The sequence below is a fragment of the Danio rerio genome, chromosome 7 (assembly GCF_049306965.1).
Source record: "Danio rerio strain Tuebingen ecotype United States chromosome 7, GRCz12tu, whole genome shotgun sequence".
Lineage (NCBI taxonomy): Eukaryota > Metazoa > Chordata > Actinopteri > Cypriniformes > Danionidae > Danio > Danio rerio.
The window spans coordinates 33,689,314-33,761,402 of NC_133182.1; the positions used below are offsets into that span (position 1 = coordinate 33,689,314).

At 37.7% G+C, this 72,089-nt stretch overlaps 1 protein-coding gene across 23 annotated transcripts; it reads right to left on the minus strand.

Annotated features, from left to right (window-relative positions):
- Window positions 1-12,533: 12,533 nt before the first annotated feature.
- On the minus strand, window positions 12,534-52,738 carry tle3b (TLE family member 3, transcriptional corepressor b). 23 transcript variants are annotated; one of them, XM_073905990.1, is made up of 22 exons: window positions 52,695-52,738; window positions 51,042-51,244; window positions 50,266-50,366; window positions 49,943-50,006; window positions 48,144-48,188; window positions 39,767-39,829; window positions 39,569-39,673; window positions 32,896-32,928; window positions 29,847-30,051; window positions 29,686-29,702; window positions 23,507-23,626; window positions 22,641-22,691; window positions 22,407-22,559; window positions 21,873-22,005; window positions 20,748-20,923; window positions 20,250-20,326; window positions 19,648-19,897; window positions 16,967-17,214; window positions 16,708-16,855; window positions 16,044-16,194; window positions 15,626-15,702; window positions 12,534-14,082 (listed from the first exon to the last, which is right to left on the minus strand). In XM_073905990.1, exons 2-22 carry the CDS (start codon window positions 51,063-51,065, stop codon window positions 13,975-13,977), a joined length of 2,349 nt encoding a protein of 782 aa, XP_073762091.1. In that variant the 5' UTR covers window positions 51,066-51,244; window positions 52,695-52,738; the 3' UTR covers window positions 12,534-13,974.
- Between the last annotated feature and the right edge of the window lie 19,351 nt (window positions 52,739-72,089).

Here is a 72,089-nt window from a genome sequence, read left to right on the forward strand (position 1 = left end):
GCAATGTATTTGCTGCGTTTAAACAAAACGGGTCTATTAAACAGATATATTTATTAAAATAATATTTTAGTCTCTAAACATATTCAGAAATAGAAAGACAATACAATTAAATTCAAGCAAAAATTCAAAAAAAAAAAAATTACAACCTGCAAAATTTCAACTAAATTTTTCTTTCTTTTTTTTGTTTCTTTTGATTTTCTCTCTTTTGTAAATTTTGTAAAACTTTATATAACATGAAATTTAGATTTAAAAAAATTTTATAATTGATGTTTATAATGTAAAGAAACTGTAAAAAAAATAAAATAAAATCTGCTCACAGTTAAAATAACTTTAGATGCATAAACCTGTAGAGCAAGATTTTAAGTTCTATCATATTCATTCATTCATTTTTCTTGTGAGGTCTCTGAATAACACTGTTGAGAACCAGAATAGGATGCTGCGGGTTTTGGGCGGCCGCTGCCATCGGGTACTATACCAAAATTGGCGACCTGGGGGTGTTTACAGACTGTAACAAAATGGGAGAAGGGTGAAATTGCAGGAGTTTTCCGGAAGAAATAACAAAACGGGATGGTTGCAGGGGATTGATCTGAGATAGTGGAGACTCCCGGGAAAAACGGGAAGTTGGCAGGTATGTAGGGAAGTAACTGAATTAATTTGCTGTGTTTTTGTTTTGTGTTTTTGCTGTCTAGTAATTTTCCAGTAGTTTCTGTTTATAACAGTATATTAATTGCAGTAAATAACTGAACTTAACGATTATGCCGCATATGCTAAGACAAAACTGACTTTGATTGGAGTTACTTCGATTTAAAAATGGAAAAATGGATTTTGTCAAGTAGCTTTTAGTTTAGCTTGCTACATTTCCCAGTGGGTAGCTTTTAGTATAGTTAAGCTATATTTTAAGCAAACTAACTAATAGCTTAGCTCACTACATTTTTCAAGTAGCTTGCCCAACACTGCCTTGAATAAATCTGTTCATCAAAGACAGCTTAAGAGTTTTAGATGAACAGATTTTCAATTACCAGAAAAATCTTACTCTTACTCTTACTCTCATCTATCTTTACAAGCATCTCATTATAAACAATTTACTCCACTTAATGCAGGTACTGTATACTTTATTTGCAGCTGCTTGTTAGTCAAGCAGAATAATCAAAGTATTATACACATCAAAACCAACTTAGCACTACATTAAACAAAATAAAAACGCATTCATCTGCACGCAAACCCAGGCAATGAAAAGTTACACACAGCCGAGCACATGAATAGCATGAAGGTGGAGAGTATTTACTGACAGAAGCAGTTGTGCACCAACCACCAACTGCGTCTCACACACGCGCTCATAAACATCACCATCTGCTCCTGCGTGCGCCGTTAGTCCAAAGTGAGAACATATTAGCATTGTGAAAAGTGTGTGTAGGTGGGTCAGCTCAGTCACGGCATCGAACGGGGACTGAGGCGGGGGGAAAAATATCTCATCAGATTAGGAAGAAAAAGGTTTATTGTGTCAAGAGGTATGAATAACAACCAGCTCCATCTGTTCGCACTCTCTCAATGTCATTATCATCAACTCTCTAATTATTCTCATTACGACTATTTATTTAGAGTCACAGTAGTCTGTCTCACATACCTCAGGAGCACAGCCATTGGTGCCCCGTTGGCTCAGACAGTCAGCATTAGTACAAGACAAACTGTTTCTGCTTTACTTAGACCGCTGAGGTCTTCAAGAACACCACCGCAGCTGAAAATAATGACAAGAAGATGCACATGATCATAAACGCATCACCCTTTAAGCATTTAACAGCATTTTTGAGGCAGCAATTTGACAACCACCCTCAGTGCACCAGTAACCACAGGAAATCATTAGCAGTAAGAGCTCATTTCAGCTCCGTCTGATTGAGGAGCTGGAGGAGAACTTCATAATCATGTTAAATTAAAGGTCCTTTAGATTTAATCTCACCCTTTCCAATCTCTTAATTACTTATTTGTCCCAATTATTTGCTTTACTGAGCCCATTAACGGCCCTTTTCACCTCAGAATTAACCAGTAGCAGCTGCAATCATGCCAGTGTGAAGCCCTCTTCATTAGAGCTCACACACACACACACACACACACACACATATCAGAGGAAGCTCACACTCCTCCATGATGAAAACCAGCATTAAAGTCACTTCAGGTGGCATTTCAGAGGAAGAAGCCGACTGTGCTGAGATGATCTGTAGCTGTCACACTCCCCACTCAACACACAGAATATGAATCATCATCATCCAATACTCATGTCTCACTCTTTGTGTGATGTATCACTGCATATGTAATGTAATTTATGTGCAAATAAAATATTTCCTCAAACAGTCACCTTCTCAGCATGGCACAGATCTTTCATATCTGCCGTGAATCATTTGGAAGGTGCCTGCACTGCCAAAACAGGATATTAACAATTAAAGCAGGGCTGATAAATCATCATTTCTCAACAGCCCAAACCGTTGGTACATGACGGACATTTATCATTGTAAAAACGAAGGTATGAACTGTGCATCGAGTGTTGACGAATCACCGGCGAAATTCGTGATGATAGCGTAAGCTCTGCGGTGTTAAAAACCAAAGGGAAGAAGATTAATGTCATAGAGCAGTTCAAAAGAGCTTCAGAAATATTGTCTGAATGAGGATTAAGGTGAAACCTTCTTGGCTTTATCAGCCCATCTGTGCGGAACAGCGTGCACTCGGCTCATGCAGTTATTACATCTGATTTTTGTCAAAGAAATGGGCCACAAAACTGTTCAGGGCCGGCCGTTGAAGAAACGAATGGTTTGTTGGCGCTCCTGCTAAATGACCTTAGCCGAGAGATCGAGCTATTACACTTTTAATGACCGTGGCAGGAAGTGTTCCCTTAATCCGGTCTGATGGCTAAAGTTATGCATTTCCACTTCCAGCGGGTTTAAAGGTAATGACCATTATGGACATACCTTTTCATAATCACATCCTGCTGCTGTTTCCTTTCCCGTCTGGTCTGTCAGAAAGCATTGACAGATGGAGAAGGATTCGATAGGATTGTTACATACCATTTGCAGTGAAACAGACAGCACACTGTAAAACCCCAAAAGTTAAGGTAGCTCAAACCATTTGAGGAAACTGATTGCAACAAACTATTTAGGTTCAAAAACTAATCCTAATGAGTTCTGTGAACTTTATCCATTTGAGTAAACGAAGCATTTTTAGCACAGTAAAACCCAATAAATGAAGACAACTCAAACCAACTGAGTACTGTAAAACCCAATAAGTAAAGGCGACTCAAACCGTTTTTGGAAACCGATTGCTAAAACCATTTGAGTTAAACTAATCTATATGAGTACTAAGAACGTACTTCATTTAAGTTGAAGTAATGGGGTATTTAATTAACTCAACACCTTCAACACTGAGTTCAAAACTCTTTTCAAATTAATAGAATTACTTTTAGCACATTTTGATGAAACTACACTTCATTTGATGTAATTACATTTCATTTATCATTTAATAAAGTTGACTCGTTGTGTTACAATGCAGCAATACACTAATATTATAAATGTTTGAGTGAGAAAGTCATTTGAAATCAGTGAAATTCGCACGAAGCTACATAATGTTAAACAAATAAATAAACTTTTGTAAATGTTTACTCCACAAAATGAGTGGAAATCCTACTAATAAAGACTAAACAATTCAAAGGACAGTTAGCATCTCTTATACTTTTTGTTTTAGCGATAGTTGGTACAATAACATGGACTGTCACACCTCACATGTTACAAATGCACCTGTGCTGCATGATTGACTGAAACTCATTGAGGTGGAAAGTGGAACATTTTACTGCTGAAATGTCCATCTTCAACAGTCTGGAACACCACATTATACAGTCTGGCATGTTATTGCCACTGCAATGTGTTGTCTTACATGTACACTACCAAATAATAACTTGACTTCTACTTGATCATCAGTAAAAGTGGCAGAAGGTAGATTTTTCTGATGAATCATCTGTTAAACTGCATCTTAACCATTACAAATACTGCAAAAGACCTGTTAGTATCAAGACATTTGTGCTGCCCATTACATTACAAACCACAGGAGAGGGCAGATTCTTCAGCAGGATAGTGCTCCTTCTCAATCATCAGCCTCCACATCAAAGTTCATGAAAGCAAAGAAGGTCAAGGTGCTCCAGGATTGGCTAACCCAGTCACCAGACATGAACATTATTGAGCGTGTCTGGGATAAGATGAAGGAGGAGGCATTGAAGATAAATCCAAAGACTCTTGATGAACTCTGGGAGTCCTGCAAGAATGCTTCTTTGCCATTCCAGATGACTTTATTAATAAGTTATTTGAGTCATTGCAGAGATGTATAGATGCAGTCCTCCAAGCTCATGGGAGTCATACACAGTATGAATTATGTTTCCACTGCACCATGACTTTACATTCTATACTGGACATTAATTCTGTTAAGTAACAAGTCTTTTGTCTTAGCAAAGTCAGACCTTAACAAGACTTTTGTCAGTTAGTGTAATGTTGATATAAAACATGTTAATAAACTATTTAACCTAGCAAGCCATAGATTATTCAGTGATCCTTTGCTATGGTTACTACTAATGTTTGAGGGAAACTCATTTATTTTGAACTATATTGAAAATGGACTGAAACTCCCGGTGCATTAATCATCATTGCACACCACTTTATTGTTTTATGCACACCCTCCAGCCAATCAAAATCAAGAATTTCAACAGATCATAAAATTATGCAGGATATTTACTGTATTAAAAAAAAAAAACCTTTTCCCTAATAAATGCGACCTGGGAAAGCCTAGGAGACTTATTTCAAAAGCAATTTCTCAGGTTGTACAATTAAATCTCAAGGGATGTCTAAATCTATCAGCTTTAATCACAGATCAGCCTCAAACACTAGCAGAAAACCCACATATACACGAACTGCCCTCTCAGTGTCTAATCAGAAAGACGAAACTAATCCCCTCCCAGCGTCTTCTCCTTCAGTTCAGTAGGAGTCTCCTCAAGAGCCGCAGGACAGATTCCTGAGCACGCTTGTCACGCAGGAGGAGAGAGACTAGCGGAGGATGAGTGAGGTTACTGTTTCATCTGCCTCAGTAAGCCTGGACTAATTTGAGGCCTGAGTGGAGAGGGCACTTGTGTGCAGGCCTGATGAAAGCTCTTCAGAGGAGAGAAAAGAGTGGAGGATTGTATCAAATCGCTGGTCGCTCTCATAGAGAAGCCCTTCTCTATCTGCCTCTCTCGACAGAGCCTCTTCTCTCTCTCTCTCTCTCTCTCTCTCTCTCCCTCTTCAGCACTGCCACTCAACAGGATAGCCCTTTAATCTCCACCTATTCAGCTGCTCCCTTATTAGGAGCGAAACTAGGAAGAAACAAAAAGAGAGAGAGAGAAAATAAAAACACACCTTGTACTCTATGTACAGCTTTTTCACATCAGAGCGAACCAAATGAAAGAGACGAGAGTGAACGAGAGCCTGCAGGAAAATCAGTATGTTGGGATTTGGAGTGTACCTTCATCCTCCGAAGCGCTCTTTTCTGAAGAGAACATCAAACTCGGGTCTGCCAGCTACAAAAGGTATATGGTTTAGAGAAAGAGCGAAGGAGGAAACAGAACAAGCAACCAGAAGAGAGAAGAATAGAAAGTGCTAAAAGGCGCTGCGTCAGTCGGCGCTGGAACTGAATTAGCTCAGGGTTTGAACATCCTAAAGAGCTTTTTGGACAGAGCAGATATAATGCAGACGCCTGACTCGACCGGGCGGGGGAAATGGAGCAGGTCATAGTCTGAGGGAGACAATACAAATCTGAGAGAGATTAGTGCAAATCAATAACTCCTCATTTGATCTATCTACTGCCATAATGCACAAAGCCAGCGGCTCATTTAACAGGCTGCTACATCAGTCCAAAGCTGAATCATGAAATCTGCTGCCCATCCTTTGCCAATAGCAAGTTCATCATCCAGCTTGGTGTAGGGAGACAGGAGCGCTCACATTAGAAGTACAGACTACTCTCATGCTGATGTGAAACAGAGTTCAAATGGTGCTTGTGAGAGAATAGAGGGTGTAAGCAAAGGATAAATGGCCTGATGTACTCACTGTGTAGTTCTTTTATGCTCTTCTTTTTAGAGTGAAATGGCAATAGCTAACACTAGCTAATAGAAAAAGCTGACCAGCAATACCATAAGCAAAAATCCTAATGTTAGCATATTACTTATATACATATACTATATATTATATGTCACCATTATATACATATACTATATATTATATGTCACCATTGTGACAACACAACACCATTTTTCTCAGAAAATATATTTCAAAAGTTTGACCAGATGTTGATAACCAAAAACATACATATATGAAAAGAAAACAAATCTAATTAGTTTACAAATGAAGTAATGTGTAATAAAATGAAATGACACAGGAAAAAGTATTGAACACATGAAGAAAGGGAAGTGTAAAAGGGCAGTAAAAGCCCAGACAGCAGCTGAAATCTCTCACTAGTTCTTCAGCAACCCTCTGCTCTTTGTCAGTGCGAGTTAGTATTAACTGCTTCTGTCCAACATCTGCATTAACAAGAGGATGGACATACCTGTCAACAATGGGATGTCAAAATATCGAAATTCAATCAAGATATCAAATCACTTGAATCTTTTCTCCACTGTATAATTTAAACATTCTGATTAAAGAGCAGCAAATGAATCTCTCATTTAGAGTTTTTTTGTTTATTGCATTAAATAACAGGTGTCACTTTAAAAATGCAGATCTATAATGAAAGCATTCGATTGCTTTCCTAACTTTTTATGTTCAATTAAGACACATTATGTTGTGTTTAAAAGAAAACCCACCAAGATCGTGTTTAGATTGTTATTATTATGTGTATGTGTATTATGTGCAATGCTTTATTATTATTTACAAAAAAAAAAATAGTATACATTAGCAAATAAATTAGTAAACAGGTTACTAGCAAACAGTTTAATAGCTATTATAAAGAAATAGAATCAAGTATTCAAATCTCATTAAGCTTTTCTTTACTGTATTACCAGCCTGATCTCACGAAAAAATGTAAGTATTTTACGTTTTGCCAGTTTAGTGGCTAATTCGTACGAATTCGTACGAGTTCAGTCGTACGAAATGGTACGATTTTTAAAAGGAGGTGTGGCACCTAACCCCACCCCTAACCCCAACCGTCATGGGGTGATGAGCAAATCATACTAAATTGTACGAATTAGATCGTATGAATTCATACGAATTAGCCACTAAATCAAAAAGTTACGAATTGCTGTGAGATTGTGTTGGTATAACTTACACATTCTGATTAAGGAGCAATGAATGAATCTTACTCATTTGGATTTTTTGTTTGATTACATTAAATAACAGAGGTGTCACTTTAAAAATGCACACATCTAATGTTATAATGAAAGCATTCGATTGCTTTCCTAACTTTTTATGCTTATTTAGGACACAATTAGTGTGTTTGGAAAAAAACACACCAAGATCGACATCTTTAGATGTTGTTGTTATTAATTATGTGTATATGTCTGTTCAAATACGCACTCAAAACCTAGACTTTTGCTTTGCTTCAAATTGCGTGTACAGAATCCGGTTAGAAAACAGCGTTTATTTATCACTATGGAGCGCGTCTGACAGTCACGCACTGTTATATGACTGTTTTGAGGATTGCATAGGAGGGGCGACAACACCTGTAATGAAAAGGAAGGGAATTATATTTATTTCAAAGTGTTTTCATGCCTAAATAAAACAAAAGCACAGACTTATTTTACATCTTTAAGGAAGCAGCTTTTTAGTATGAAACATTTTATGTCGATTTAATTAGAACTACACTTTAATTTCTGCTATAAAGCATTTTTATTTTACTTGCAGATAACTGGTTTTGAAAAACTGAACATAAGGAAGCAGAGCTGAAGAGCCCCACTCACATATGACATCAAAACAGACAGGTAGTTAAAAAGTGTTTACCAGCAGGAGAGAACTGTTCCAGGACATTTACTCTACATTTACTCTTCTAATTTTTTTTACATTTTGTTTAAAAAATACTTCCCGTAAAAAATCTCCTCAGAATGCCAGAGGCAGGAGACAACTGGTAAGAACGATTCAGTTTTTATGTTAATGTTTAGAAAAGTTTGTAACGTTCAACTTACATACTTTGCTAAAAAAAAAAAATTCACACACTAAAAAAATCATTATCTCTGAAAAATATTCTAAATGTAACAAAAAGAGAAGAAAGTAAAGCTCTGTCAGTTATTCTAAGTCAGACAACACAGCTGAGGTTACTTATTAATAGCAGGCACCAGGGACAAGCTGCAAAGCACGTAAGATTTGTTGAAGGAAGCGAATTCCACGTGCTTTTACATGCATAGGCCTAAGACTGAAAGCCATTAAAGCTATTTAACAAGAGTGCTTAAGCAATTGCTAATGAGACGAGCACCACAAGGCCCAGAAGCAGCAGAGCTTTTATTATGCCACAATCCACTGCTTCAGGTCTGTGGCATTGAAGCAGTCAGTAGTCAGTAGGTATCGTCTCTGTGCTCAACTTGCAGATCTCATGCAAACATCCACATTGCTATAATCTCATGCTTTCTGATTTTACCCTTGTCAACTGTTCACTAACAAGATACTTGTGTTTACCGGATTCAATTTAAGAAAATAAAAGTTAAACTTTTATGAAATTAAACTTTCTAGAGAATTAAACTTCTATTGGTGTATATTGCTCCAGTAACAGATGCCTCAGCATTACTTTTACACCTGTAAATCAACTAAAGCGTCCTGTACACGAGTAGTTGATCTTACAACCTTTTACTTTATGATGGCGGAACATTAAAGGGCTATTGTGAAGAAACGGCACTCTACACCACAGCTACAGCATGACATTATAAAGGGGCTAATCACTACTGAATAACCTGAACAATAAAAACAATGATTGCCAATCACAATGCACACAATTTGAGCAGAAGACATACAATCAGTGTGTGCTTGTAATAAACCATTCTAATGTAATGGGGTTAGATTCAGTATGGGGGCGTGCGAGAGACCTGAAAAGTGGGAAGCAACATCAACAGCCTGAGGTATCAAGACATTTGTGCTGCTTTTTACATTACAAACCACGTCGAGCACAAAGGAATCAGCTAACCCTGAATGATTCTCCAAGCGTTAAAGCACCCCTCAATGGCAACAACAAATGGCTTCAATAGACTCTCAACACTTTATGGATGACTTTTTTTGAAAAGCAAAGTACTTACATGACACTTTTACTAAAGAGATATTGTGCGCATACATTGCAGGGCTTGTTCAACCAAAAAAATCTGTTAATTAACTCACCCCCAAGCCATCCAGATGTAGGTGATATATTTCTCCAGTAGAACATTCCTTACAAACATATCTGTCACGTGTTCGCAGACCACTGTAATCTAGACGCGAGTCCAGCTGTGCTCTCATAGCGGGGAATTAAAAACAAAACCTGTTGCAGCACATTTATAAAGGCAACACTGACAACCCATGTCTCCAAATAATTCTTCTTCTTCCACTTGTTTTTAATTATGATTGGCAATACAAAGTGGCATCACTGGCGTCACACGCTGCTGTCTGAACACTGTAACAGATAAAAAGTCTTCAAAGCTATATCATGCACATTAATGAAGTTGCACCTCATATACAATAGAGCGCGATGATTGGTTTGAACCAAGTCTTTCTCTTTCTCATGAATTAATGATGGAAACTCATGTCACATTGTACCCACTGGTACAAACATCCAGTCTACACGCTGGAATTTACACAAGGATCCAATTGCTGTGATGTAGCTTCAAATTTCTTTTCAAACTAGAAGAACGGATTTGCCACAAAAGTGGCAAGTACCACAAGTACCACAAAAAACAACCAATTTTTACATTTTTGTTTGCCCTAATAGTTTTTTTAGCAGCACGGGACATATACAGTGCATCTGGAAAGTATTCATAGCGCTTCACTTTTTACACATTTTTTTATGTCACAGCCTAATTCCAAAATTGGTTAAATTCATTTATTTCCTTAAAATTCTACACACAGTACCCCATAATGACAATTTTTTTAAATTGTTGCGAACGTATAAAAATCACATGTACATATGTATTCACAGCCTTTGCCGTGAAGCTCTAAATTGAGCTCAGGTACATTCTGTTTCCACTGATCATTCTTGAGATGTTTCAGCAGCTTCATTGGAGTTCACCTGTGGTAAATTCAGCTGATTGAACATGATTTGAAAAAGCATACACCTGTCTATATAAGTTCCCAGGGTTGACAGTGCATGTCAAAGCACAAACCAAGCATGAAGACAAAGGAACTGTCTGTGGACCTCCGAGACAGAATGGTCTCGAGGATCAAGGCTGGGGAAGGTTACAGAAAAAATTTCTGCTGCTGTGAAAGTACAATGAGCACAGTGACCTCCATCATCCGTAAGTAGATGTTTGGAACCACCAGGACTCTTCCTAGAGCTGGCAGGCCATCTTAGCTGAGTGATCGGGGGAGAAGGGCCTTAGTCAGGGAGGTAATCAAAACGATGGTCACTCTAAGTTCCAGCGTTCTCCTGTGAAGAGAGGAGAACCTTACAGAAGGACAACCAGCTGTGCAGCAACTCACCAATGAATGTCCTTGAATGGTATGGTGGCCAGATGGAAGCCACTCCCTGTCTGGAATTTGCCAAAAGACATCGAAAGGACTCTGACCATGAAAAACAAAATTCTCTGGTATGATGAGACTAAAATTTAACTCTTTGGAGTGAATGCCAGACGTTACGTTTGGAGAAAACCAGGCACCGCTCATCACCAGGCTAATACCATCCCTAAAGTAATGCATGGTAGTGGCAGCATCATGCTGTGGGGTTGTTTTTCAGCAGCAGGCACTGAAAGACTAGTCAGGATAGAGGAAAAGATGAATGCAGCAATGTACAGAGACATCCTGAATGATCCTGCTTTTGAGTGCATTTGACCTCAGACTGAGGCAAAGGTTCATCTTTCAGCAGGACAATAACCCAAAGCACAACGCCAAAATATCAATGAAGTGGCTTCACAACAACTCTGTGAATGTCCTAGAATGGCCCAGCCAAAGCCCAGACCTAAATTCTATTGAATATCTCTGGAGAGATCTGAAAATGGCTGTACAAAGTTGCTTTCCATATAACCTGATAGAAATAGGCAAAAAATCCCAAAGACAGGTGTGCCAAGCTTGCGGCATCATATTCAAAAAGACTGTAATTGATGCCAAAGGTGCATCAACAAAGTATTAAGCAAAGGCTGTAAAATACGTAAGTGCATTTGACTTTTCAGGTTTTTTATATTTTATAAATTTGCCACACTTTCAAAAACTCTTTACATTGTCATTATGGAATATTGTGTATAGAATTGAGAAAATAAATTAATTTAATCCATTTTGGAATAAGGCTGTAATGAAAAAAAGTGGAAAAAGTGAAGCGCTATGAATACTTTCCGCATGCACTCAACATGACAGTTAACATCTCAAAAAATGTGTTTTGATGTTTCGTGACCCTTAAAAAAAGATTTATAGCCGAAACTGTTGTCCTCTGGTATCCCTATAATGATAGTCAGAGGATGCCTGCCATCAGCTAGAGATAAAAACACAATCATATTTCTACCAGCGGCTCCTGATGATGTACTAAGGTCTTATGAAGCAAAGTGATCACTCAAACTGAACATTGTTTACTTTTTTACTGTTACGCTGAAGAAAAAAAGGTCTTTGATTGCCTAAGGAAAAGCAAACTAACTGGAAGGTTTTGGGCACACTATCCCTTTAATGGGCAGAGAGAGCACGAGAAAGTTCAACTGCCCAGGCCGGAGAAGTTTGACTATTTCTAGAGAGCGCAGTAACAGGTGAGAGACAGACAGATGCCGAAATCACATGCTTAATGAAACCAGTTTAAACCACCAGAATAAATCAACTGACAAACACTTCCTGGACGATAATCCACTTGAGGTGAGGAAATCAAAAAGGGTGTGTGTTGTGTGTCACCAGCTGTGGTTGGGGGACCGCAGGGCATATTTGAGTCAACTGGGTCTGCGGTTACAACAGATAGCTGAGGCAGCACAAACTATGTCTCTTTTATACACACTACTACATGTCTCAACTCTTCCATCAGCCTTTCAGCAGCTTGACACCATGTGGGAACATCGAGATGACATATCCAGCGCTCCTGGCCTCAGTAATTCATCTCCATACTTAAGACTTGTGACACATGCGCACACACACGTTGGGTTTCCATGTTTAGGGGAGCTTCTTATAAATGTAATGATTTTTGTACTGTATAAACTGCATATTCTGTCCTCTAATCCACAACATTCTCCAATTTAAAGGATTTATGATTCAATGGGTAGGATTTATGAGTGGTTTTAGGGGTTGGGTGTAAAAAGCAAATTCCCTATCAAGTCAAAAATGGACTCTTGGTCCCCACAATGTATTCAAAACCAGTATCACACACTCAAAACAACATGATTCCTATTAAACCAGTATTCGTGACACATTTTACAAAAAAAGTTTATTGAATTATTAACAACTGTACATGATCAGTGCTGACACAGTTTTGCTACATACTTTGGTGTGAAGTTGAGAGGTTGTGAAAGGCAGGCGGGTCATGTTTTGTTTTCCTTGTGTGTGTCATATTAAAGACCGAGTTCACCATGACCGGTTCTGCAGACACCAGTTCCAACAGTTACACAAAAAGGGGTAGGCCAGGTTTAGGTTTAAAAGTGACGATCTCCTCCCTCTCTCGTGTGCCCACACTTTCACACAGAGCTTCCACCAAAGTCAAGTGCAGGCAATGAATAGATTCATTAGAAAACTTGCTCAACTTGTACAGAAGCGAATCCCGATGACTCGGATCACTCAGAGAAGCTGGTTCACCTCAATCTGAGGCCAAAAACAGGCTCTTTAGGGGTGGCGATCTCTACAGCAGAAGTAAGCTGTCAATCACTGGGGTGAGTCATCTCCCATTTCAACAGCAGCCAACTATAGTGGAGCCGCTTATGGGATCGGTTGGCAAGATACTCATCGCAGTGTGTGATCCACGCCGAGTCAGCATGTTACAATCACACTTCATTATCTGAATTCCTCTTTCCGACGAGATGCCACACAAAGCAAAGGGCACAGACAAGTAGTACAGTTAGTCACTCTCCCAGTTTAATACCGCTTTCGATTTACATACGACCCTTCATTCATGGGCTGCTTCGTATTTAGACTTCCGCAGGATTCCAGTTTGATCCGGTTTTTCATGAACAGCACATGGGCTCCAAAAACAAAATAAGAATTACAAAAAAATAATTCAGGAAGAAACAGGAAGGTTTTTCCCCCCTCCACTTGAGCCTTTTAGGAAATGGCCAGCCCAGAGAGTGTGCTAACAAATTCAAAAGAAAATGTGTCCTACTCTACATTCATCAAGCATTAAGGACATGAGGACAAAGAAACCCATCACAAGTATATCAGGACATGGAAATATATATAATTATATATATTTATAAAATGTCTTTATTACTCCATATATACACTTTTTAACAAATTGTCCAGGGAGCAGGAGGCTAAAACTGAAGCACTGCTTCATATTACATCACAGATCATTCACTGTTGGTTAAAAGGAAGGCGGTTGGGGGGGGAATACTATGGAAGGAATAGGCACACACAATCCCATGAGCAGACCGAAAGCAAAGGCAAGACAATATTTACTACATTAGTGCCGTCAGGGAGTCCTTGGGACAGTTTAACACGTTTCCATGTTTCCAGGATCATTTCACTGCTGTAAGAATCCAGGTGCGATCAAAATAAAAAAGCATCTGGGCAGCAATCCCAGTGAACCAACCGATTCCTAACCTGGGTTCCTACTGTACAGGTGGATGAGTGATCCCTTAAATCCATCAAAACAAATCAGGCCCATCCATAGGTCTTTAGTTCTGGTGAAGCAGCGAGTTTAGTAGATGACTTCATACACCGTGGCCTTCTTGTCACCAGATCCCGTCACAATGTACTTATCATCAGCCGAGATGTCACAGCTCAGGACAGAGGACGACTCCTTGGACTGTAGATAGAAGAAAGATGAAAAATGATTAGCTGACATTATAAACTGTATATGTTTTAAATAAAAAATGCTGATTAACTTAATGCACAAAACTGGAATAATCGCATAAAAGACATGTGAATAAGGCAGCATTTCCATCCAACGAGGCAAAGAGAACAAAATCATCACTTCCTGATAAACTGGCACCAAATATCAACAGTAAAAACAGAATATGCTGTGGTAGGAGAAGCCGCATCAATCTTTTCCTTATTTAATAAATGACTTGCACAATGAAGAAGAATATGTCAACACGCAATGAAAGTGCCATGGCGTTTGAAAGAGTGAGATGCAGAGCACAGATGCTCTTGTCTATTCTGGAGGTAATTAATAATATAATAACACTAATACTGAAATAGTCAGGTGTTTTAGAATGACCAAAACAACATTACAGATGTTTTACAGTGTGCTCAGCCAGCTGGTTTGTCCATTATCACACATTTTATCACATGATCTCTTATAACAAAATCACATGATCTTTCTTTTAATGCGCAGTAAAAGGGTTTCCATCGTAGTTTGTGCACAACTTTTCTTAATCAAATAAAAATTTTATCCTACTGTTATGTGCATACATCAAAGTTGATGCGCATCTTGGCATTGACGTCAACCATTTTTTATGCGCATATCCAAAATAGGTGGATGGAAATGTAGCTAGTGACATGAAGTTCATGTCAACGTCATTCCCTTCTAAACTGCAGCATTTAAGTCACTCTCAGAGGCAAATACAGGTGTGTTATAAATAGACAGTTGTGAATGTATGCGAGTGTCGCGGCAGCATGTCAGCTAGATTTCTCCTTGTATTAAACTGTGCTAACTGCATTAGTTAGATTGAAAGATAGCTGGAATGTGTGAAATGTGCAGAAAAAAAACAAGAATTGTTGTAAAGCTTTTAAAAGATTCAATTCAAAGAACTCCACTTGTTTGATGCAATGAATAAATAATTTCACGAATGTTACAAATAATGTTTTTATTCCAATAAAGAATGAAACGTCATCTGTGTGTACAGAATGAATTTATTATTATTTAATTTTTGTATTTTCTACACTAAATTTTTAGACTGTTTTCCAAAAAACATGCTTTTAATTAACTTTTTTCATTTATTTTTACTATGTACAAATTAAACTTTAAAAAAAATGCAGCATGTTAAAGCATTTACTTCATCAACAATACATTTCAGTTTTTAACAAAAACAATGGTCAGTTTTCATTTTAGTTTGTAGTTTACTATTATTGAAACTTGTCATTGCTTGTCATTGTTTGTATGTTTTATTATGAAAGTTTATTGACAAGAAAGTTAATTCATTTATTCAAAAAATTTATTCAACTTGAAGGTGTTTGTCCACAAAAAAGCTGCACCTCCACAGAGAAAATAAAAAAAAATATTCAAAGAGTCTGGGATACAAGCCTCAATGAAAAGCCTGAACAGAAAATTTCACACTACAAATCAAACAAACATTCCCAATGTAACATGAACTTCTGGAGAGGGAATACAGTATTGACTGACATACCTGGAAAATGCTGGCACCATAGGGAGTCCTCCAGGCATTCAAGAGATTGTCCTTCCCAGTGCTCACAAACCATTTACCTTTAGGAAATGGAACAAACACACATGCACTAATGGGTACAGAGTCAAGGTTGATCTGAATAACTTGATTCACTACAACTCGACTTTTTTGGAAGTAAAGTGAGCCATTAAGAGAGAGAGAGAGAGAGAGAGAGAGAGAGAGAGAGAGAGAGAGAGGGGGGGGGTACAAAGTGCAACCTTGCCAAACTAAAATGGAAAAACACGACTGAATACAAAGCTAAAGCTGAAGTTTGTATGTCATGTTTTGGCCATATTTTACATTAAGTATAAGGTTTCTTCCCTCATATATTCTCAGGTGCAAGATGTTGCACTTTATGTAAGGTAAAGTAACAGCGTCTTACCACAGTAGGCAAATTTGAGGGAGAGGACACAGCTCTCGTGCAGGTGCAGCTGGTACTTGTCAGGCTTGGTGTGATGAAGCACCTCCACATTACTGCTCTCCATTCCCACAGCCAGCCACTCGCCCGTCGGACAGTAGCCCAGAGAGAAGATCTAAGAGACAAAAAAATAAATAAATGAACAAATGTCACATGCTAATCTAAAGCATGAAACTTGTGGAGTGTTTATTATAACCAAATTGGGTTTTGCTGGTGGCTGTTGATGATTCTAAATAAAAAAAAAGTCATATTGCAGCTAACATGTCAGTTCATGACAAGTCATGCATTTTCACACAAAACCTGTTATAAAGCACTGAAGCTGTGAATGAGTCTCTTCATCTTTCATCGTGAAGTGCAGACAAGATGTGAAAGTTTATAAACTGCAAATTTTTCATCCATGACTAATTTTAAAGCTTTTTATTCATTTATTTTTATTTAATGACATTGAATAATGATTGGTGAGAATAACAAGACTTTAAAAGAAACTCACTCAAGATGAAAACCCTAAATCGTGGATAAATATTTAAAACTATTTCACGCATTTATTATCAAAGTTTTTCCACATACTTGTGCAACAATTTCCATTACAAGTGCATTTTTAAGGTGTATAAGTGTGCATTAAGATAACCTGTGATGTGAAGTCATGCTGCTGAAGCTGGCGACCCTCTCTCAGGTCCCAGGACCGTACAGTGTTGTCCAGTCCACCTGTCCACAGTTTGGTGCCATCATGGGAAATATCTATACAACTCGCCCCATCTGTGTGTCCCTGGAACTGCCTACAAACACAAACAATCATGCAGTCTTTTATTGCATCAGCAGAACACACATACGTTTGCATACATCGCAGAGACAATTTTTGCACATGGCAACACCCGTGTGATTCCTACCTCACAAGGGTTTGGTTATGAAGGTCCCAGACGGCAATATTTCCATCACTGCAGCAGGAGAAGCAGACCTTGGCATCAGGGCTGATCGCCAGCGCATAACAAGCCGGGGCAGAAGAGGTGAGCTCTGCTTTGATACGAGGAGTCTGAGAGGCCAAATCCCATATGGTCAGAGTGCTGGCTTCCCCTCCAACAATCAGAGTACGGCCATCCGGAAGCAGCTTACAGGAACGGATATAGTTATCCCTGTTCTGAAGAGAGAAGAGGGGAATGTTTTTTTAAACAACATTTTCAATAATAATTTGTATTTTAGATACAGTTTTAAATTTTCATGGCAATCTCTGAATAAATTACAAAAGCTTTTGACCTTATTGTTGTCATATGAGCAGGGACAAATATTGGAATCTTTTTGGTTCGAGACTTTTTAGAGGTTAAAAACTGCTCGCTATGCTGCCTCATGTTGCAAACTGCTGCTTTGTTATTATAATATTCAACTTTTTATGGATAGTCATAAACACACTTGATTGGAGAGCAAGCACTTTGACCGTTTTCTGCTGTTTATCATTCCTAGTATATATTTGCCCATAGGCAACAGAATAGGCAAATTGGTATAAGAATCCAATGGTACTGTATGATAACTTTGGATAACAATATCCCATTTTCAGTGTTGTGATTACTGCTCTAAAACATATTTTTTGTGTGTCTGGGTAAAAAAAAAAAAAAAAAACTTTTTTTTTTCCCTTTGAACACAAAACATTTTTGCTACAAAAATTCCAAGACTTTTTCAGGACTTTCAAGTCATTTTTCATGACCTTATGTTTCATGTGATGTCTACATTACATGTGTGGTAAATCATAAAAAATGTTTAAACTTATTACAGCATATCATAAAACACGTAATAGTTTAAATTTATTTTTATATCCATGTAAAATAGATGATGCTTACAAAGCATTAATATTATGAGAGCATGTTTTGGCCAAGAAAAGAAAAGTAAAAACAACTAACCTCAATTTCGATATACAGATATTTGTCAATCTAATTTGGAACAATCTGAATAGTTTGTACTAGTAATTGTAGGTAAAACCACTTCTCTTATAAAGCCGCGATCACACTGCACTTTTTGCACCATAATCTTCTATTCATAGGCATGCGAATGCAGACCAGAAACGCAAGCACGTGAGACACATTTCGCATTTTACTGCAATCGAAAGTTCAAGCTTGGTGAATTCTTACCTGCGAAATCACATCAGGTGATAGCGTAAGACCAATAGAAGATAAATTAAAAAAGGAAACTTAAAATTTGGAGCAATCGCTGACTTTTATTACTGTTTAATCAAACTGTTTAACCCCGCCCCTTTTCACAACGCTGTACAACAGAATTTTCCAAGTACAAGCTCTAGTGTGACCACAGCTTACGTCACTTTGAACAAAAATGTCTGCTACATGACTAAATGTAAATGTAACTTCCATGACTATTCCAAAACTTTGTGGGTTTTTTCCTGTTTTTCCAAAACTTTGAGGCCTGGAAAATGCCTTGTTTAAATTCCATGACTTTTCCAGGTTTTCCATGACCATATGAACCCTAATAATAATTTATGTTGAGGAAGATTTATAATATTGAGGAACAGTAAACATGTCAGGCTAAACACTTTAAATGAATCATTGACTTCTGCTCTCTTCATTAGTTTCAAAACACAGATTTCTTTACAATTTAAAACAGCATTTTTGCATATCTTTTCTGCTGGAGATACTGTTATATCTTGCACCATAGGAATGCTATAGCAGAATCTGGGCTGTTTTAAACATTGACTTTTCCAAACCGTGGTATACCTTGAAAACAGTTATCTTCCCATGCCTACAACAGAATCCAAAGTTCTAAAACAATCGCAAAAATGAACGCACTTCCACATTGCAGAATAAGGTCAATGCAATTATCAAAAAGTTCGTCATGATCATAAAACATGTTAAGGTGACACATTTTTAAATAAATATGTAAAACAAACATTTAAGATTAGTCTATTTAGATTAAAAAAGTGCAGTGCAATAAAAATGTTTTGCATTGCGAAAGAAAAGAAAATACCCCTCAGTAATCAGGCTGAAGAGGTAAACCAATCAAAATGGCAGGGCTGAAAAGCAGCAGTTCAGCTCCCTGTTATTTGCTCTTGCTCTCTAAATCCTGTCTAACCTGTGTTTATGAAGGTTAATCGAGGAGTAGAGGCAGCCGATAAGAGGGCACCGAATGCTAAGTGGGCAGGGAAAAGCTTTTAGGGGGTTTTTAGTTGCAGCACCAGGACGAAGCACATTTTCAAATTAGCAGGAGAATTCTAGATCTGTTCCTGAGGGAGATCAATAACTCTGAGCTTTCAGACAAATTAAATCACTTTATAATGGCTGAACAGCTCATCAAATACACAGCTTTCTGCACTATGGAGTAAACACTGCCTGGGACAGCAAGTTACACAGACTAACGGAGAGCCATCGTGGTATTTTTCACCACTACACATAGCCTGCAGATTGGTTCTTTATTTGGCAGAGAGATTAAAGGAAGGATAAAGATTAAAAATAGAAATGTAAAAAAAAAAAAAAAAATGAAAGAGTGGATTTGTACTTCAGAAAGGATAATTCAGATATAAGCCTGGTAATTTGTGTGGACTGATTAGACAACATCAGGGTTTTTTTTTTACCAGGCAGTCGAGTTGTGAGACGGGGCTCTTGCTGCCGGGTTGACTGATGTCCCAGATCTTCACACAGCCCTTGCCACCAGTGTAAACATGCCGTGTGGGGTTGCTGATGGTCACAGCGCACACAACCTCTCCGTGGCTCAGTGTGTTGATCTGGCGAGCGTGACGGGGAATTCCTGGACCAATCAGAGCGTCAGGAGGAAACGGAACTGGCTGCATCTGGCCATCCGCGCTAACATGGAAGGAGTAGGCCCTGTTTAACAGAACATGAACAAATGAGATCAAACACGAAGATTAACCACCAACAAGAAAATCTTTAACATGGCCATTCAAAAGAGTGCGGTTGATTTTTTTGGTTTTACCTAGGTTTCATTTAATTGATCAAAAAGTAAAAACGGATTAATTTTTATTATAATTGCAAATTTAAATATTTAATTTAATCATTTAAATTTATACATTTCAATATAGCCTAAAACAAATGCTAATAATAATTCATTTTTGTGATTGCAACACTGAATTTGTTAATTTTATATTATGTTTACATTTTTTTTTTTATTAAATATTTTCCAGATGATTTTGCATGGTTGCAGATTCCCAGCACTTACGGTTTTCCTCCAGGGATAGAGGTCAGACTTGCTGGCAGAACGGGTGCACGCATGTGGGGATGAGGATCAAAGCCCGGCTGCAACAAGAGACATCTTAGCATAAGAGAGTGAAGCGTGAAAAATACATAAGCTGCAAAACAAACTGGAACGGATTTGACAGTCTAATTTTTTTTTTCTGCATCAGCTCTATTGTAATATGTTTTTAATATTCTAGTAGAGCACTTGTTCGCACTCCCCTCAAGCCTTTATTAGAAAACCCCAGACAACTGTGTTACTTCCTTTGCCATCAGCGCAAACACAGAGTAGAAGAACAAACGTGGAACAAATGCAAAAGGTAATATTGAACTGGAAAGCTATCCTAACACTGTGAGCATGCAAGTTACAGTTTTAGCAAGTTATTAAGAAGGGTTTTCATTTTAAATGATTACAGTAACAAAGTAAAAAGATACAACAAGCTTTTGCAACATTTTATGCAAATAACAGTCATGCGAGTCTTACCATATGTGTGCGTCCATAGGCAGCAGCGGCTGCTGCGCTCATCTGAGGAGAAATGTGAAGGCCAGGATAAACACCAGGACTTGTCAATGAGCCGTTCATCTCTGGGTGGTGACCCATCATGAAGGGAGTCCCATATGGTGGTGCAATCGACAACGGTGTACGAAGAGCAGGTGCTGCTGAAAATGTATGAAGAGAAGAAAAGCCCAAGTTTGAATGCCATAAACAAACTTGCAAATTTGTCTAGTTAGCATAGATCAGTGGTTCCCAAACTTTTCAGCCTGCCACCCCCAAAACTGCAATGACAGTGACTTGCAACCACCAAATTTCTTTGAGGTGGTTCTAAATATACAAACATTGCATGCAACATGGCACACACAACAAAAGGCCCAAATCTATTCTTCATTTAATTTTGGAGAACGTCACTTTAAGACATGGTCTTAAACTCAATTTCTGGAAGGCCACAATGAGGGGGTCACAATGAATGAAAACAAATGAAAGGCTGATGGCTTTTTTTTTTTTTTTTAAGCATAATTTTTTATATTCTATAGGCTATGGATAAAATATGGTAATTCTAATGATTTAAATAAATGAATTTGGTTTTTGGAAATCACACCCTACTCATAATTCTCTCTTTATATAGCCATATATGCAAATCACATATCCATAATACACTGTAATATAGCCTAGTTCGGATCCTATCGCTTTCTCAATACAATCAATCCACTCCAGAGTTGGTTTTAATTGAGCTGAGACCACCTCATTCAGGTGATCTCGCACTGATTGTTTTGGCGCGGATCTGAGTGCTATTGCTGGATTCACATATGCCAAACGAACCGCGCTAACTGGGGAACTGCGCCAGGTTCCGGAACAAAAGTCTAGGTGTAAAGCACCCCTATTCTAAAAGGGTATAACATTTCTTCTAACTTTCTTTTCCTTCAAAAATTAACAATTGGTAAGAATGATGATTTGTTGGGATTGATAATCAGGGTTATTTGGGTCACCTTGTGTGTTATTTTATGCAACAAACTGGACATTTAAATATCAGAAGTTTAAAGAATAAAAACAAAATTCTCTTAAAGTTTTCCATAGCTGCATATCTTTATATTCCGTGTATTTACTACTTACTCAGTGCTTCCATGCCAGGTGGTTTTCCGGGATGGGGCCTGAGCCCGGGGGTGTTGCTGGTTCCTGGGGTGGGAGCGTCGTTGCGTGGGGTAGGGGTGTTGGACTTCAAACCTGGGGTGGAGGACTTGTCGTTCTGAGAGATGAAGGAATGGAGATGGAATTAACGGAGCTAAAGCTACATACCACAAATGCTCAAATCCAGAGAGCTCGCTCGCACTAATCCAGTCAAACACTGACAGCTCATTATAGCTGAGAAGGATAAAGCTAAACTTCAGACCGAACCCTTCCCCGAGACCTCATCCTCTCACTCATCTTTAATCACACTCTCTTTTCTCCTGTTCCCTCAGAGGCTAGCTAAGCGCATTGAGATATTAGCTGAGGCTAGCAGCCAAGCCGCTGTTTGTCTGACAGCAGCTGATGTATTCATGTTATGCTTCAAACTGACATCTATGCCGCAGACATATAGCTGCTTAGAGGAAAAGGGTTTGCGAAGACTTGACACCACAAATGTCCATCCTCAATTTTGATGCTTACATGTGGGTGGTCCTTCGCTTTGGAGGATGGGGTGCTCCCAGAGGACGCCACGGAAGCTGGGCTGTTTGGGGCGTCTTTCTTCAGCGCTCTGGCTTTATCCAGACCGTTCTCAGGAGGAGAGTGTGACGGGCTGACTCTTGGAGTAGCTGGATCCTACAGTGTAAATAGGAAAGGTTAGTCACATACATAAGAGAAGAAGATCTCCAAGCTAAACAAAAATAACAAAGATGTTACCTCGTTGGACACATCCACCACCAGATCGTCACTTTTGTCACCATCGCTATCCTATAGTGTATAAACAAGGTAAATCAGAGTATATACAGAAATTAGAGAGTGAAATTCAATCTCTTTAAGACCTTTAAGACTCTTTTCATACATTAAGATCTTATAACAGCTTTAGGTTCCAACCGGAAACACTGGCGAGATTTTAACTTGCAGTATATTTACTAAATATTAATTTAAGAAATTAATCCAAAACTAAAACATTGTTCATACACTAAATAAAAATCTATTAAATCTAGCTAATTCAGCAGGTTGAAGCCTAAAGAACTATAGAACTACACAGCATCCTGATATTTGCAGACTTAATTCAGGCAAACTTTAACATACAACTTTATATTGCATAAACATATCAAATTGAATACCTTGCAAAAGAGCATTTAAGACCTTAATACTTTTTAAGGGCCTTAAATTTGTCTACATTGATTAATAAACTTTTAATACTTTAAGACCACGCAGACACCCTGGTAAATACTTGAGTGTTTCAAGAAGTTTAGGAGAGTTCAAGTAAAATTTGTATTATAGAAACATTATCTACATTCATGTTAAAATGTTATTGGTTGGTTAAGGCTGCATTTATTTGATCCAAAATGAAGGAAAAACAGAGGTATTATATAATACTACTAATCACAATGTAAACCAGCCATTTTCCGTGTTAATATTTTTAAAAGTCGTTTATTTCTGCTACGAAGTATCATTTTTAGTAGGTGTTAGTCTAGGTTTCAACATCAGATGGTCCTTCAGATAACATTCAAATATTATAAATCACAATAACGCAATAACAAAATTCACTTGCAGCTAGTTTCATCATGTGGCCTTACATATCGGCTCATGTTGTCCTTCTCCTCCACTCTACGCTTCTTTGGATCCAGACTGTATTCAGAAGAGCCTCTATGTTTCTCACTGGCCCTCAGGCTGTCTGACGGTGATACGGAATTATTCTGCAGAGAAAAAAACAACACACTGATAAGTGCAAATCACAAATAAAAGCTCATCGCTGTGCATTTGCTGACACTACAAAACCCCTTAATATCTCCCTTAAAAAGCACTTCATTTAAAGATATATGCAATTCCACTTAGCTCTAATCAATAATTCAGAACTCATCCTTCAAAGCTGTCTTGAGAAACACAAACCGATAGAATCCCCCTGAACACCATGAAGCACAAATTTATACACCGTAAGAGCCTCTTCTTCTGTATAAAGTAGCAGGCACTTTAGGTTTAGCTCATTAGCTGCAGACAGTCAGCTATGCTCAGGACGGCCTGGGCTCTCTCGCCAGCACAAATACAAATATCAGAGGCGACATGGGGCCACCGGTGGCTTTGAGTGAGCCATGTGTGTAAATTCCTCTCTCGTACAAGATAAACACAGAAAAGCGAGGGGGTTAAGCCCCAGGCACTGTTAGATCACCCCGTACTCCCTGGCATGGAGGAAAGGAGAGAGCGTGGGGCCTGCCAAGCAAGCAAGCCCAGGCCCCATGAAGCAAAGCAGGCGGGACAGCTGAGCAAACTATCCCTGAAGAGTGAGGCCTCTAAACCAGCCTGACCACAGCACACTTCAAACATTCTGGCCTAACCCTGCAGCCCTGGGCAACCTGCACACAGCATTACACAACGCCAGTACGCCAAACTGGACAGCAGGGTCAAGCGAAAACTGATCCCTGCGGCACGGAAAGAGGGAGACGGAGAATAACACAGTGAAATGCAAACACTAGACCAGAATAAATGGCCCCTCACCCTGAGAGTTAACCAGCCAGATGACGGCTTGTATTCCTAGCCTCCCGCACATGCCCGGCTCAACTAAAACACAGCAAACAGCCACCCTTTCACCAACAACGTGTTGGCCTGAACTGAGGCCATAAGAGATTGAGTTCACATATTAACCCTCTGCCAAGACCATTTACAGACTTTGTTATAGAGCAGCATGTTTAATCAAAATAAAAGTGTAGTCATGAGGAAAACGCTAAAATATGTTCTACAAGTGAAACATGGCCCTGTGTTCTTTTGAACTTGTGATAAACACATGCTGTGTCCCAATTCGCAAAATATCCATCCTAAATATTATTAGAAAATAGAATTAGTATGTCCCAACCCATAGTATGTTAAAAAGAGTATGGCAAAGATTTCCAGAAGGTTTACTATTTCCGGTAAAAACTCATAGGGTAGAAGCATCCACACACTATCCGCTAATATTGCCCACAATAGATTACACGTTAAACGTAAATGTGTTTAGACCTACAAGCTCGGGTAAAAAGTATAAACAAAGTACAAACATAGCAGATGTGCAAGACCAACCTCCAAGTAGAGAGGCTTCAGTAAAGTTTTTTGAATGACTGTTAATTAATATCTAGCCAACTGGATCCGGCTTAAACCACGTTTTCAGTGTTTTATTTCATCTACAACAACAACGTGAACTTATATCAAGATTTGTTTGGACATTAACTTCTAAACGCATAATTACCCAAAGACTTGAGGTGGTTTCTCTGCATGAAAGACTCGCGAATGGCAGGTTATCCTGCTGCTGCTTCTCCAAAAGGGTAGGTAATGAATTATGAAAGAAATGTGGATGATGTGTCAAGATGATTGACAGGGGACGCAACTAAGAAACATAACCATCTGTTAATGAGAAAGTAGTCCCAAAGCTTGCATACTCTTCTGTTACTCACTCAAAAATATATGCATTTCCTTTACTAAAAAGTACATACTTTTAGGGTGTAGTATAAATATGTGAATTGGGACGCAGCAGCAGTCTCAGACAATCTGGATAAGATGCTAGCTAACTTTAACACACATTAAAGTTGTAATGAAGTGCTTTTCGTCGACAAAATATTTAATGTATAATTAGCATTCAGCCAAAACAAAACCTAAATTATATAAAATAAAAAATTTTAAAAACGGCTATAAATATTAGAGTTGTGATATAAATATAATAGTAATATAAAGGCATTTAAAAAACAATGACTTTTTAAATGACAGAATTAAAGTGGACTGTTGTAGCAGTATTTCATGATTTATGGTAACATGTACTTTACAATTATCAAAGACAATTCATTTAATTCAATAAACGTTATTTTTTAACTCACAGGGGTTAGAAAATAATATTTAGACATATGCTCACACACAACAACAAAACATAAATACACTTACACAATTATTTTAAAAATCCTATTGTAACCAGTGGCAGTGGGAATAAATGGTTTTCTTGAACTTAGCCTTTTTTGCTAAAGGAACTTTATACCGTCTACTAGACGTAAGGGACCATGTAAGAAATAGGAAGAGTCTTCCACAATAGTGGAGTTTTTTTTTTTTGTCGTTGCTAAAAAAAAATAACAAAAAAACATTCAGTGAGAGGTGTATGTCTCACCAATTATTTTACAACGTTTACCAACCTTAAAAGTTTATAAAAGCCTGCGCCACGAGTCACATGAGCAGAAGTTTATTCTTTCTTTTAATTACCTATCAATACCAAATTGTTATTAGATTATTTATTTTATTAAGTCATAATCAAAAATCACTTTATTGCACTTAAGTTTTCAAAACACACACCGAGAAACTGTGTGTAGCGTCGGACAATGTAAAAGCAGAAAGGACAGGAAAGGAAGACCAGCTGGAGCCACATCGTCCAGAACGCCTTGAGAATGGCAGCGGCTGAGTGGCGCTCCCTCTGTGAGCATGGCTGGGCAGACGGACACAGTCACTGGGCCAGAGAGTGTGGCACTGCCAGGGCATGATCTCAGTGCCAAGCCCACACTCTCTGCCTGACTGAAAAACTTCTATTCATGCAGAGAGGGAGGGAGGGAGAGAGAGAGAGAGAGAGAGAGAGAGAGAGAGAGAGAGAGAGAGAGAGAGAGAGAGAGAGAGAGAGAGAGAGAGAGAGAGAGAGAGAGAGAGAGAGAGAGAGAGAGAGAGAGAGAGAGAGAGAGAGAGAGAGAGAGAGAGAGAGAGAGAGAGAGAGAAAGAAAGGGGAGACAGTTGAAAAGGAGGATGTGGCCAGGCCAACGGAAGTGATCTCCAGGCAGAAGGAACTCCATGCTCTCCTGGAGGCGACACAAAGGAATCCCGGCAGCTTAAAGCCCACTCACAAACACTCTACAACAATCTCAGTGTTGCTTTTGTCAGCACTAAGCAGTGCATTTCTCTCCCCACCCCCTTCTTCTGCTAATCCAAAAGTAATAAATAGAGCTAGACTGCTCTCACAGCCTGACAGTGCAACTGAGCGTGCATGTGTGTGTCTCAGCTGCGGGTTTAATAGGCTGACCTTTTAAGACAGGCTTAACGTGACTCAATAAGCAAAGTCAGAGCAGCGCTATCAGATGACCCGTGACAACAGGAAGTCCTGGCGGGCAGAGAGCAGGACGGCCACTGCTGCACTAAGCGCTAATCAGCAGCAGAGTCTGATTTCTGCAGGCATGACTGCTCCCTTTCCCTCACACACATTGAACGCACACACACCTCTATTGCCAAGACAAATCTTTTTGCATATCCAGTCTAAAAGGCGAAATGGGGCAATCCAGCATTTGGGTGAACTTGATTATAAGAAAACCGCAAATAAACATGACAAGAGATATGGACAGAATCAAAGGAAGGAGTGCACGAGAGCAGAAGAGGCACAAGGAGAAATGGAGGAGGCGGCAATGAGATACGGCTGAATGAGCCAGGAGCTGCAGACATGAAGAATGAGTGAGGACAAATCCTTTAAGATGGAGAGTCAAAGTCTTTTTTAATTGTGATGAAATTATAGCGCTGCTAATCCCCGGCCTGTGCTTTTGCGCATTTTTTACCTGGATTAAAAGCAGGATTATACAGCAGGCTCCCTTCTCTTTTTATTATTTTTTTAAGGCTTAGTGTGCCCTAATGCTGCCTGCTCTGCTCTCCTCATGCTGTTAACGCGCCACCGACTTCCCTCTTCTTCAAACGTCAGGACTTAAAGGAGTAGTTCAGCAGAAAAGAAATTCAGCCATGATTTACTCATGATCCTCATGTTATTTCTAACCATATGGCTTAGAGGAACATTTTTTTGTACTACTCTATAAAAATGACAAGATTTCCAGCTTTGAAATGTGCATTTATAGTATACATATTCAATATTTAATAGCATCTTTGTGAGGAGTCATCTGAACAGTGTATACTGACATTAAATGAAAGCATTTTAATTATGCATGGTGCGGGTGTTTTACTACACATTGGACAGAATTCTCACACTTACTGGTTGCCACATCTGTAGATACGACAGTAGGATAGTGTTGTTTGAAATTGAAGTAGGGCTAGCACATAAATGCATACACTATGGACAATTTAGCTTATTGGGGAAACCGGAGCATGAGGAGGAAACCCACGCTAACATGAAGAGAACATGCAAACTAAACATAAAAATGCCAACTGACCCAGCAGGGGCTCAAATCAGCAAAACTTCTTGGTGTAAGGCAACAGCGCTACCCACTGCGTCACCGTGCCACCCTCTAAGAAATATTTGTGCTAAGAATAAAAGAAATGCATCTTATAACTTCGATGAAATTTTCCCTATTCATTTACAAATATAATGATGTATTGCGGATGGGTTTCTAGTGATCTATCGCTGATATCGTGATCTATCATTATCGAGGTCAAAACATCATGACAGTATCGTATCGTATTACTGTACCTAAATATCTGACTACTTATTTCAATTTTATCTTTGCTTTTTAAATAGACCTATTCAAGTCATCGGCCAAAATTATATTTATAATCGCAATATAAAATCGCAGCTAAATTACATATTGCAATGTCAGATTTTTCCACATTTATTATTGCAATTCACCAACAGAAACAAAGTGCATTACAGCCCTACTGTTTTAGCAGCACTGGTCCTTAAAGATTGCAATAGTTTTAATTATTCTTTTAAAATGATTCTGCTAGGAACCTTATCGCAAACTTTGACTTAATTAAACTTCTTAAGACTCCCCTTTTTAGCATGGCTTTTAACCAAGAATGATTGTTTTTGTTCATTTACTTGTTCTATCTTATGGTTCATTTTTATTTTTGCGATGTAATTTTAATTGTTGTGCTGTTTCTGCAATTGTTATTTTTTTTATTGTAGCGCATTGAGTCTAAGAAAAGCGCATCACAAATAAAATGTATTATTAATATTATTATTATTAATAATATTATTTGAAGCAAAAAAACTGTTATAAGAGTTATAAAGTTATAAGACTGTAAACTTAATGGCTTTTTTTTTTTTTAAATGGAAAGAATTATAATTATCCGTAGCAAATAAAATGGCATCTATAAAACAAATAATTTAAAGCTGCTGGTACGATATTCAGATTGCAGAATTTGCATATATAATAAAACTAAATTCAATAATCACAACAACAACAACAATTAAAAAATTATTGAAAAAAATTTAAATTAAAAAGGGATAATAAATAAAATAAAAATAAAATACAGAAATAAAATAAATAAAATACTAATAATAATAATGAATAAATAAAACAATAAATAAAAAATAAAAATATAATAACAACAACAACAATAACAATAATAATTAATTAATGTGATCAGATGAGAAAAATAAATAAATAAATAAATAAATACATTTTAGGTCAATTTCCCCATGTACAGTTTTTACTTCCAGAATGTGACTGTCGATTTCTGAAATACCCCCGTATGATTAGAGTAGCAGAAAAATGTCTGAAGCACTGAAAGTGTAATCGTTGGTCTGGTACAAAGTGTAATAACTGATAGGACTATAAGTGCAAATGACTCATGCTGATCCACCACTGTACACAACACTGACCATCACTGTAGTACCAATACTTTAAAAGCAGAGCATTAGCATAGCTGTTCTTCATATTTATATTAAAAAAAAAAACAGAATACTTTGAAACGCACAGATATAAAACTTGTATGGGTGTTAATACACAAATTCTGCACTTAACAGAATTTTATTATAAATAAAAGGCAAAAACTGTAGCATTTCCACAAATAGACAACCCAAACAAATTAAAAACATAGAACTCACCGTGCTAGACTCCCGCTCTTTATCCAAGTGACAAGTTGATAAAGAAACAGAAAAAGAAAAAACATCAAGTCAGCATTTTTGGATTTTCTTACCATAGCATGAGCGCTCAGCTTCATTAGTTTTTGTGTTCTGGACAATGTATGCATATGTGTTTGTGTTACCTCTGTGCTCCAGGTCATGGTGGTTCTTCTCATCTTTGACTGGCAGGTGTGCCTGGCTGCCCAGAGCTCCCAGTGCCAGCAGACCTGACCCTGAGCCTGTGACTGGAGGGATGCCTGGGGGCTGCAGCCCCGAGGGGTGAGGGGGCAGCTGGACTGGTGGTCCATGGGCAGCATGAGAAAGATGCTGAGCCTGGAGCTGCTGCTGCTGTCAACACACACATTTACATCAAGTGGGTCGGAGTGAAAGGGCACGTGGACAGCAAGCACCAAATAAAGGTGACTGGTTAAGCCCCTCTCTCACAGGATGCACAAAGAGGAACATTGGCACCCAAACACCTCAATTAGTGACTGGATCAAAAGCAGGACACTCTTCACAAGGACATGATCTCCTTGAGCTCGGCGGGAACAGCTCGCTCTGATTCTGACCTCTACAAATATGCACTGCTATTGGAAACCACACTACTTAGCATGCATCTTTTCACAACAAATCAGGAAATGCACAAACGCTGTACTAATTACAAATTTCAAGCAGGCTTGATTTATACACACTCATCTTACACAATCGAGAAGCAAGGGTGCATGATTTTCTGATGTTTGTTCACAGAGTTAAATGTGTACACTCATACATTCATCCACATACACACTCAGATAGTCAAGTAAGTTTAGTGAATGTAGGCAAACATCAAAAGAACAGCATCACTGCAGTCACCTCACAGCCCATAATATACCTAAGAGAGCTTACACAGAGGTTCATGGTTACTTTCAAAGCTGCGCCGCCACACCTTAATAACAGCCAATAAAATATGCCATTCTCGGTTTGTGTTAACTTGGCAGTCATAACATGTGGTGCAAAAGCAGTGGCTGCTCACAACCGGGGAAAATGTGATGTAACAAAATATAAAGCAAATATATTTTTGTGTTATTTCCATAAAATAGTCGATTGTTGGAATGATCTTAACCTTAATTCGTTTTACTTATTAGACCCAATGTAATGATTACATAATTTATTACCAAGACAATTGTGCTGGATTAACAGTTCCTTGATGCATATCATTCAATGCAAATGACCTTCCCACATCGATAGTGGACAGACACACCCAAATTACTAATAACTGATGAAAGCTCAGTTCCAGCCCATATCAGTAAAGTAATAACAGTAAATCATATTTATCTGGTCTATTACAATGCTTAAATAGACTGACATTTAAGGGCAGACAAAAATTATAATTCAAAATGCGAGAAAAATACTTGAAAATATGAAAACAGTTGTCAGTTAAATTGTAATAAATTCAAAAGATTGCAATATTCACTGAACACCAGACTTTAAATGGATGGTTCCCACCCATGAATTAAAATGTACTGTTCATTTACTCACACTTAAGTGGTTCTAAACTTTTAAGAGTTTCTTTCTTCGACTGAACACAAAAGATGTTCTAAAGAATGTTGGGTGAAAGAGCAGCCATTGACATCCTTAGTATGGGAATTAATGGTTGTCTTTCCCCCAACATTCTGCAGTATATCTTGTTTGTTCAACAGAAACTCGGACATGTGGACGACGAGAAAAATACATTTTTTCATTTTCTGTTGAAGGCATGAACATGAGTCAGTAGTTTACAAGAATATAAAAGCTGTGAATGGGTAACTTGCAATAATTTAACACTTTAACTGCAGAAATTTATAAAAAGTAGTAAATGCTAAATGCAGCACCTATTTTTATTCAAAGCAAACAAAATATGCATTATGTTTAGATGATGTTTCAGGCACCATGTAGGTTCTCAATATAAAGGTTTCATAAACACTAGAGCTGCACGATTAATTGGAAAAAAATCTTTATCCCGTCTCAACCCCCCGCATGATCTTTATACAGCATCTCTACTTTCAAGTTTGGGAGAAGCTTAAAGGCAGTCGCACAAGTTCCATTTTATATTCATTGCTCAGCAACATCAACATTTATAAGGTATAATTTACCCAAAAAAGTCATTTCTGTCTTAATGTAATGATGTATTTGCAGCCACGAATTCACCTTTGAGTTGACGCACTGTTTGTTTACTACCAAAGGACGACGCATGCCGACAAATAATATCTACTTAAGTGAACAGAACCTGCATAGACTGCGAATTACGGGTAATAAAGTTGTAAATAGCGTTCAGTTTAATGTACTGAGTGATCATTTGCATGCCGCACGGGAGGTTTAATTTTCATGTATGCTTTTTTTTTTCCCATGGCATGAGCCGCACTCAACAGTGAAAGTGAAACCGAAAGCTCACACATCATTTAAAATGATCATATCACATTTAAAAGCTATGATTACGAAAGGCATTTCATATGTTTGTTTTCTTTCATATTGAACACAGTGTAAAAATAAATGTTTACTGGGTCTGTATAACTACTCTAGCCTATATAATGCAAGAGGGAATCTTATAATGACAAATATTTTATTTTACCAGTAAAAGAAAAGGTCAAAAAAATGTTTTTAAATGACAAATGGCAAGGATATGTCTCAAACATAATCATTCAACTTCAGATATATATGAATATTTGTTATCTGATGTGGCCACTTTACTGTGTATTAATGACCTGGACAAATTTAAATTCTTCTCAAGTCCACCATTCAAAGTTCTTTCAAAATGTAGCACTTTAACCAACAGTAAACCTACACATAGGCCTAATATTATTATTGTCGTTGTTTTAACACGTACGAGAATTAACATTAATAATAGCCTACTCAAATTAACCTTTATTTTACATCTGCACAATCGTGAGAAAATCATGATCTTGATAAGCAAAAAAAATAAATAAAAAACATCATGATTCTTATTTTAGCCAGAATCATGCAGCGCAAATAAACGCATAATACATTTATGAACCAGTATGTGTCTTTCCTCCAGGTAAACAGCCACTGCTTTGACTTCAACGACTAAAAAGCAGCACAATGCAGAACAAACACACTGAGAAGCGTTAGGGTCTAAGAACGTGGGAGTATATGCTTCACTTCAAAAAACCCAAATGTAACACACATATACACACACAACGGCTCTATAACACTGACCATCAGAGCAGGGTAGACAGCATGAGCCTGCTGCTGATGAGAGAAAAGAAACACTTGCATGAATAACACATCACAACTTCACAAATCCACCCAGCCACATATGCTGACCAACACTATGAAGGGTGCTTTTGTATTTAAATGACCGTGTCTGTAACCTAACCACAGTGTTAAAAATCCTTAACCTTCCTAGATAGACACCCTGATCCCCATTAGTCTCCTGCTAATAGTTTAATTGTGACAAAAATAACTGGCCGAACATTCGCCTTCTTTGTTACAAGCCACGTTTTGAGTCAGGCTGAAGCCATTTATGCTGCTAGTGTGAAATCTGAAATGCAAATGAACAGAAACAGTATGCAAAGCGAATCTGGTGTTCTGTATCAAAACAAAGGGCAAAACCAGGAGCAAACCTCTGCCGCTAATGTTTTACATGAAATGAGAACATTAACATTCATATTAACTTCTACCTGAAAACAATTTACACAATTTATAGCTTTATCATCACACCTGCCTTAACACCCGTCTCAAGTGGTGAGACAAGATTTCATTTACATACAAATGAAAAATGAAATTTTCAATAGCCATCAAATCACCTGAGACAGCGGTTAATACCGGATGTAAACAAGGCATAAAGCTGCTAATAATCAGTTCTTTCTTTGTGTCTTGAGAATTTATCTCTGATATTCTTTGTCTGCATGTATACTAGTGTTAAGAGACTGAAGGAGGAAAAAGTGATTGTCAATTACTGACATGATTTCTCTGAGAATTTAACTGCACTTTAACATGCTGCAGCTTTGGTGTGGCTGAAGTATGCAAATGCAATATGACTATCAAATAAAAACAATGATACATGCATAGTTGAATGTACATATTTAGGGTAAATTCTAGGAATGCTCAGATCAGAATTTTTGCAGCGTATAGAGAGTATCGATTCCTTGGACAATAAACTAGAGCTGCACTATATATTGTGTCAGCATTGATATTGTAATGCATGCGTCCGCAAAAGTCACATCGCAAAGATATGCAATGTCCAGTCAGAATTACAGTTGACCAGTAGCCACAGAGTTGTATTTAATCACTTTATTTATATAGAGTTTATATGATTTAAGCAAAAAACATTTCTTACTTTCAATTTTTATATTGTTATAAGCTCAAATATCAACATTACAAAGTGAAACCAAGATTATTATTTTACGAACCACACTGGTAGATAACTTCCTTAAAACAAGCAAAAAAATAAATAAATAAATAATAATAACAACAATTTTTACTTCACTTCTTATCACTCTTCTGATTGAAAACTAAACATTTTTACATGGTCTATAATGGAATTTATCTATTTATTTATTTATTTTGATATTTGGACAAGAAATGGAAAAAAACCATTTTGTTGCACTGTGATTATTCGATTTCTGTACTTAAATACTGTTAGACTCCCCAGAAAACCGTCAAATAGAGCTATTCAAACTTTATTCATATGGCAATATTTATCACAGAAAAATTCAATATCGCAATATCAGATCTTTCCAATATCGTGTAGCTCTACTATGAACAACTGTTTATTGCAATAAGTAAATTAAAAGAAGTTATATTGTTAAATATTCATGTTAAAAATAGCATTTTAAAGTTATAATTTATGTAGTATTTTAGTGAACTTGCATTATTGTCAAATACACACAATTATCAGTTCTCATGTAAAAAGGCCTAAATACATGCAAGATCATTCAATTATTCTCAAAACACTGCTCATCTCCAACTAACACAAACACTTGTGACCAGTTTATGAGATTGGCCAGATCCGCAAGTACCGATCAAGTCATTAAAAGTGATTTTCGACCGATACCGATTTCTGGCCAGTCGATCGGAGAATCCCTAGTAAATTCTATTTAGGATGTGTTTATATACAGTATATATTTTTAAAAATCTTCTTTTTTTTACTTTTGTATTTTTAGTGTTCTGAGTAAACAACATTGTCCATACAATCCCCATCCATATGAACCCACAAAAATAACTAAAAATGCTGTCTCATGCAAGACAGGTCAGTGGTTGATTACATCAACCCTTTGTGCAAACACTACACACTTTCACACATATGTCCTGTTGATGTTTTGTTTGCTGAATACCCTTGCATGCCTGCAGAGTACATGCTGTCACCAACGTCACCAAACCAATTTTTAGTATAGTATAGTTTTCCATAACCCACAATTTGAAACTAGTTTTCTAAAGTTTGAGTGTTCAAACCCCCAAAACATAAATAAACAATAAAAATACCAACTTAGGGGTTGATCATACTGAACGTGCCTATACGTTACAAAAATTTATGTCATTAGGCAAAAACTGAATCAGCAACACAATAGTGTGCGAGTGTTGCTGTTGATATAGGTCAATTTTAATATTTAATAATATTGTGATATTCAAGATTTGTAAAGTCATACAGCTTCAGATAACTCAAAACCCTAACCACTAGTCTCTCCTCTACAAAAGTTTCTGTAGTTGTCTTGACAACACAAACATTATGCTTTCATTTGATTGGAGAACGAAAAGACGCAACTGATGTAGCGCGCTTTTCAGCTCAGAGTTGACTTTTCAACTGCGAGCCATTCAAAAAAGGCACCTCTCAGCGCAAAAAGTAATGTAACGGACTCTTCCTGCTCACCATTACTGTTTGTTGTCAAAACTGACAGGTGGAGCAGTGTGGTTAAATATGTTACGCCCATTTGCTAAGATATACGTAATCTGACAAATTAGCTGAAAAAATGAACAAAACAGGAAGTGCATTTCAGATTTCAATTAAAGATTAGAAGGACAAACACAATTTTTCTTAATGGCATGCACAGATGAATTGTTCGCCACAAAACTAGCAATGTGAGCTAACAAAATCATATGGTTAGTTTTGATTTCTTGGGGAAATTAAGCTTAAACAACAAGAAATAGTATACTATAGCGCAGATTATTACACAGGAAACGCTGACCAAACAGAACAGTGGCAAGCTACACTCTATAACCTTTACTCATTTCATTTTAAATCACAGATTTGCAATTTTATAAGTGATTAATTTTATTTTGACCAATCGTGCAGCACTAACGCAAGTGAATGTGTCATTTACACGGTTGCATTTTTGTTGGTACAGCTCCAGCCTCATTACCATAAGAACTCAATGTCAGCTACTTGTTAGCAAAGCCACAGACATGTACAGCACTGCCACTTTAACAGGTCAGTGGTACCGCAGACTAAAGCTTTCATGGGCGTCTCTCTACTCTTGCTAACCCACTTATTTGCCTCGGCCCCTCCCTGCGGATCATTCCCTCTCACAATGCTTCTCTCTCTCTCTCTCTCTCTCTCCTTTCACAATCTTCCTCCTCTCTCGCTCTCTCTGTGCCAAACGCTGCTGGCTCCTGATTAACAGTGAATCTTTAATGACCCCCCTCCCTCCCCCTTTCCACCAGTGCACACAGATTGATCTCCTGCCATCTCACAAGCCAACAAATAAAAGCTTGTTTTTTTTTGTCTACGTTTTTTTTTTTTATGCAAGCCACTGAGGATGTGTGAGAGAGTGTGTGTTAATTCCTGCTACAGTGCGGCAAGTGTCTGTCTGACTACATCTATTTATCCACCATCACGATGGCCATGTGACTGCTAAGTGTGTGTGTGTCTGTGAGCAGAAGCAACAAGCACTGCCCTCATGCCTCCCCCCACCTCTTGCCAAGCTGCTCTGCTGAATGGCGAGCTGTTAAATGATGGAGCCCCGTCGACAGTTGCATTCAGGCCGATTTGAGGAAGCAATTACCTTGAAAACAGGGGTCAGAGTCTTGGCTCATTTGCTTTAATTGAATTCCAATATCTGGCTGTCCTGACCCAGCTCTGGACCTCCTACCCACTATAGCCTAGCCCTAGCTAATCCAAGCGGGGTAGCCACACTCACCGCAGGAGACACAACAAGTACTATTAGTAGTTTTGGTTTTAGCAGGACTCAAACAAAAGTATTCTTTAAGGTCTATCGGTCCCAAGAACAAAAATGATTATCCATCTCTTGATGAAAATAGTGGAAAAGACCACAGATACAATTCTAGACACAATGAAACTATGATGTTGAAATTTTCCATACACGTACAGTTGTTTTTAATGAAAACAATTGGGCTTGACATTGTGGGCTTGATCTGAAGGAGAGGAGAAGCCTGGGTTTAATCCTTCAAATGTTGAATTTATGATGTATACTGAAATTAACATCTGCCATAGCTTGATTAACTATTTATTTTTGATTTATCACATGACAAGTTGGCCATGTTAAATTTAGGTGTCATAAGTGTCTTGTTAACTTTTGACCACTTCCAGAAAAAGTTGACAACAATTTTAACCAGACTGCTATAATACTGCAGAGGCTGACACTGTTGAATGCATTCAACCAGAAACAAAAGACCACTTACTCTTGGCCTACTGACCTAATTCTCAAAGACTACATGATGTGTTGTTGAAATTCTTTAGCAGGTATTGATAAAAATTCATAATTTGAATTTGTAGCTTAAAAAGCGTTCTCTTATCAGTTGCTATGCTTCTATCCACCTATTATTATTATTAACATTTTGGAATATTGCATAAAAATATGCCCAATGGGAACACCAAGATGCGCATAAATTTTGAAAATGCACACAAATGTGTAGAATAAACTTTCTATTCAATAAAAAAAAGTGCATAAACTATGATGAAACCTTTACTGAATAAAAAAAATGCAATATGTGCATTAAAAAGGTTTAAATACATCATGTGATAACAGAAATGGGTGCGGTAAGACATCAACATTCATTCATTCATTTTCCTTCAGCTTAGTCTCTTTACTCATCAGGGGTTGCCAGTGGAATGACCAACTTATTTAGCATATGTTTTACATTCAGATGCCCTTCCAGCTGCAACCCAGTACTGGTAAACATCCATACACACTCACTCACTCACATACCACATGTCTTTAGACTGTGGGGGAAATTGAAGCACCCGAAAGAAAACCCACGCTAACATGGGGGGAACATGCAAACTCCACACAGAAATGCCACCTGGTCAAGCTGGGACTTGAACCAGTGACTTTCTTGCTGTGAGGTGACCGTGCTAACCACTGAGCCATCATGTCGCCCCTGAAAGCAATACTGAAAAAACAAAAATTTCTTAGTCATTCTAAACTCCCTAAAAACAAAGCCTGTCAAAGTTGATTGGTGTTATTACTTTCTAAAACTGTCTCAAAGAGAGTCTCGCATCTCCAAATGCCATCATTCTGCACTCATTGTGTTAATAGTGATTTACTATATAGGAAAAAAGGCCCACAGTAGTTTCTCCTAAGCAGCCATTTCAATTTTTCATTTTGTAATGTATCGCCAGTTTATCAGGAAGTGATGATTCTGTTCTCTATAACTCAAATGGAAACAGTGATTCAGTTACAAATGATGTTCCAGTTTCCTGCATAAACCGAATACACATCTTTGGATGGAAACAGCTATTGTGACATAAAGCCCACAGCGTTTGGTGCAATCTCTTTAGCAATCAGTGCAAAAACAAAACTGCTTGTCTCACCATTATTTTCCATTGTCTAGTTTTGCATAATGGTTTAAATTTGCTTAAGCTTATTTTTTTTATATTAGAATTAAAAGATCGGAAACAAGTCCATACATGTACTTACTACTTACTCATAAATCCTCCCATCAAAAAAACAGAAATCGTCTGTAAATTGGTTAAAAATTGAAAAAAAAGTTGCCAATTAAAAACATCAGGTATTAGAATAGGACCTTATCTCCCTCCTCTACTTGTAATCCAATTTAAAACACATCTTAACACCAGGAATAAACAAGACTCAAGACACAAAACTTTGGTTTTAAGTTACTGATATAATTTAGTTTTTAAAAGCACATTCTGGAATATAATCAGTTATATCATACAACATATAGACCTTAAATAGGTCTTAAATTTTCCAGAAATCTTCTAGAAGGGAGGTGATTCTTGCAATGTTTGTGTTCCCCAAGTGAGTAGGAAGCTTCTCAATGCTCCTTAAGACAAGCTCTTTAAAGTATTTAACATGGCTAATCACAGGGAGAAGTCTAATTCTGTCAGGGTTGTCTTTGTGTGATCAAAACAAGACCTTAACTACACAAGCCCAAACAAGTCTCTCTACATGCCTCTCAATCAGACGCACAGTGAGAGCAGCCACACACACACAAATAAACTCAAATGAGTGTGTGGTACTGACAAGACAAAAACAATGGCATAAAGCAAACACACTGATGCAAACATCACATTACAACTTAAAACAAAGCAAAAATTAGACCATGAAGGGCAGGGGCAAATCTGCAGCAGGAGACTGTTGGGACTAAGACACACTAACAATCCTGATCTCCAACCAGAATACGTTTATAAACGGCTCTAGCAATCACGGATTTGCCCTTGAACCGTTTAAAAGCTGCTGAGGTGATATGTGTTGGATTGAAGGTTTTACAGTGGAGGATTATGACTGAAGTGTCACCTTTGACTCAAACCCCACATGTGGGGGAAGGCTACTTTAGTTTGGCTTCATTATGAGGATTACAGATCCGATTGTGATTTAGGAGCCAGGAATGAATGCATTAGTACACTAGACTTCATGTGTGCAGGTTTGTCCCTGGCCCAGGTCAAATAAATAAGAAAGAGGGGTATACACACGGTGAGAGGCAGATTGGGAAGTCCACGTACCCCGATGATGGCATTCAACTCGGTCATTGTCACTTGCTTAGCACGTTCAACAGCCTGTGCGACCTGCTGTTGGTGCTGGAGGAAAGAGGAAAGACAGATCAATACACTGAAAACTTGCAAGGGCTAAACGATATGATGGCAGAGAGATGGGAAGTGGATAATATTTACCTCTTGTGACAAAAAAGGCATGATTTGAGCAAGAATTGCATTTAGCCGTTTGGCAATCTCAGTCTGAAAAAGAAAAACAGACACACAAACACTGCGGTTATTAAATTGTCAGCTCTTTTCCAATCACTCAAATGTACTTAAATCTCGGCAGCGTGCGCTCTGATGCCCTCACGTTACTTTCACGTTGGTGAATACTCTAATCAAGCCTCCGCAGATCTAAATGAGGCATGATGGGATACCTCCAGTACTCCTGATTAATGAAGTAAAAACTTCAGAAACGTCTGCCTATGCTGATGTTGCCATGAGTTGGTGCAGCATAAACATGAGGCTCTTCGAGCGTTGATATGGTGTGTGTGCTGTTCACGAAGCCAAACGGCGCTCTAGCACACTGCTACTGAAACAGATCTGGCCAAATTCACAGCTCTGCCAGGCCAAAGTGGGCAGAAGGCCTGCGGTGCCCATCTGGCCAAGAGATGGAGAGCGAGCGAAGGAGGGATAAAGGAAAGGGGGGTCATCTGGCCTCAACCAACCCCCCCACCCCCTCATTACCCAGACAGATTATTTCATTAAGATGCTGAAATATGCTAATGCTGATTTGGTGCTGGGAGATTAACGATGGCAATACTGAGCAATTACCATTTTTCCCCATGCTCCCATTCCAGGAGCGCAGGAGGCGAGGAACCAGAGCCCTACAGCAATATTCAAAATGACTTTTATTGATATTGAGAGACGGACAGGGTAATCAGCCAACATGCTCTGGTTCCCCTGCATTACTCACGGCTACCTGAAGCCCCCAAGAGCTATATTTCATCATGAGCCATGCAAGTACTTCAGGATGAAAAGGAGAGAAGGCAAAAGAGCGCGCAAGGGAGGGGGGGGGGGGGGGAGGAAGTATGGGGCGGTGAACAAATTGATTATAGGTTGGAGCAGATGGCCCAGCAGGTGAGGGAGGAGAGAAATTTCTCTTTCTTTCACTGCAAGCCACATTCCGTTCATTTTTTGGCAGCGTGACCTCCATGCCTGTGGGAGGGTGCTGACCCTGGCACTCTGATGGATTCGCTCTCTCTTTAGAGCGGGTGAGAGTGGATGTGTTCTGACCTGTGATGAACTGTCTCTAGGGACGTGAACAAAGGATCTAAGCCCTCTCCACACCCCTTCAGAGTCATTGAGCTATTAATGCTTTTTCAGCTCGGCTTTGCTACACAAACACGCACTCCTTTACAGAACAAATGCATAGAACAACAATAATCGATTGGCATCGAACCAAAAAGAGAAATATTGGGACATCAAATACGCTGCCTGCCCTCATACACAAACCATACGCTGAGGCTCTTTCTCCTCTTGCTCACTCCATCAGTTCACCCCCTCCTCTTGGCTTCCATTCCTGTATGCCACTTGGAGGTTGCCACAGCAACCAGCCCGCCCCTATCTCTCCCTTAGATCATTATGTAAATTGGAGCTCTGCTTGACCATAACAGGCAGTAAAATCATATTACGCGCACAGGGGCAGGTCATTAAATTGAATTTTCGGCCTGTCGATCAGATCAACTCTGCAAATTAATGCAGGATGAAAGGGGGCAGACGGGGGAGGGGTGTAACGGCTTCTCTTTCATGGATGGGGTGGGGTGAAGTGTGTTTGTGTGTTAAGATTGGGAAACGCTACCCTTCTGCTTGAGCCAAAAACCACTGACGACAGGCCAAAAGAGAAGATATTCCATAGCAATTATCAGTAATGACATTTCCACTGATAAACGGCATACGTGACATGTTGGTACACAACACACTTTGTGCAGCAGCATCGAAATACTGGAGCAAATACTTCAGCAAAGAGGTTCCAGGTTTGAATCAAGCAATGCAGACTGTTGTATGTATACCTGAAAGATGCGAAGAACTAAAGGTGAATCTCATGCTTAATGATCATACAAATATGTTTTTAGTATTTATTTATTTAAATTATAAATACCTATATAATTACTATTAATTTATCATTTATTTATTGCCAGATTTGCCACATCAGCAACTTAAAGCTATTTTGTGGCAAAATGGATATACATAAAATATTACATGATAAAACAAATTCGCATTATGATAAAAACCTAGTTACTTTATCTATCTATCTATCTATCTATCTATCTATCTATCTATCTATATATATATATATATATATATATATATATATATATATATATATATATATATATATATATATATATATATATATCTATCTATATCTATCCATCCATCCATCCATCCATCCATCCATCCATCCATATATATATATATATATATATATATATATATATATATATATATATATATATATATATATATATATATATATATATATATATATATATATAAATAAATTCACACAAAAACATATTCAAAGTTAAATATGATTTTTCAGCTCAATTTTTGATAAATAATTTAAGATTCTTCCTGGTTGTACCTTTTTAAAAATGTACAAAGTAATCTCCTTAAAACAATTTTGTCTAATGGTATTCAAACTTCCACATTCCCAAAAAATATGTTTGACAGTAAGAGCAGTATGGCAGTAATTACATTTAGGTGGTGCTTCTTTATTTAGTAAATATAAATGTGTCAATCTAGAATGTCCAGTTCGACATCTAGTATAGACAGTTTGAATATAATTACTATTAGTATATATACTAATTAATATAAACTAGGGATGTCCCAATCAGGTTTTTTGTCCTTGAGTCAGAGTCATTTGATTTCGAGTTTCTACTGATACCAAAACCTGATCCGATACTTCTATAATACATAAAAAAAGAATAAAGAAGAACGAAGAAATATTAAGGACATTAAGGACATTCCTTATTTTTTTTTATTCACCTTATTTTAACATTCAACAACTTTTGTTGCTATTTTAACATTCAACAACTGTTAGCAAACAGAGCACTTCTGTGAGGTAGCTTGAACAATCAAGTAATAAATAATCTTGGACTTAATAGCATCTCAACTTAAAATACCCGGCAGGCAATCCCAAGTTTACATACATCACAGTTTGCTCTGCCAATGCTGTCATCATCAACTTCATAATGCCGACGTACTCATGCTTTCCGCTTCAAGCTGCTTCCCTGTTCAACTTTGCCGGCATTTAACCAATAGCATCTCTGCAACAGATGTCATGCCGTACGTATTGCTGTTTCTGTGTGAAGTCAAGTCAGAGGTCTAACTCTGTGCCACCACATAACTATAGACGTGTTGATCGGGACGCAACATCCAATTCTGATCGAGTCTGAAACCGCGTGATCAGACCCGATTTGCAATCATGTGATCGGATCTGGACATCCATACTATAAACTCTATATTTCTTTGCTTTGTAACTAACTGTGACTTGAATTTTATCTTCTACTATTATCATTACTATATTGCCAGTACAGTAAAAGCACTATAATGGAAATCAATTATGCGCAGAAAAGGAAAACAAAATGAAGGAAACCACCACAAAAATGTCACACTGCTACAAATCTCCAAGAAACAAATATTTTTCTTTAAGCAAAAAAAAAAAGTTGTTAATGTATTTAGTTTACTTGGACGTCACTGTAAAATTCACTCTTGATAACCTCCATTAAACAAATCGTAAGGACTTCACACAAGCTAATCTACAAAATTCATTAACCTCAAATTAAACTTCTGCACTATGAAAAGGGAACAGGAAGCATGTTATTGTTGAGTTCCAGAGGTGTGCCGTAAGCTACTAGAACAGCTCCCACACAGGCTGATAGAAAAAGAAAAAAAAATAGGGCACAGGGAGTGAAAACAAGGCCCTTCAGCAGAAAGAGGCTTTCTGCTCAGCTTCACAATCCCAGGTGCTCAGTGCTGTCAAGCAGCGTGTGAAGAGCTCTCACACGCAGCCCTGTCAATGGCACGCCAGAAGCCATTTACCTGTTGCTGTGGGTACGAGCTGAGTGCAGGGAGACACTGATGAGGATTAAATATGCTGCAAAACAACTGCACACTGAAGGAGAGCCACTCACTGACAAATGAACACGCATACAGACCGCTGCACTTCTCTCTCTGTGACTCGAACAATTACAGACAAGAGGAAGAGAAAGTAAGTAGTGAGTTTGTACGGTTGAACTTACATTTACATGCTCACTCAAACATAAAAAAGCCACATATATAGAGACTTGTGATGACAGAAGAAGCTGTCTTTTCAAATTAGACATGTTAACAAATACACGATAGCACTCAGTGGCATTCACACACTTGAGTTCATTCGTCCCGCCTGACACAGGCTCCTATAACCCTCAGCTTCCCTCAGGCTGAAAGGCTGCATTGAGCAGCAGGCATCCGTACAGGGTGTCTCTGTCTTGCCCTCCCTGCATATGCAGCACAAATCCTGTTGGAACCGTTTAGTGATGTTTGTGTCTCTCTGTGCATTCATCGGCTGGACACAAAGGACACAGACACAACCACCTGGTTCAGTGAACAGAGCTAGAGACAGATGTGACCTGAAATTTACTTACACACACAAACACTAGAGTATCTATACCTAACTCTTAAGTTCAAATGCTGTAAGCTAGGGTTGCACAATGCTGGAATTTGGTAGTAATCGATACTGAAATGTTAAAAATGTCCATTTTCTGCTTCGAGCGTGATCTTAAGTGCAGCTGATTTACCATTGTGTTCACATGCTCAACAGAAATTACAATAATTGGTCTTAAAGGTCACCAAACTCACCGCTGTTTACTGTGTGTAACCACAGATACAGGGACACTGTAGCATTTAAAAGCATCGATTCATCAGCGGACCGCTTGTATGTCAGCCTATAGACAAACCAACTTACTGACATGACTCTGAAACACTCCAGTGTCCCCGTATCTGACCTTCACAGCCAATCACAGTCATTTCTGTTGAGCACGTGAACACAATGGCAAATCAGCGCTGTATAAGAACATGCTCAATAGCGCTCAAATGTTAGTGGGAAATGGACATTTTTAAAACTTCAGCATCGATTGGTACCAAATTCCAATATCGTGACAACCCTACTGCAAGCAGACTAAAAATCTCGCCTAGGCGTGTTTTTGATTATGCTACTGTAAAACCAAATAATACATAATGTATTCATTTAAAAGTGAAGATAATAATAATCTCAAAATTAATGTTCGAATCACATCATTTTTAATTTAATCAAAGATGTTCTTTTTCAATTGATTTTAAAAATAATACCACTTGAATGCAATTAGCTTATTAGTGTAATGCAGTAACAGTATAATAATGCAGACACAGTAAATCCAATAAAACATGTCAATTCACCGTCATTAGGAATCTTAACCCATTTTGCAATGAATGTACTTTCAAAGCTACATACAAATGTATTATGGTAATGTGCAAACCGCTTTTATCGCTTTATTGGTGAAACACGTTAAAGTAAAATGACTGGATTTAATTTAAGAGTTAAGTTACATGTGTAGGGTCAACAATTTAATTACAGAGCTTAATTACAGACAGAATTACGCATGTGTATTTTTAAAACACAGTATAATTATCTATATAGGAGCTAATGATGAATAATATTAAGTTTCAAACTGACTGCAAATGAATCAGAATAAAATATTAGAATATAACCCAATAAAATCACACACACATTTTGGTCTTGTCCAAGATTGAAAGAGTTGTGGTCTAAAATATTTGATCCTTTTGAAAAAATCTTTAACATATCAGCCACTCATAACCCTCTAGCAGCCCTATTCGGAATTCCTTTTGGGCCAAATATGCCTTCAACAACACAGAACGCTGTTACTTTCACCACATTATTGGCTTATTCTACTTAAGTGGAAACAAACATCTCCACCTTCATATGACAGACGGATATAAGACATTTGTGTTTAAAGATAAGGTTTTTATTAAGAGGGTCTTTATCTTATATCTTTTTACAAAACATGGAAACCTTTTTTGAATTATTTTGGCACTACTGATCTTGAAGCAGAAGAGAAATAAAGCTTTTCATTATTTATTTATTACTTTTATTGTTAGTTTTTATGCTATTTATTTATTTGTTTTATTTCTCTTTACATTTACATTTATTTTTTTGGTCACTGATTCTTAGTTGTGAAAAAGTAGATCAGTGCATTACTTATTTTTTCATGTATATAATACTGTATCTGCGCAAAATGTAATAAATATATTTGTCAAAAAAAGAATAGAACCCAGTCACCATTATTTTAGGATTAGTTTACTAGCCTGCCATGATAATGTGGGTGAATTTTGTCACCACTAGACATCTCACTCACATGTACACAAACACTTCTGAAGAGAGACTGCAGTGTGCTCAGAGTCAGTTTGCTTTGGCTCAGAATCAAATCGACCATCATCACCTTGGCAAACAATTCCTGGAATCCTGAATAAATTATTCATCTGAACAAGTTCCCTCCCCGCTGCCTGTCTCAACCCACCTCCTCATTCTCTCTCACCCTCCAAGGCCACAGACTGAGCTTCACTTAATGAATCTGGCTTAGTGTGTGTGTGCACACAAAGAACTGACCAAATACAGCCCCACCAATAATCACACACACACACACACACACAGTTCTGCATTCATTCAGCGGCGAGTACTTCAGGACAAAATGAGGAAGAAAATGAAGACAGAGGGAACTGTGTTAAACACAGAGGGACAGCAGATCAGGGGCCTCTGTGGCTCAGTAATTAAAGGGCCACATTGACAAGCACAGCCGTCCACTTCCTGCCCTAACGCAGCCACTCCTCCCCCCCTTCTGCCCCAAGGCACTAACGTACCACAAGATTAGCACCATTACAAACTCTCAACGGTGTTTACATAAAACACTAAATTAATAGTATTCTGAATGCGGCGGATCCTGAAAGCACATGACAAATCTGGCACCTAGATGCATTTTCCTCCCTTTCCTTTCCAGTCAAAAGCACTACATGAAGGGCAGACTATGTGTTATCAGACTGCTGTCATCACTAACTCCAGAGAGAGCAGGGAGTCCATGCTCCCATGAATAATTCATGCGTTTGAGTCCACTCAGTCAGAGCTCTATTGATAAACAAAAGAGAGGCTCTGCAAAAAAAAAAAAAAAAAAAAAAAGCCAGTCGATTAACCTGTTTGCGCAAAGCCCCTGCACCTACTCTTCCCTCCCTTTTCATTTTCTCTCCGTCTCTCTCACAGCTGGAGATAAGTGCCTGACAGAAGCTTTCAGAAAATGCAGTGTCTGTGAGAGAGAGACATGTGGCCCAGACACACACACACACACAACACACATATATTCGGAGTAGCTGATGGATCGTGCATGCTGTTCCAATTCACCACCCTCACACTGATACCATTAACCTTGTGAGGCCTCAGGGTGAGAACCATAAAGGACCTCTTCAAACTGAGCCCTCCTCATATGACTATACATCATATCACTGCTAATGACATAGAGAAAAAGAGAAATAGAGAAAAAGGGAGGTGCTAGCTGGTCTATCTGTTTAAGTGCACCAATTGCACAACCTTACTTTGTTATAAGAACCAATCGACTGATTAAAACACACACAACAGCAACATGAAGGCTGACAACAATTAGGGTAGGTATGCCAACCATTAACATCAATTAGTAAAAGAGGTTAAATAACACTTCCCGCTGGACACAACTGACCTATTGACCTTTATATGGCCTGGCATCTGTCCTTGCCTCCATCCTTCTCTTGCTTTTTCCGTTTATTTTTAGGTCTGTTGCGTGCAGACATCGCTTTTTATTATGGTTATTTATAGATGCAGCCCAGAAGAGGGAAAAGATTCAGGAAATGGACTCAAACTTGCACAAGCCGGATTCAAACACGTGCACTAGGGCTGTGTGATTTGGGGGAAATATCGAATTGCGACAGATATTGCGATTTGATTTGAGATATAAATTTGTAGTCCAGCTTTAGCTTAATCTTCATTGCAGCTTCTTACTGCTAAAATGCAGTGTGCGTGTACCTTTCTGTAAACAAGTTGAACTCAAGTTAGGGAGATTGCGGCTTATACAAAACAATATATATAAATAATTATTATAAAAATACAGAACACTCAGCAAACTAACATGGCTGAAATATCTCTGAAATTGTACTTTGCTGTTTTTGCAACATTTCAATTTGCGATTGCAATTCGATTTCTATTAATCGCACAACACACTTTGCCTTTGACCACGGTAAATTAATGTAATTTATGACAACTTCAAATCTATCTTTGCAAGCCTTCATGCATGACAGTTTTTTTTTTTTTGACAGATGCAGAATACTACATAAAAGCCCTATACAGTCCAATATCACCTGTTACCCTGACCACACAAGTATTTGCCATGGCAATATCATCAAGCATACACACTATACGAAAAAAGAGAATATAGTATTTCAGTAGATCACATACCTGTTTATGCATTTCAATGTTCAGTCCATAGGACATCTCATAGTACTGCAAGAGAAAACGAGAAACGCTTTCAGCACATAAGAAATAGTGTAATGTTATTGACTGCAGTATCGCCTCTATATATCATGCACCCAATGTATGTTTTACTAAAGCGTCCCAAGCACTAAAGTGTGCTGGGACGAGGATAATTGGCTGATTAAGTGAAGAGCAATGTTTATAAATCTGTCTCAACATTTTTTTTAGAGCCATTAACTACCTACAAGCATTCATGAAAGCAGCTGTATTAAACTAGTTACTAAATATGTTTACACAAAAAAAAAAAATAGCCAAAGATAAACAATTAATAATATATGATAATAATATAATATTCTACCCTTTCTCTCCCTTTTATAGTCTCCTTTTCATCTCTACACTGTAAACCCCAACAGTTAACTTTATTAAATGAAATGATTATAGTTATAATTGACAGAAAGTAAGTTCTACTCATTTGAAAAGAGTTTTGAACTTAGCGTTACGAGTTGATTAAATACCTCATTACTTCAACTTAAATGGAGTAAGTTCAAAGTACTCACATAGATTAGTTTAACTCAAATGGTTTGTCCCAATTGGTTTCCTTAAACAGTTTGAGCTGCCTTAACTTATTGTGTTTTACAGTGCTCAGTTGGTTTGAGTTCATTTATTGGGTTTTAACTGTGCTCAAATGGCTTCATTTACTCAAATAGAGTAAGTTCACAGTGCTCATTAGGATTAGCTTTTGAACTTAAATAGATTGTTGCAAACGGTTTACTCAAATGGTTATGGAGTTACCTTAATTTTTTTTTGTTTAACAGTGTATAAAAACGTTCCTAGTGAAAAGTTCCCTCATAGTTATCGGTCAGCAGCAGATAACAGCTTTACTTTAAACTCAAAATTACTGATCAGACTAAGTTCATTCAAACAGCCAGATTGCAAACATTTTTTTTTCTTAGAGCACGTCTGTGTATTTTATTTAGTTTATCTGGTAGTGGCCTTTTACCACTCAGCATTCCTCCGAAAAATAATATTTAACAGAGGTGCGGGCATGTTGAGTCAATATCTACTACACGTTCAAATAAGATAAGAGAGAGTAGAGCTCAGTTAACACTGTTCAACCTGTGCACTATTACATCATATCCTGGCGGAATTCAATTTCCACTCACTGCACTTCTAATAAGAGACAAACTAATATTAGTGCAATTCTTGAATTGCGCACAAAGGTCAATATTGAGTGAGGCTGCAATCATCCTGAAGGTTGATAACATTTCAGTTAGGTCATGTCTCTAGGTAATGCAAGACAAAAACAACTGTACATGTGCAAGAGTGTTGTTTTATTTTATTGGTTAGCAGAGATCACAAACAGCCCAATGAATATTCTTGTTTACATTTACTGAACGACATTACATTTCGTATTCTTATTTATTTTCTTGTATTGAACAAATTTAGTCAGAGAGCACTCTTGAAATGCTAAACTTGATTATCAAACTGAATTTGGCTACCTTTTCTTTCACTTAGACACTCAGCCCCTTAGGTCAAAGCGAACGGAACAAGCAGCAACACCTTGCCCAAAACACCCTCCAGGCATTTTACAACAAATAAAAACACCCACACTCCCCAACACTGATCCTTTAGTGCAATCAATGCAAACACCAACACAATAAATAGGGGTAGTGGACACTAAACATTAGCTCAGATAGCTGGCTGGTGGCCCTATTGATGTTTTCAAGGAACAAAAGATCAGCAGATTAAAAAAAAAAAAAAAAAAAAAAAAAACAAGCTCTTACCATAACATAATGCCTCTGCATCTCAGTCTTCTCATTGGCCAGTTTGTCGTACTCCACTTTAAGACTGTTAAGAGAGAGAAAGATCCAGAATGACTTCTTAGTGAATGCCAAAGCCACAGATCACATGCAACGTATTGGCTCACATCACAAACTACTGCTGATTTTACACGGATTTCCATGAAACCCCAAACATTAAAGCACTTTTCATATAGTGAAATGAAGGCACTATACTTGTAGTTCCTATGAACTCGAGGTTAATTTACACAAACCCTATTCTGATAAACACATGACACGCATACAGCTCAGCGAGCAGAGATATTTACCTGTGGTACTGAGCTTGAAGGAACTGAAACTCGTCTTTGATTCTGTCACAAGATTCTGCTACAGTGAATTTGAAGCCCGGCTGGCCAGGCTGGTGAGGTGCCTGAAAAATAATATCAATCATTTATGTGAACTGCTGCAAAGAAAAAGCATTATTAATACAGCCTAGCCACTGATGCAATATGCCATTACACCAACATTCCGTGTTTTCGGAATGTCACTATAGCTTTGACTTCCTACCACCATAACCAAAACAACCAACGACCTTCTCCATTACTCCTTTCAGAGCAGTCCGTGGGTCTCAGGTTTTACTTTCGCTGAGTGTCTGAACAAGTCACGGGTGTCAATAACACATTTCATGCTTCCTGATTTTCAGGGAAATGATATTTCATCGGAGCTGAACTGCGGTTTGTCAGAAGTGCCCAGGCGCTCCCTCGAGCTCGGCCTGCCGGTGGTTTTGAGACTCTGGTGGGAAAAGCCTCACACACTGAGCAGCGGTCGGCGTGACACAGACGGGTCACTGCGTCTAAACAGCCCCGGAGGAAGAAATAATAATAATAAAAGCAAACTAGCAGCTGATTCTCCTCCTCAGTTCTTTCCCGTACACATTTCCACTTTAAACTCACATGAAAACCAACGATAGAAGCAAGTTCCGCCTCGTTTAGTTTGAGCAGAAATAAAGGGCACACCGCGCGGCACAATAGTGCGCGAGCCCAGCGCTCGAGGAGCGCGTCTGTCGAGGACACAAAGCATCAATATCATAATTTATGATACTCACCGGATGCCGGCCCTGCGGATACATCTTGAATGTATCCCTTCCGAGGAGAAGATCCAGGGGATGTGGCGCTCTTCAGTAATCCGAGTAGATGAGAGAGAGCCCGTCCGTCACCCCTCCCAGCACTCGCGGACACACAAAGCCCGGTCCGTCCACCCGATGCACGCGCTTCTCCCGCTCCTGATCCCCGGTTTAACCCCTTTATCCTTCACACAGGCGAGGAGCAAGACAAAAACACAGCGCGTTGGTTCATTATCTCCAATAAGAGTCAAGCGTTCAGCTGCGCGTGTGCTGTAAACACAGAATAGTTGTGTCGAGCGAGGCAAACACACATTTGCTGCTTGTCATCTGCTCTGCGAGCTGCGACTAACAAGCTGCTTATGAGTCTTCTCGCAATAACAAGATTACCTGACTGCTGTTTGCTTGAATGTAACCAGACAAGATTACAGAACAATGTCAGAAATACAGCAATAGAAACCCAATCAATTCCTGGATAAATGGGTCAAACAGACTCTTTCTTTAGCTTGGTCTGGGATAAATATTCACGGCAGCAGCTTTGTAAACTACAAAACAGGAACAAAGCATGAAGAGTGCTTAATTGCTAAATCGACTGACTAAATTACGAGTGGATTGTTGTGAAAGTTATCTTCCGCGTTACCTTCAGTCTCCATAAAATCCCTTTCCGCGAAGGTAAATGCAGCAATAATTCCTTGCACCGAGGAAACGTCGAAGTCCTCCACTCGTGACCTTATACGATCAGTATTAGGCGCTGGTTGGGAATCAATCCCAACCCTAGAAGAAAAAAGCAGCGCCTAACAATCGCTTCGAGATTGTTTTCCTCTGTTAAGACTTGCTTGAACACAGTTCTCAGGGTGTTGATAAATTCTCCCAATCCCTATTTGATTGCTTGTTTAAAAATGGTTTGATGGCGAAAAGTTTGCCTCGTACGAGCCAGCCGCTCGCAGTCGCTTTGCCTAGTTTCTCCAACACTCGCAGTACCACACACAGACTGCCCACTGACACGCGGGCTCAACTACCGCGAGAACAACCGAACACGACCAATCAAATCTCGAACAGGACTTCAACGCATCCGACCAATCAGATATTAGATCCCACGTGGGGCACGTCCGTTTTGCGCGCGCTGATTGGCCAATAAACACCTGACCTCATGTTCGCCATTTTGGCTCTAAATAGGTTGCTTTCCCCGTAGACAAACAACTTACATGAGCGACGATTGTTCGAAGTCTAGCCACCAACTGAAATCTCAAGAGATAGATTGTAGCCTCAGAAATACATATTACAAAAGAAACTGCCTGCAATTTTGCTTCTATTCGCTGATTTACGAACATATATCTGCGTTTTAAAGGGAACCCCAGTCGTATGGAATCTGTTTATAATTACTTGCTCTTTTTATGTTCCCATCATGTTTAAATGTCATGATTTCAACAAACTGCGAATTTGTCCGTGATTTAAAAAAATGTGAGCAACTTGAGTCTAAACATCCTTCAAATGTCCCCCTTTGTCCCTTTCAAGGGCGCCTAACGTGGATAACAAAATGAAGCGAGAGAGCACCCTCATTGCCAATGTATAGTTATGCTACCGATTTTGAATGTAACTCAAATTAACAGCATAATCTGTGAAATCAGCCCTCATTACTTGATTCACGCTGTCTGCTCAGCAACACCCTCCGTGCCCACGTCTGCGCCCGGAAAAAAAACTCAACCTATCATGTGTTGCTCAGACCCACGTGGGGCTCAGCGCCTCGTTCAGAGCATGCTGACCAATCAGAGCGCTGGCGAGCGTCTGATTGGCTTAGAGCGACACGGGTTGTCAGTTCGAGACCTAAGTTGTCAATCAAGCCCACGAGGGGTAGAGCGCTGACAAATGCCTGTGCCTCTCAGCCTCCCGCCTGCGAATAGTGCTTGGAATGGCTGCTTAATTAGCTTCGAATGGCTTTTCCTTCCAGCTCAAACAATCTGTCACTACCATGTGGTAAAAAGAGCCCTGCGTAAAACAAAAGAGGGAAAAGCTAGTAGGGGCTAAATATCAGTTTGATTTTTTTCTCTATGCAAGTCGCATTACCACAAAACAAAACATTTATTCCACTCAAAGGCTGGTTCAGCGTAGCCAACTGTTCCTGGCTTTATTTGTTTTCCCCAAATAGGAGTGTAATCAGATATGCTTAATAATGTTTTTGTGCGTATTTATTCTTTTTTAATCATTTAAAAATATATAATTTTAGGCAAAAAGTCTACTGGATCACAGAGGATTGACTGTCCTAATTAGATGTGTTTAAGATGTTTGTGCTCAGAGACTTCAGGGTCACTTCAATGCAAAGATCTGAGGAAAAGCCAACCATTGTTCGATTAAACTATAAACCTCTGTCCATCCCATTTGGAAGGGTTATTGGCTGGAACAAATATCAGGGGTGGATCCAGAGATGGAGCACGGAGTCGTTATGAGTGCCATTACTGACATTATTCTGCTGTAATATTTTAAGAGAACTGCACATAACTTTGTCAGTGTGAAAATGTAATATAGGTTATTACTCCTGCTATTTTTTAAATTTAAACTAAGGTTAATAGCATACATGCATGCGAGAAAGCTTTCTGCATGCTTCTTGGTCTATGTATTTGAGGTTTCATGCTTGCTCGGTGACCCATCACAAAAACATTCTGTATAGTCAAAAAAAAGGGTGAGTCAATGAGTTTTCACGCATACAGACAAGGGTTAACAGGCCACATGAACTCAAGGAGTGACAGCTGCATTTAAATAAGGGAGTGAATCCTCAAAGCAATCATTATGTGTGTGCACAGAACAGATCTCGCTCCCAAATTATGATGATTTACACTATGGTAACCACAACAACATCCTGGCATCTTGCTTTTGGTATATATTACATTTACCCAAATGATAAAACAACCAAAACACATTACTGAGGTTGAGTTTAACTGCACCATTGTCGAAAGATGTGCCATGTCATGTGTATGTTTGGACGGCTTTAGGCAAGGTACTTTTGAAGTGTTGTTATGTCCACTTATTAAATCAAATCAAATCACATCACTTTTATTGTCACATCATCGGCAGCATATGTATTATGATAAGTGAAAAGCTTAGGTGCTGGCTCCAGTGCAAAATGCAACAACATATTCCAAAAACAAAACAATATACTATTAGCAATGTTGACAATAATACATGAAAGACAATAAATACATTGAAAAAAAAAACACACATGCAGGCACGGGTAGACAAGTACACAGTCAAAAAGGTGCACACATAGTTTGGCTGTTGGTGGAAAATGATTGTAGGCAATATTGTTTTAAGTAAAGATTTGGTTAAGCTATAAGCGACAATTAAGTATATTCAGGTTTAAAGAAACCTTTTTATGGATATATTAATGAAGGAAGGTGCAGGTTGCAATATTTCGATACATGGCTTATGTTTATATCCAAAAATGAAGCATTTGGGTTCAACTGGCTCAATATGTAATTTTAGACACTAGTAAGCATGTATTCACAACAAACAAAGGCACATTTTTCTGATGCTGTGAATCATAGAGTGGATAGTGTGGAATCATGGGAGTTGTGGTCTCATTAGGTCCTACAGGAGTCCTGCAGAAATCATGTTGATGGATTAGCTAAAGCATTAAACACTTATTATGAAACGGAAAAGAGTAAGAAATAAGTGAAACAAGACCACAAAGCAGTTGCTGCTGAGAGCAATAGTATCCTGATGCTGCCTTGATGATGCAAGCCAAGACTGCATATCTCAGAGATGCAATGTCAGACACAATGCACTCAATACAGTGATGTGAGGGGTAGGGTTAGGGGTGGGGTTAGGTGAATGCAATAAAATGATAGCATGCAGCTTAGCTTGCAACTGCACCAGGTCTGCATCCAGATCCCTCTCGCTGAGAGACTAGCTTAACGTTGCATGAACGTAGCGGGGCTTTTATTATGTAAATCTACAGCTTCCGGTTCTTCCAGTCATAATCATATGAGGAAGCAGCACTGATTTACCATATTAAATACATTTTAGGTTTTTGTTATAATATTGATTTGTGCAGTCTAATAAAACACACAACATAGTAAATCGATCTTTAATGCTTCCATGATTTCTTTAAAAGGGTGCATGACATCATCAGACACAAGACATGCTCTGTTGCTGCATCTAAAATCGCATACTTCCATACTATGTAATAAAATCAGTATATCAACCGAGTAGTATGTCCGAATTCACAGAATTCAAACAACAGTATTTAAGCTGAACCCAGATGATCTGCTACTTCCGGCGAGATTCTGAAGTGCACATCAGATGGACACTATGCTGAATTCATGAATGGGAATGTATCGACGCAACTAACGTGGGTATAGGTCATGTTATGATGACAAAATGGCTGATTTATTGTGTCCGTGTTCTATCCATACAGTACCTTTAAATTTAAATGCAGTACCTACCTACTGCGCAGTAGGCAATTTCGGAAGAAGTTTGACCCTACTAAAACTGTTTTTATTTATCTGGATATTAACATTCTTTAAAACATTTAAGATAATGCAAACATAAGTACATAAGTCAGTAAAATATATAGCAATATATATATTTTTTTTGATGTTTTCATGAAAACCATATATATTGTGCTTTATGTTTCGGTTAACAAAGTTTAAGATTGGCTTATTTGCTGTATTTTGAATGTAGTCTCATGCTAGTTTGCTACTATTTTATTTTTGTGGCCGATTTGTATGATCTAATTGTTAAGCTTAAAACAGTTCTATTATGCAAAAATTACTTTTATGAGGGGTTTAAACAAGAGGTTGTGTCGGATCAGTGTGTAAATATAGCCAGCCTCTAATAAAAAATATATTTATAAATAGTATTTTGTATAATCACAGTTGATAAAAACTGTCGGCAAAAACATTTTGATTGACATTCTCCCTTTTTACATGTCATCATAGTGGGAAAGCCCCGCCCATTAATGACAATCTTTTCCTCATTAGCATAGACAGCCCTGAGTGAGAAGCAGCCATTTGCCATTATATATATATATATATATATATATATATATATATATATATATATTTCTCATCTCGCGTGCATGGACCTGCTGGGACAACACTGAAATGCATCACATCCGGTCGATCGCATACGTTCTAGTCGCAGGAGTTTAAATATTTCAACAGCTCAATTCGAATCTAAATTTTCCACATACGGAGATGATCGGAACTTCACGCAGCTCCTGGACTACTCTCCATTGAAAATGAAAGACTTCCAGTTTGACGCTTGTCGTTTGTCGTGTGCAGTGGAAAGGAGGCTTTAGCACCATGCCTGCAGAAAATAATTTCAGCAACTAACAGGCATTATAAAAAACATAATAATGTTTCAGGATGCACAAATAAACACCAGAGTCTCCATAGACTGGCTTCTTCAGAGTCACTTCTTTGTTATTTTCAGTTTTTCACAGAGAAAACATTAGTCCTATTTTGAATCTGCTGCTATGCTGATGCACAAGTGTTTAAAGCCCCACCCTCTTTTGAAGAGAGCACAATCTCATTTGAATTTAAAGGGGCAGTAACAAAACAGCATGATTTAGATCAAAGCCTAAAAGCCTAAATTTCAAAGAGTTATACAAAATTATTTGTGTGGTTATTTAAGCTGCACTTTAACATACACACACTAGGGACATCAGAGACTTATTTTACTTCTTGTAAAAAGAGGCATAATAAGTCTCCTTTAATACAATTTGATCACATTCCCAATGACGGTTATGTTTTTAGGTGGGATGCCTTTTAAAAAAAAAAAAAACAGTACATATGAGTTTTAAAGAAATCAGGAGAGTGCACAACTCAGTTGGATTAAAACACTAAGTGTAAACGGAAATGTCCCTCTTATACTTGTGATCCAATCAGCCAAAACTCAAATCCAATTACCAGGTGTAATTCAATTAAATTCAATTCATGTTTATTTCTATAGCGCTTTTACAGTGTAGATTGTGTCAAAGCAGCATAACATACAGAAGAAGTTCTAGCAAATTCAAACCGTATCAGTCCAGTTTCCAGAGTTGAAGTTCAGTTTAATTTTCACTACTGAAAGTCCAAACACTGAAGAGCAAATCCATCAATGCGCAGCTCCACAAGTCCCAAAATCGTTATTAATAGTAATCAGTTGCTAAAAGGTGATTGATATCTGAATTTAACCACAATGTGTAGAAGGCCATATTACTATCAAAGTCTATTTCGACAACCAAAGTAATAGGTGAAGATTACAGATTGCACCCAACACCTATTTTCAGATGACTGCCTAGAAAACCAAGTAATTGTTTTATACCTGCAAGAGTTTGATTTCACCACAGATTTATGTGTTGCTAGAGGACGCCACTGATTTACCCATTACAAAGAGGAAATGCACAACAGTCTTAAATCCAAGTGCTCATTCCTTCGCACCTTTGTTCTGACAAACACGCTTCGTATTTTCATGCTAGTACAGCTCCAAATGATAGCTGGCAGGATTATCCTGGGTACGTGAGAGAAACGCTTCTTTCTCAGCCACTGCCTCCCTCTTTTTCTTTAATGCACGCAAGACTCCTCTACCTACTTCTCCCTTCTTTGCTTGATTTCCTTGGTAGTGAAGCAGAAAACTAGGTCCGACTCTGTATGGCGTGCATGTATTGTAGGGCGCCTCTGTCTCTGGATTATTGACATGCTTTCATACGTGGGATTGGGGGCCTGAAAAGAGACATTCCTGCTTACAATAGCTTCAGTGTGCAGCGCTAGGCTGAATGGGCCACGGCGTATCACAGCGACTTGTCAGGCTGTAATCAATGCAAACAGGATGAAAGGCCTTATCAAAAGAGACAAACGCAGACATGAGCACTGTCGCCAAATGAAAACAAGAGTAAGAAAGATGGAGGCTTTGGCAGTTGGCCCTGGCCTGTTGTACGTGTGCGTGTGCGGGGGAAACCGAGCCAATGAGCACTTAGAAATTCTCATTCTGTTCCAGTAAAAGTAATATCTTCTGAACAGGAGCAGGAGCTGACTCACAGAGCGCTCGCAGAAATAGCATATTTTACATGCTAATGTGCAGGTAATGGATGATATATATCCATATAAAAGGACTCGGCGCTTGTGGATCTGTGACCGCTAATCCAACACTTTGATTTGGGAGCTGCCAGAGATGATGGGTAAAGAAAAGCCTCTCTTTAGGGATTCTCCTCCCAATCCAATCTGCATCTGTACTGATGGATTCACTATAATCTCACCATAAAGAAGAAAGGGATTCCACTCAGGAACCTGTGGCACATAAGCCTGTTGAGAACTCAGCTGGCTGTCACAGTGTGTGTGTGTGTGTGTATGCGTATAAGCCGGTTCAGAGCACAGCTGAGTTTGTGTGTGTGTTTGGAGAGGGTGTTATATGTTCATAAGCCTGTTTGGGACACAGCTGCCTATCACAGCTATTTGAAAAGCTCCAAGGGTAAGCCATAGGGGCATGAGAGCTCTCTTGAAAAAAAAAAAAGTTGGCAGCAATACTTTGAGTTTTCCCTCTGTGTTGTCTAAGGAATCAATAGCTGTGTCCACTCTGAGGTTCAGAGACAGGTTAAGTACACATTTAAAGAGAATCTGGATTACTTTCCGAAGCCTGAAACATTTATGGGGCCTCTTTGTGTATGTTAGGCTGTCAATAAAAATGCTGTAATGGAGAACATTTATGATCCATAAGTGTTTGGTGTTTCATTGGCTGCTGGAGGAGGAATGCTAGTTTTTTCTCTCTCTCTCTAGATGTTCACATGAATTGTACATTATCCTTATGAGAAACAGCCACAATGAGTTAAGCGGTATTACATGAGCACCACTGCTTTTATTCAAAGATCAATAAATGAAACGCCAATGCAGAGAAGTGTTGGTGTTTATATAGTATTTTATACATTTTATTAATCCTATTTTTTTTTTATTATAAAGCTTCTGCTGTAGTAAATTAGCTATGCTTTTTTGATGTTTTTTTTTAAAAATACACACTTGTCAAAGTATTTGGTCTTCAATTCAAAGTACAATAAAATTAATATAATGAAATTAAACTATTAAATGTAAGTGTCATTATTTAATGCTTCAAAAACATTTGTAAAAATAAAATGTCAAACCTGTACTTATTAAAATAAGAACAATAATACACTCACTGGCCACTTTATTAGGTATAATAAATAGTAAATAAGCGTTCAACTGCTCGTTAACACAAATTTCTAATTAGCCAATCACATGGCAGCAACTCAATGCATTTGGGCATTTAGACGAGAGGATCTGATGCAGTTCAAATCGAGCATCAGAATGGGGATGAAAGGTGATTTAAGTGACTTTGAATGTATGGTATGGCATGGTTGTTGGTGCCAGACAGGCTGGTCTGAGTATTTCAGAAACTGCTGATCTACTGGGATTTTCAGGCACAACCATCTCTAGGGTTTACAGAGAATGGTCAGAAAAAGAGAAAATATCTAGTGAGCGGGAGTTCTGTGGGCACAAATGCCTTGTTGATGCCAGAGGTCCACTCACTATGACCAAAGTATGCAGAAGAGCATCTCTGAATGCACAGACATGTCCTTGAGGTGGATGGACTACAGCAGCAGAAGACCACACGAGTGTCACTCCTGTTAGCTAAGAACAGTAAACTGTGTCTACAATTCGCACAGGCTCACCAAAATTGGACAACAGAAGATTGGAGAAACGTTGCCTGGTCTGATGAGTCATGATTTCTGCTGCAACATTCGGATGGTAGGGTCAGAATTTTGCATCAACAACATGAAAATATGAATTCATCCTGCCTTGTATCAACGGTTCAGGTTGATGGTGGTGGTGTAATGGTGTGGGAGATATTTTCTTGGCACATTTTAGGCCCATTAGTAGCAATTGTGTCCATTAGTACCCTGAGTAGTGTTGCTGACCATGTCCATCTCTTTGTGACCACAATGTACACATCTTCTGATGGCTAATTCCAGCAGGATAACGCACCATGCCATAAAGCGACTCATCTCACACTGGTTTCTTGAACATGACAATGAGTTTACTGTACTCAAATGGCTTTCAAAGTCATCAAGTCAATCCAATAGAGCAACTTTAGGATGTGGTGGAACGGGAGATTCCGACAAATCTGCATCAATTGCATTATGCTATCAAGTTAGTATGGACCTAAATATTTCCAGGACCTTGTTGAATCTATGCCACGAAGGATTAAGGCAGTTCTGGAGGCAAAAGGGGGACCAACCGAGTAATAGTAAGGTGTACCTAATAAAGTGAGTGAACGTGATCATGCTATTTCTCTTACAAAATTGTCTGCTGACAAATTAGCGAAAGGCAATTTTTTTTTCTTTGACCCTTTATGTATAATATTATCATTACAACACTGTAAAAAAACTGTTAAAAACAGTTTCCATACTTTAAGATTCAAAAGCGTTTTTTGTTTATTTAAGCTTGTGAATTGGATTATGGGACCTTGATCTTTGCTTTATTGACTGTTGGTGAATGAACGTCGCCTCGTGATTCCATCCCAAAGAGGGAAGAAATCACTTTCCCAAACTTGAACTCTCGCATTCAATCTGCCCAGTTGGTGGAATGAACTCCATAACTGCATCAGAACAGCAGAGTCACTCGCTGTCTTCAAGAAACAACTAAAAACTCAACTATTTAGTCTCCATTTTCTTTCCTTATCTGCAATTTTCTCTCTGGCTCCACTTTTTTCCAAAAAAAAAAACAACAACTTACATTACTAATGTTTTTCTTCTTACACTTTACACAACTGAAACTTGCATACAGCACTTATTCATTGTTGCTCTTATAGTTGTGTAAATTGCTTCCTTGTCCTCATTTGTAAGTCACTTTGGATAAAAGTCGGCTAAATGACTAAATGTAATGTATGTATTGACTTTTGATGTTGAAAATTAAACTCTAGAGTTTAACAAAGTGACCTTTATCAACATTTTTGTATGAAATAGATTTGAAATAATATAATGTTTAAGAAATAATATATAGAGAGAAATAAGTCAGACAGATAAAGTGCTGGCAGTTTAGTACCAGGTTTTAGTACTATAATATACAACACCAGACAATATATCACTTTAAACTATTAAACATGTTAATAAAATTCACTTTTTCAAGTCATTAAAAGAAGGATCAAGATCCCAAAATGCAATTCAAAAGCTGAATAAACAGGGAACAATAAAAAAATTAAATCACAAAATATGGAAAACTGATTTCGATCATTTCTGTGCAGTGTAGATTTTGTTTTAGTTTTTGTTTTCAAGATAAACAATGAAAAAATGAGAACACACACACACACACACAAACACAATTAAATTGCAATTGTATTATCTTTGATACTATCTAATGTACTTATGTAAAAATATTTTATTTCATTTGTATTTACTAAATAAACTTTTCATTTAAACCAAAGTACCTAATAGAAAATGCAGTACATATATAGGTGTGATCACGCTTTGAGCGAACAGAGAGATGCCAAATAGAGTCCAGAGTTCCAGCCCTTCAGAGGGGTGCAGTTATTTTTGGTGATTGAGACACAAGTGGATGGGGCTTTAAAAGCAGGTCAACAAAGTGGCCAGGTGCTGCAGGCGGAGTGTGAAAGCTTGGGGGGACGAAAAGTCAAGCACCTCCTCAACACCACCAGTATCTGTAGTGCCAAGCAAGCTATCATCTGACAGAGAGAATAGAGGATGAGAGGAAATATAGCTGACTTTACACCTACACACACTAACACCTACAGATATACTTGTTCACGCTCGCTAGCTGTGGAGAGGCTATACTGAACACTCCATCACATGCTCCCTCTCCACTAAAACTACATTTTTACAACGCTTTAATGAGAAGCTTGTATCATTTCTAAAAATAAACAATGACAACTGATCTATAATTGATTAGACCGCACTATAAAACAATGATTAATTAGTCAAGATAACAAGCTTTTTTCCTTTATGTTACAAGAGAAAATCTGTTAAATTATTATAAATAAACTTTTTTCAATAATTTAATTGAAGTCAATGGAATTTTAGTAAAAAATAAGGGTTACACTGATTACTTAGTGGTATTAATTACATTAATAAAATAAATTTACATTGATTCAAAGTTAAAATTTAATGCATCAACTAACTTTTTAATGTGTGTAAATATTAGACTTTTGTTTGCAACATCTATATTTTATTTTTAGACTCTTTCAGATATTTTGTGGGGGGATTATTAGTTATGTGTTTGGATAAAATTACATTTTAGTTTTATTCTAAACTATTTACAACATTTTTTCCCCCAAATTTTGAGTAACAATTTTGTTGTGTTTTTTTCTATGTTCACCAAACATTTTTCTACAACACAATATATACTGCCTGACAAAAGTCTTGCCGTCGATCCCAGTTTTAAGAGCAACAAATAATAACTAGACTTCTGGTTCATAATTTGGAAAAAAAGGCAGAGGGTAGATTTTTCAGATGAATCGTCTGTTGAACTGCATCCCAATAATAAATACTGCAAAAAAAAAAAAAAAAAAAGATTGGAACTTGCATAGACAGAAATCAGTCACATTTGGCGACGGACAAGTCATGGTTTGTGGTTACATTCAGTATGGGGGCATGTGAGAGATCTGCAGAGTGGATGGCAACATCAACAGGTGTCACAACATTTATGCTTCCTATTACATTACAAATCACAGGTAAGGGCAAATTCTTCAGCAGGATCGTACTTCTTATCATACTTCAGCCTCCACATCAAAATTCCCGAAAGCAAAGAAGGTCAAGGTGCTCCAGCATTGGCCAGCCCAGTCACCAGACAGGAACATTATTAAGCATGTCTGTGGTAAGAAGAAGGAGGAGGCAGTGAAGATTAATTCAAAGAATCTTGATGAACTCTGGGAGTCCTGCAAGAATGCTTTCTCTGCCATTCCAGATGACTTTATTAAGTTATTTGAGTCAATGCAGAGATGTATGGATGCAGTCCTCCAGGCTCACGGGAGTCTTATACAATATTAATTCCTTTTCCACTGCACCATGACTTTATATTCTGCACTGTACATTGTTTCTGTTAAGTAATTAGATTTTTGTCTAAGCAAAGTGAGGCCTTACTGTCCTAATTAAATAATTAAAAATTAAGGCATGATCATGTTTTCATCATGCTTACATTGATTTTCATATAAGCCACTTCTCATACCAAACAATCAACTAGAAATCAAGTTATTTTTTGTTGTACCTAAAACTTAGGCAACTAGACTTTTGTCAGGTATTGTAAATGTCTTAACATCAGAACAATTAATATTTGGTGTAATAACTCTGATTTTTAAAGTCAATTTAACTTATTAAAAACTTTTTAAGCCACACACGCTATTTTAAGTCAGTTTAAGGTCACTCAAGTAAAAATGACTTGCAATGTTAATTTGATTGGACCTAAAAATTCAAAGCAACCACTAATTTTGTCTGGTGTGTAAATAAGACTTCAGTATGATTACCATCATCCGTCTTTTGTTTCCAGCCTTTTTGTGAACAATACAACAAATCACAGGCACTTCAAATTTCCCTAGGGGACGGACTGTTCTCTAAGGAGTATTTGATGTAATATATTCCCATCCTGACAAAGATAACCACCTGTCTAGAATGCAGTTTTGCAGGAGGCCCAGTGTAAAACAAAGGTTATCACCTGTGATCAGGTGTTGTTAGACAGCAGTCATCCAGCCCTGCCCTCTGGGTCTCATTACCATGAAACAGCTGTGATTGGTCTGCCCATATCTGCACAACAACAGCAGAAGAAAGCAGTCTTTAAGTCAACATACTTATTTGTAACATCAATGATGCAAGTGTTTTTCAATTCATGTATTGTACATTTTTTAGAGGCCGTTTTGAGAGATGTAAACAAAAACAATGGTCCCAACATATTTCCTCTTTTACATTTTGAATTTCTATAGCTTCCAAGAATCCTGAAAGGTCCACAGCTAAGAACATTATTTAGGACAGCTTTCAATCAGCTTTTAAACTGCTCAACCTGAAGACGCTACAGGTGCATCAGAACGAGGTCAAACAGACCCAAGAAGGGCTTTTTCCCAAAAGCCATTAACATTCCCAACTCACAAATGCACTGACCCCACACATGTACACTCATGGACTGGCTTAAAAAATGCACTTAATTTTCATTGGACTTTATACAAAACACATCTAATTATATACATCTTGTATCACTCGTTCAGCCTTAGAACTGTTTACTACACCTCACCACTTGATCAGAACATGTGCTGGATGAGTTGGCAGTTCATTCCACTGTGGCGACCTCTGATATTAATAAAGGGACTAAGCCGAAAATAAAATAAATGAATGAATATATATATATATATATATATATATATATATATATATATATATATATATATATATATATATATATATATATATATATATATATATATATATATATATATATATTTATTTATTTATTTATTTGTTTTATTTATTTATATTTGTATTTATATATATTTTTTTATTATTATTTCATTTGCTTTATTGGGAAATATGCACATTAATACATGAATAAAATAATAAGCCAGAGTTAGACATATCGACTAATTCTCACCTTTATCCCATACTGTATATTAATAGTAACCACATTTTTAATGTAGAAGAAGTGTGTTCTCTATAACTGTTTACGTTCTGTGAAAAGTCATGGTACATACAAAAACAAACGATTATACAAACAATCACTGTTATTTATCTCTGCTGGAGCCAAAACCATTTCAAATCTAAAAAACAAGCTCAAGATCAGCAAATTTAAGTGATGTTCCCAACTATAAAAAGAATACTTGAGTGATGCAATTAGGCTTTATCTAAAACATCTTCTTTGTGAACAATTTCTAATGGTTTAAGAATAGACTAGCATGCTTCTCATTGCTCGTTATCTCATTACGCTATTATGTTGATGAAAGTAAAATCTGCTGTAAACATGGCCACAATCTCCACTTATTGCTTATTGTACAGTACTAGACATAAGCTCTGCACAAAGATGTAACAAACCGACACCATGTGTGTGTACAAACAGGACACTATCAAACAATACTGTGCAGCATCCCTTTCTGTCTTCTGCATTTACACAAACAGCAGATATTCTTGTCACTTGTTTGATCTGAAACACTAGTGGTTCTCTGTCATGCTCTCTTCTGTTGACTTCTAGAGCGCTGCTATACCTTGTTATCAGTGTCTCCCTGTAGTCCACTTAGTGTAGGGCCCAGGAGCCGCCCAAGGTCCATCTAACTCACATGAGAGACTGCTGACTACAATTTTCTCCCTCTCTCTCTCTTTCTTTATCTGGCTCTGAGATAGTAACACACTTCAGAAACTGCTGGACAAACTCCATCAGTGTGTAGCCAATCATATTGTGAAACTCAGATAAGGTTAAGTACTCTCTGATGATATTATAGAGTGAGTTTGACACTGGTGCAGAAGGAGAACTCTCAAAACCCACCGACAGGCACACATTCCTGCAAGCGTTGTATTTGTATTCATAGCCTCATAGATTGGTGAATAAGTTAAAAATAGATCAATATGATGTTGGTGGTCTTATATTGCTTACATTCAAAGGGTGAGTATTTTTTTGGCCTTGTGTGAGATGTACTTGTAGGCAAACTGATGTATTCAGATTATGATTAATTAAACATTTAATTACTACATCTATTCAAATAACATTGACCTTAGTTATGAGTTTATGTTCGTATAAAAGTTACAAGAGAGATGAAGGTTAACATATTTGGCTCGCTGTTCTTGAAACTCGCCTCAAGCTTTTGAATCTACCTCCCACGGGCTAATTAATTAAATGATTATATAATTTCTTTAATACATAATAAAATTCTGGTTGGTGTAGTGCAGGGATGCCAGAGGACTTGAGTTAAGTGTTCACTTCCTTCTCAGCTTTTATTTATTGTACTTTATTTATTTGATCTAATTAGCTTTTTTTTGTTTGTTTGTTTTCGACAAACTTTAGTATATTGTGTGTCAAAACTCCAAAGTTTAATAATCAAGCTGTTCCTTTGTTTGACCACATGTTAAATGAATAGTTCTCATAACGATGAAATCAGGTTCAGTATTTGTTTCCATCAATGTTCCATAATGTAATAGAGGTTAATGTACTGACAGCAATTATTCATCTTTGTTAATGTTGGTTAAAGAAATTAAAATCATTCATTGTTAATTCTTGCCAACTCAATTTTGGATTTTAATAATTAATTAATAAAACTATGATTAATAAATACTGTACAAGTTTTGTTAATATATAGTTCATGTTAATAAATACATAAATGATCAATAACTTAATAAAATGTCTTGGTTAAGTATTGATTTCTTTTGTTCAACACAAAGAAAAATATTTTGAAGAATGTCAGAAGCCATTAGCCATTGACCCCCATGGTATTTTTTCACTCTATGCATGCCAATGGCAACAGGTATGCTTTAAAATAAAATTCTTTGGTGTTCAGAAAAAAAGTAATACGTGTTTGGAACCACTCCATCTTGAGTATATTTTCATTTCTTGATGAATTATGAATTATGAATGAATAGATTTATTATCCAGGCAGGCACAGGACATCAACATGACGTCAGATTGACGTTGTACCTCAACGTCGTGGGATGTTGCATTTTTCTTGAAATAAAAATTGTGTCGATGTCAAAATTCAACGTCAGGCTGACATCAATGACCATCGTCCCACCTAAAATCAACCAAATACCAACGTCTAATGATGTTACAGCTTGAAGTTTTGTGGATGTTAACACTATGACGTCTATAATACGTTGGACTTTGGTCGCCATATTTGACAAATACATGTCAGTATTTGACATCCATATGACGTTGGTTTAAGATGTTGGCTCGACATTCTATTTTGGTCACTTTCCAACACAACCTAAAATCAAATATCAACGTCATTTGAAAATGTTATTGAACGTCAAATTAACGTTGCCCTTAAACTCTGGCTATAGACATTAAATTTTGGTGACCTGACATAACAACCTAAATCTAACCTATTATAAACATCTTATAACATTGTGTACCTGCTGGGTAACCAAATAAAACTAGATACAAAAAGATGAAAACATCATATGTACATTTATAGTTATTAATCAGTGTTTACACTGTAAGGTGCATTAATGCGTTTGATGTGAACTAAACAAAGTAATAATACACACAACAGGGTTTCTTTGAAGTATCTATTGTTTTATCATTTATTATCCAGCATATTGTTTACACAACGGATGCCCTTCCAGTGACAACCCAGTACTGGAAAACACCCATATGTATGCAAAGATAAAATAAATGAGTTGTTAAAAATGAACAAACTATTGTTTAGAAATGTGTTGAAAAAAATCTCTTTTAAACAGAAATTGGGGGAAAAATAAACAAGGGGGCTAATAATTCTGACTTTAACTGCATACATTGGTAACACTTTACAGTAAGGTTCATTACTTAATGCATTTACTAACATGAACTAATCATGAACAACACTTGTACATCATTTATTATCATAATTGAACATTTACTAATGCATTATTAACATCCAAACTCATGCTTGTTAACATTAGTTAATGCACCGTGAGCTAACATGAACTCCCAATGAACAACTGTATTTTCATTAACTAATGTTAACTAACATGAAAAAATACTGTGGTAAATGTATTGTTCATCACTTGTTCATGTTAGTAAATGCATTAAGTAACATTAACTAATTAACCTTATTGTAAAGTGTGACCTATACATTTGTAGCTATAAATCAATGTGTACACTGTAAAGTGCATTAATGCGTTTGATGTGAACTAAACTGAAAGTAGAAACTCACAACAGGTTTTCTTTGAAATATCTATTGTTTCATCATGTCCTCTGGGATCTGTTATTACAACCAAACATTCTCCACAGGGATCAATGAAGTTCTGACGTATCCTAATTGTACTACAGAGAATTAACATGACCTCGTCACGGATAGCAACATTTATATAAAGTTTAAAGCAAGGTTCTTGATTATTGAAAAGCAACTAAAACTCAACGTCCCTTCCTTTCTTCCAGTACTCTGGCAATACTTAAATCATGGCTGCAGCATTTCTTTTATCTAACCTATACATGAATGACCGTGATCTCTGCTTGAGTGCTTTAAGAAAGCCCTAGCCGCCGTCTTGACCTAATGAACACCGCCGGAATAAAGCAGCCGTGCTGTATCTAATGCTCAGGTCTTAAGAGGTTTGTCCCCTTCTGTGAGGTGATGGTGTATCCGGGAATACAAAACGCTGTCTCTGTACTTCTCTATCAATGCTACTGCTTTATTCAGCTCACGTAAAGCTCTGCATTTTCCTTCTTCCTTCACAGCAGAAAAGCTTTTAAGTCTGTGTACAGTTCGCCGCCGGCCCTGAAAAGTGATGAGCGTGCCATAACCTGTTGCTTTTAGTGATTACCTTCCATTTGCATTATTTATACAGTAAAATCCTTTCGGTTGCTTTTTAAAGCATTATGTTAACAAGAAGAAAGAGTCACAGTAGCCACGGTTCGCTACCACAATAAAGAATTGATCTGAGCAGGATGGACTGCTTTTAACCTTCCTTTTTAAAGGCTCCATTAATGCACTCACAGAGAAGAGTGGCACTCCCAGCATGCACTGGTGTTAATGGCGCTGTGACAGAGGCCTGGGCGGACAGTCTGGAATGTGCGTCACTGACAGCCTACAACCTACGGGGTGTGAAATCTCTCTTGCTCTCTCGCAAACACACGCACACACACACAAACACAAATAACTCAACAGCATGAGGTGAAATGACTGGTTGCCATCACAAACAGAGAGAAAAGGAAACGGTTTCAAAGGTGAATTAAGGCAAGCAGATCCTGCAAACAGTCAAAACAAGAAAAGGTAAACATTGTAGACATTGTGTGTAAACCACAGTTGATGGATTGGCATTGCACGCTTGCTTTCATTATGAAGAAGACCGATGAATGTCACATTAGGGCGTAGCTGGTGTCATCGCTCAACGGTTATTTGGTAAATTCAGCCACAAATATGAGATGACACATGAACAAAGAACAAGATCAGAGGTATTAAATGAGATTATTCACATCCACACATCACTGCTGATGTAAGTTTCAACATAGACTGACGTGTGAGGAAAGGTTTTCAACACGTTTGTCAATATAGACGTAATCTATCTGAAAGGACTTCACAATTTATTCAGTTTCTGCGTCATTCAGAATTGAATTGAGAATACTTTTTTAATCAGAATTTAATTGAGGTGGCAAAAATGATGCAGATGAGGTACTGAAAACTGAAATATGAAAAAGATAAAAACAATGAAATATCTGTAGCAAGAATAGGATGAAAGACACACAGAATGATAAACCGAATGATACACTCACTCTTAGGAAAAATGGCTCTAAACAACAAAGTAGGGGTCCACAGCTTCTAACAATATCCTTACCCTTTTTGGTGCTAAACAGTACCTTTTTTATTATGTTCCACAAATAACCATTCTTTGATAGTGCTGTAGGGCCTTAAAATTATATGTTTACTATTGCAAATTTTAGTATTAATATTAGGAATAAGCCATTTTTTATTAATATTAGAATTATTAATATTAATTTTACATTAATTAATATATGATCTACATTTCCTGATCTCATTTAAATGAAATGCTTTAGATTTTTTTTACTTTAAAGTTTAAGCTTTTATTTGTGACCCTTGACCACAAAATCTGCGTCTTATGTTATGAGTATATATTTGCAATAGTCAAAAATGCATTGTTTGGATCTGAATAAAGAATTCATCCTTTTTTGTACATTTTTAATACTTTAAATATTTGATTAATATTAGAATTGTTGATATTAATTTTATATTAATTAATGTATTATAACATTATTATAAGTATATTATTTTTCTATTATCATCATTGTCATCATCATTCATTCATTTATTTACCTTTATTTTACTCCAGGGGTGCCCAATCTTTTTCTTGTTTAGGGCCAAAAAATAGAACTTAATTTGAGGGTGGTGGGCCAAAGGTAAATACACCAATCTTTATCAAATAAAGTCGCAATGAATAGTTTCCTAATTTATTTGGGAAATGAAAAAATGAGTAGAGAACATTTCTTTAAATTATCGAATGCAGTATAATTTAAAAAAATTTATAATGAACTTATTAAAGTAGTTCTTTTGACTACAGTCAAGCTGAATCTGATTTGCTCGCAGATGTCTTCTGCATCGTCAAGTGACAGTATTTACTTTTTTAAAAAAAAAGTAATTCTCATTAGATTATAAGTAGGGTTAGGGTTAGGGTAACTTGACATGTACTTGCAAAGTTTTTTATAGTCAGTTAAATGTCTGTTGAAGGAGCTGTATCAAGATATTAAGTAGACAGTCTACTAATATTCAAATGGACCATCAAAATAAAGTGTTACGAAATATTTAATTTTAGTTAGCTCAACAGTCAAACAAACACATTAAATTAGAAATGTCGATCTTAAGGCATTTGCCTCAGCCCTCCCCATAATTCTCATTCTCTTCTCAGATGGAATGGTGAGCCAATCCAAAGGTTACCATGGGCCAACTTTGGCTCGCGGGCCCTAGTTTGGGCTTCTCTGTCTTAGCCCCTTTATTCATCAGGGGTCACCACAACGGAATGAACCACCAACTTATCCAGTATATGTTTTACACAGCGGATGCCCTTCCAGCTGAAAGCCAGTACAGGGAAACATCCATACACACTCATACACAATGGTTAGTTTAGTTTATTCAATTCATGTCTTTGGACTGTGGGGGTAATAGGAGCAAACCCATATGAACATAGGGAGATTATACAAACTCCACAAAGAAATGCCAACTGACCCAGCCAGAACTCGAACCAGCGACCTTCTTGCTGTGAGGCAACAGTGCTAACCACTGAGCCACCCTGTTGCTCACATCATCATCATCATTATTATTATTATTATTATTATTATTATTATTATTATTATATTTGTTTGATCTTAAATCTTGCAGACTGTTGAGGTTTTAAAAAAATGTAATAAAAAAACATTATACATACACAACAGCATGGGTGATGTACATTTATTTATATCTTATTGTCGTTAAGTTTTAGTAAAAATGACAATACTTTCACCAAGTTATTAGCTGAACACGTAAGTAAATGACAGTTAAAAGTGATCATGAATAAATACATAAAGTAGTAAAAAGAAAAACATCTTCACAACCCTCTGTGAGGCCTTTATTTCTGTATGAGTGCATTTTTGTAATATTGAGCGGCATTTTCTTTCTGCAGATGCTATATGAATTTGCACCACTCGTAACCTCACCAAATTAGGAAAGATAATAGAAACATTTATTGGAATACAAAAGTTGAAGCAGCACTCATCTGCTCTGCACATCTTTTTTCAGCACAGAGGGTGTTGAGCTTATGCAGAGGCGCAGAGCAATCAGACAGCCTGTGTCTGCAAATGTGAAAACTAGAGTATCCACAGGGATTGAGGATAACAATTAAAGAGCGTCTGTCAGAGTCAAGCACCCCCTCTCAGCCTTTTTTCCCATTAATTGGGATGTAGGGAGGCTGAGGGCGGGCAGGTTCAAGAGGCTCCGTGTGAATGACAGAGCCACTCAGGGGCCTCTTCAGAAACCATCCAGAGCAGATGAGATTCTGACAAAACGTGATCAACAGCATACGGTAACAGCTGAGGGGTCCCACCCTCCCCTCCCACCCCGCACACACAAACATGCTTTCTCAATCACAATTGCAGCAGTCTGCCTTCAGTGTTCGTGTACAGAGAGATGAGAATGTAATATAGTTGTGATAAGAATATAGGAAAACAATATTGCTCAGGTTAATCTTTAGACATTTGATTGATTCAAATAATTTCATTTCAGACATTTTCCACACTGATAGAGTTTGAAAAACATATATTTCTGTATATACTGTATATCAAAGTAGCCCAGTGTTGTTTTGGACACTTTTATTATACACTCAAGAATAACCTGTTTAAACTATTTACTTAAAACTAGTTGAAACACAATTATTATTATTTTTTT

Excerpts from the sequence above, each read along its gene's own strand:
- tle3b (XM_073905990.1), bottom strand. The coding sequence starts at position 51,065 with ATGTATCCGCAGGGCCGGCATCCG. Across the intron at positions 50,007-50,265 it reads CTTCAAGCTCAGTACCACAG|TCTTAAAGTGGAGTACGACA; the intron begins GTAAATATCTCT and ends CTCTCTTAACAG. Across the intron at positions 22,560-22,640 it reads TGGTGGATGTGTCCAACGAG|GATCCAGCTACTCCAAGAGT; the intron begins GTAACATCTTTG and ends TTTACACTGTAG.